Source organism: Schistocerca piceifrons, chromosome 4, assembly GCF_021461385.2.
Source record: "Schistocerca piceifrons isolate TAMUIC-IGC-003096 chromosome 4, iqSchPice1.1, whole genome shotgun sequence".
Taxonomy (NCBI): Eukaryota; Metazoa; Arthropoda; class Insecta; order Orthoptera; family Acrididae; genus Schistocerca; species Schistocerca piceifrons.
The window spans coordinates 418,306,179-418,378,267 of NC_060141.1; positions in this window are offsets into that span (position 1 = coordinate 418,306,179).

Consider the following 72,089-nt stretch of genomic DNA (forward strand, 5'->3'; position numbering starts at 1 on the left):
CCTCCAGCGACAGGTGGACGCCACTATCACCTGGTGCCGGACAAACAAAATAGCTCTCAATGCCGCCAAAACTACGGCAGTTCACTTCACAAAACGGCGCCCAGTCCTCCGCCGCAATATCTCGATTGCAGGGGTGCAGATGCCCTGGTCCCCGACAACCACCTATCTCGGGGTCCAGATGGACCACAAGTTGCTCTTCCACTGTCATGCGGAGTATGTCACCAACAAGGGGCAAAAGCTAACCAAGGCTTTGTACCCGCTCTTCCGCAGTAGGGAACTTGACCTGCATACCAATCTCCGCATTTACCGAACAGTTATCCTGCTTGCCCTCACGTATGGATCTGCTGCATGGGCCACGATTAGTGTCACCAGGATGCGGACTTGCGGACTTGCAGCGCCTGCAGAACAAGGTGCTCAGGTGGAGCCTGCACGCCCCACCACTCACGAGAATTGTCACTCTCCACGAGGAAGCGGATATCGTCCCCCTAAAGACGACCATACGCAACAACGCGCGGCGGCTCTATGAGAAAGTGAAATCCTTGCGGGACACTGTCCATAGGTTACGCCACGTTGGGACCACACTTCCACGCCGCTGGCATCGACATCCGGTTCCCCTAACCATCCTAGAGGAATCGGATTCCGACCATGGCTAACGATAGGTCTGGCACGCCCACCACGGACGCATCCTTTTGGCGGGACTAGCCCCCATTCCACGTCCAATACTTTCCAATCATACCTGCCCACGTTAGGCAAAATTTTTCTGCCTGACTCATGTAGTACTGTCACCGCCACACCTCCAAAGTGAATTGCAGTGACGCAGTCACTGCCCTGTGGATAAATTTACTGCCTCACCAACACCGTTAGACCGCAATAGACCGGTGATGCTGTATTGTAACATATCACAAAAAAAAACCTAACGCGCAACATACTTAACATGTAACTCTATTTTTAAATTAAGTTGGTTTTTATAGTTTTTTTTTTACCTATGTGGAAATGTAGTGTAAAGGAGATTCTCGCAGTTTCCGTGAATTGGGGCTAAAATAAATTTAACGAAGGCACATTACTCAAACATGTTTCAATATAGGAAAAACTGATTACTTTCACTGATTCAAAGGAAGAACCGCTGATTAAGTTAATCCAACTACATTTACATTTATTTTTATATGTCAAAATTAGCAAATATTAAGATATTTATTTATTATTTATTTACACGTCAAGTTCCGTGGGACCAGATTTAGGAACATATCTCCAAGGTCATGGAACGTGTCAGTACATGGAATTGCAACATAAAAGTAGTAACAGAAAAAAATAAATATTTATGAACCCGAAAAAAGTCAGTCCATAAGTTTAAGTAAACACAATCAACAATACAATAAGAATCAGCTTAATTTTTCAAGGAAATCCTCGACAGATTAGGAGTGACCCATGAGAAAACACTTCAGTTTTGATTTCAAAGCACGCGTACTACTGCTTAAATTTTTGAATTCGAGTGGTAGCTTATTGAAAATGGATGCAGCAGTATACTGCACAACTTTCTGTACAAAAGTTATGGAAGTCCGATACAAATGCAAGTTTGATTTCTGCCGAGTATTAACCGAGTGAAAGCTGCCTATTCTTGGGAATAAGTTAATATTGTCAACAAGAAATGACAGAAAGGAATATATACTGTATATTGAGAGGCCAATGTCAAAATACCCAGACTCGTGAACAAGGGTCGACAAGAGGTTCGTGAACTTCATCACTTATTGCCCGAACCGCCCGTTTCTGAGCCAAAAATATCCTTTTAGAATGGGAAGAGTTACCCCAAAATATAATACCATACGACATAAGTGAATGAAAATAAGCAAAGTAGACTAATTTTCGTATGGAACGCTCACTCACTTCAGATACCGACTCTGGGCCGTTATCATTTCGAACGATTGCGTGACTCTGAACCAGTGTTCCCCTACAAAATTTGCACCAAGCATTTAAGCATAGGATCTGTTACAGTAAAATATTAGCGACACTTTAAGTAATATTTGATTATATTTAGGCTAAACATTACATGAAACTTACACGTTTTTGTGCCTCGTCACAAAACGGCTTCTTACACTACGAAGAAACAAAAGAGGAAGAGCGATCCTTTTTCAAAAGGGAAAGAGATTGCAATTACATTCGCAGATCACATTAATTGATTATAGAGTCTTTGTGATCTTTCTGCGATAATATTTATTTCGTTTAGGCGTCAGTTTTTTTATATTTGCGAAGTTCTCCAATATTATTTTTTCACGTTGTGTGGCGTACCGCCACAGTGCGACCGACCATACTTACTAATGCCCGACCAATCGCGAGACACCGGTTGGGCGAATGGGTTAAAGAGAGCTGCCATTAATTACACGCCGGCCGGGGTGGCCGAGCGGTTCTAGGCGCTTCAGTCTGGAACCAAGCAACCGCTTCGGTCACAGGTTCGAATCCTGCGTTGGGCATGGGTGTGTGTGTGATGTCCTTCGGTTAGTTAGGTTTAAGTAGTTCTAAGTTCTAGGGGACTGATGACCTCAGAAGTTACGTCCCATAGTGCTCAGAGCCATTTGAACCATTAATTACACCAAGTGGGAACTGTCTCAAAACCTTTCTGCAATACTTCCCTGAACACAACAGCGTCGCTAGCGAACAATCTTATACTACTGTTGATCACGCATTGAGAGTAGTGAAGACCAATACTTATTCACCAAATCTGACAACATTTATGTACGATAAAACTAAAAGCAATCGATTTATTTATGTTGCATCACGTCTTCGTCTTTTAAGAGCTGACGGTTCTAGTTGTTCAGCACAACTGACTGTACGGGAGATGTGACAACAGACAGTTCGAAACCGCACCGTTGTAGCTCAAGGCACTCACTCCTCTCAGTCGAGCTATAATTTTTATTGCCGTGTGGAAGGAGAAACAAGTGGGAAACGTCACACGGTGTCACCACAAAGAGAAACATCGCTGCTGATACTCAAACACAACAAAGGGAGACAGGGCGACGCTAACTCGTGGCGCGCCCGAGGGAAACGCACCAGCTAGAAATGTCTGAATCGGCGTTATAGTCTCGCAACGTAAATAGGCGCTGCGTGGGCGGCAGTGGCAGTGGCGACGCACTGCGCGGCAGAAACGCGACCAGGTGCCGCCGCGGCGCAACTTTCTAAACTGATTTCGGCCGCGGATTCCGGCGGCTAACTTAGAAACGCGCTAATTGTGTACGCGCCAGGGTAAACAGTGCAGGTAGTGCGCAAACAAGGGCCGTGTTTGGCCGCGTGCGATTTGCGTCTGGCCGCGCGCAAAGGAGCGCGCCGGAAATGTGTGAAATAATCTAATTAGCGGTGGTGTTTGCGCTGGGGCTAATTACGCGGCCAAATGGAGCGGCGCGTGTTGTGACAGCGGCGCTGCAATAACAGCGGCCGGCCCTGCCGCAATGGCCGCCGATTAGCGAGCGCCGCAGCCACGCAACCTAATTGGAAGCGCCCGCGGGCACGTGCGCCGACCCGGCCGCGGCCCTGCTCGGTCGCCTCCTCCAGCAAATCGTCAACCTCTGTGCTCTTCCCATCCGCCGATCCAGCAAAGAGGGGGATATGGAAAAATGGACAAAGATCCCGGTTTCGAGTCCCGGTCGGACGCTCGGTTTCAGTCCGCCAGGAAGTTTCAGATCGACTCACAGTTCCCTGCAGAGTAAAAATTCATTCTTGCAGACTTTATCAATAGTAACGTCAGACTTTTCGCAGATGATACAGTTGTTGTTGTTGTGGTCTTCGGTCCTGAGACTGGTTTGATGCAGCTCTCCATGCTACTCTATCCTGTGCAAGCTTCTTCATTTCCCAGTACCTACTGCAACCTACATCCTTCTGAATCTGCTTAGTGTATTCATCTCTTGGTCTCCCTCTACGATTTTTACCCTCCACGCTGCTCTCCAATACTAAATTGGTGATCCCTTGATGCCTCAGAACATGTCCTGCCAACCGATCCCTTCTTCTAGTCAAGTTGTGCCATAAACTTCCCTTCTCCCCAATCCTATTCAATGCCTCCTCATTAGTTATATGATCTACCCATCTAATCTTCAGCATTCTTCTGTAGCACCACATTTCGAAAGCTTCAATTCTCTTCTTATCCAAACTAGTTATCGTCCATGATTCACTTCCATACATGGCTATACTCCATACAAATACTTTCAGAAACGACTTCCTGACACTTAAATCTATACTCGATGTTAATGAATTTCTCTTCTTCAGAAACGCTTTCCTTGCCATTGCCAGTCTACATTTTATATCCTCTTTACTTCGACCATAATCAGTTATTTTGCTCCCCAAATAGCAGAACTCCTTTACTACTTTAAGTGTCTCATTTCCTAACCTAATTCCCTCAGCATCACCCGACTTAATTCGACTAAATTCCATTAGCCTCGTTTTGCTTTTGTTGATGTTCATCTTATATCCTCCTTTCAAGACACTATCCACTCCGTTCAACTGCTCTTCTAAGTCCTGTGCTGTCTCTGACAGAATTACAGTTATCTATCAATAAATGGCTCTGAGCACTATGGGACTTAACATCTGAGGTCATCAGTCGCCTATCAATAAATATTGTCTGAGAAACGTTTCACAAATATTCAGTCTGGTCTTGATAAGATTTCGAAGTGGGGAGACGATTGGAAAGTTGCTTTAAATGTTCAGCAATGTAAAACTCTGCACATCATAAAACAAAATAAAACGTAGTATTCTACACACATCAAAAAAAGTCTTACATCACCCCGGTTCCCAGAACTCCTGAAGATAGACGTTGACTGTGGGTATTGTATCACAGACACAGTCCCTTTGACTGCTCAGAGATGTCACTAAAACCGCCAATAGATGTAAACAACCATGAATGAGCAGCTCCTATTAGACGGAGGGGTCCGACGGCTGATCAGTTCCAGTCATTCCACCAGGAAGGAGGTACACGGCTCGTGTTGTCTGTAGCTTAACCATGCCTAGACAGTCAATACCGCGGTTTAATCACGTTCCCCTTGTTACTCTGGGCCAGGAAGGGCTCTCAACAAGGAAAGTGTCCAGGTGTCTCGGAGTGAACCAAATCGATGTTGTTCGGACATGGAGGAAATACAGAGAAATAGGAACTGTCGATGACATGTCTCGCTCAGGCCGTCCAAGGACTACTACTGCAGTGGATGACCGCTACCTACGGATTATGGCTCGCAGAAACCCTGACAGCAACGCCACCATGCTTTTTGTGCAGCCACAGGACGTCGTGTTACGACTCAAACTGTGCGCAATAGGCTGCATGATGCGCATCTTCATTCCCGACGTCCATGGCGGGGTCCATCTTTGCAACCACGACACCATGAAGCGCGGTACAGATGGGCCCAACAACATGCCGAATGGACCGCTCAGGATTGGCATAATGTTCTCTTCACCGCTGTGTGTTGAATATGCCTTCAACCAGACTATCGTCAGAGACGTGCTTGGAGGCAACCCGGTCAGGATGAAAGCCTTAGACACACTGTCCAGCGAGTGCACCGTGGTGGAGGTTCCCTTCTGTTTTGGGGTGACATTATGTGGGGCCGACGTACGCCGCTGGTGGTCATGGAAGGCGCCGTAACGGCTGTACGATACGTGAAAGCCATCCTCCGACTGATAGTGCAACCATATCGGCAGCATGTTGGCGAGACATTCGTCTCCCTAGACGACAATTCGCGCCCCCCATCGTGTAAATCTTGTGACTGACTTCCTTCAGGATAACGACATCGCTCTACTAGCGTGGCCAGCCCACGAACCCCTCTGAGGGATCTACCCCGAATTACCGTTGAGGAGTGGGACAATCTGGACCAACAGTGTCTTTATGAACTTGTGGATAGTATGCCACGACGAATACAGGCATGCATCAATGCAAGAGGACATGCTACTGGGTATTAGAGGTACCGGTGTGTACAGCAATCTGGACCACCACCTCTGAAGGTCTCAATGTATGATGGTACAACATGCAATGTGTGGTTTCCATGAGCAATAAAAAAGGCGGAAATGATATTATTTTGATCTCTTTTGCAATTTTCTGGACAGTTCCGGAACTCTCGGAACCGAGGTGATGCAATATCAATGAATCACAGCTGAAATCGTCAACTCATACAGATATCTGAATGTAACAATTTGTATGGATACGAAGTGAAACAATCACGTAGGGTCATTCGCAGATTTAGCAGTGGAAAACTTCGATTCTTTGATAGAATATTAGGCAAATGTAATCGAATTACAAAGCAGATTGCTTACAAAATACTCGTGAGACCAGTCCTAGAATATTGCTCAACTAATCGTATCAGTTAACAGGGAACATGTACAGAAAATGAAGCGCAAATGGTCACAGGTTTGTCTGACCCACTGGAGAGTAACAGGTGTGATATGAATTCACTGAAGAGGTATGCGCCCAGTTTTAAGTAATTTGAGGATTGTATCTATTGTATAATGGGCGCTATAAATCTTGAAATCTAGATAAGAATTCAAAATGGTGGAAAGACTGGCAAGTAGCTTTAAATGCTCTTGAATGTAAAACTGTGCACTTTACAGAACGAAAAAACGCAGCATCCTATTGTTACGGTATCAACGAGTCACGGTTAGAACAGCGCTGATACAACCCTCGGAGAGTGTCACGGAGATGCTGAAACAGAGTGACAGACGCAAACTATCGCCAGAGAGCTTACTTACAGTGTTTCAAGAACCGGCTTTGAATGGTGAATCTAGGAATGTACTTCAAATCCCCCATGTATCACTCCCGTAGGGATCGTGAGGATAAGATTACACTAATTACATAGCTTACCGAGGCATTTTAACAAATTTTCCCGGGCTCCAATCGTGAAAGGGACGGGAAGGAGACATAACAACTGGTACAATGGTAAGTGGCCTTTGACCAAGCTTGTCGAAATGGTTTGCAGAGATAGATTTAGATGAAATGCTAATTTAGAGTAAATTTATGTCTACCACTCATAAATGCTTACGTTACGTTTCCTTTGCAACATGTTTTATATTTTTATTAATTCCAGCCAGTTAAATTCGAGATTCCTCGACATTCCGAGAAATTCTGTCATAATAGGTTATATATTAGACTCCACCGATATGGCTATGAAATTGTTAGAGTAACGCACATAACAGTAGGTGGAGGAGATGAAGAAAGTAATTAAGTTAAAATTTACTGGAATCGTCAAACGGTAAGGTGACAGCTACCGCCTAGATATTTTTGAGATTTCTGCAACCTTTCCTGTTTTGGAAGTCTTTGATGAAGAGCCCACTGCTTCCAACAGTCGAGAAACAGCTACACTATGTGATCAAAAGTATACGGACACCCCCAAAACATATGTTTTTCACATTAGGTGAATTGTGCTTCCACCTACTGGCAGGTACTCCTCATCAGCAACCTGAGTAGTCATTGGACAATGTGAGAGAGCAGAACTGGGCGCTCCGCAGAACTCACGGGCTTCGAACGTGCTCAGATGATTGGGTGTCACTTGTGTCACACGTCTGTACGCGAGATTTCCACACTCCTAAACATCCCTAGGTCCATTGTTTCCGATGTGATAGTGAAGTGGAACGTGAAGAGACTCGTACAGCACAAAAGCGTACAGGCCGACCTCGTCTGTTGACTGACAGAAACCTCAGACAGATGAAGAGGATCGTAATGTGTAATAGTCAGACATCCATCCAGGCCATCACACAGGAATTCCAAACAGCATCAGGATCCACTGCAAGTACTATGACAGTTAGGCGGGAGATGAGAAAACTTGGATTTCATGGTCGAACGGCTGCTCATAAGCCACACATCACGCCGATGATTGCCAAACGACGCCTCTCTTGGTGTAAGGAGCGTAAACATTGGACGATTGAACAGTGGAAAAACGTTGTGTGGAGTGACGAATCACGGTACACAATGTGGCGATCAGATGGTAGCGTGTGAGTATGGCGAATGCCTGGTGAACGTCATCAGCCAGCGTGTATAGTGTCAACAGTAAAATTCGGAGGCGGTGGTGTTATGATGTGGTCATGTTTTTCATGGAGGGGGCTTGTTGTTTTGCGTGGCTTTACCACAACACAGAACTACATTGATGTTTTAAGCACCTTCTTGCTACCCACTGTTGAAAAGTAATTCGGGGATGGTGATTGCATCTTTCAACACGTTCAAGCACTTGTTCATAATGGACGGTATGTGGCAGAGTGGTTACACGACAATAACATCACTGTAATGGGCTGGTCTGCACAGATTCCTCACCTGAATCCTATAGTACGCCTTTGGGATATTTTGGAACGCCGGCTTCTGGCAGACCTCACCGACCTACATCGATACCTCTCGTCAATGGAGCACTCCGTGAATAATAGGCTGCCATTCCCCAAGAAACCTTCCAGCACCCAATTGAACGTATGCCTGCAAGAGTGGAAGCTGTCATCAAGCTAAGGGTGGGCCAACACAATACTGAACTCCAGCATTACCGATGGAGGGTAAGTTGTAAGTCATTTTCAGCCTGGTGCCCGAATACTTTTTGATCACATAGTGTAGTATGTTTCTCCTGTTCCTCTACAATTAGTCCTCCAATAGAAATGATCTAAATCAAGTACTTTCAACCTTTAGATACTCGAAGACTGGTGTGGGTGGAAAACAGGAAGCACAATTACAGCAGTAGCTTGACATTCGTATAAGATCAGCAAATTTTGTAAACAAAATTATTTATTCAAGGAATTACTTGTACATTACATGGCCAGTTTCTACCACCAACACAACTGAAAACAACGGTGAAAAGTTGGTTCTGAAACAGGTCGCAGTTTATAAGTGCAAAGAACCGTTGATGGACCGCGGCTCAGGTTGATTTGTTACTGTTGGCATGATTACAGACTTAATCTATATACTTCCGTTGAAGAATATTACTTTTTTCTTTAGGTTAAATGAACAACACTTAGAGTGGCTGGTATATAGTGGAGTGGAGTGCAAAACTCGCTCGACTCAGCAGGATAAAATTTCGAAATAGTTAGTATGAATAATACGATTGAACTCGTCAGCGTGTGCAGGTTTTCCATATCACCGGACTATTAACGGCCAATATGGATCATGGCGTAAAATTTTAATCATGAAATTTAAAAGCAGTTAATCTTCCAATCTGAGAATAACTACACGGACACTGTACTACAGGGATCAGTCTCACCATAAACCAGTGTAGACATTAATTGTTATCTTCAGCTATAATCCAAAAATCTCGACATAATGTCTGAATAATAAATACGAAAATCTCTTTGACCGAGTTTACACACATCCAACTTCCATGATGAATCGATACAGAGTTCTAATGTTTCATTTAGGGTTGGGAAAACGATGTTCGCGTTCGAGAGGGCTCGAGATTTCGCGATACGTGACAGCGCTCATTAAAATATCGAGCCTGTTCGAACAACCACGTGACATTTGACTCACGCGGTGCGAGTGCAAGAGAAATGTAAGAGATTATGACCTAGCCAAAACACAAGCTAAGGCTCTACTTAAAATTTGACAATGTCGTAAAACTCAGAAGGAAATAGCGTGAAATCTTATCACGGTATAAACTACTGTTGCATTTGAACAAATATGCAGTAAGAGTTCTCATACAGTACCGTTTTTTATGGAAGTACAGCATAAACATTTATTCTGATTTTTAATTACAATTAACGGACCAAGGCGAAAATTTAGTCCTCCAAAGACACTGCTTTACTGAACCAAGTACAAAGTTTTATTTGGTTATGACAGAATAATGATTTACCAAGCGGGTGGCAAAACAGCGTTTCAGTCCCTGTTTACGAATTATAATAACAGATAAGAAATTACCAGACATTAACCAGTTTGAAAACAAGATAAGAACATTCAGATGAAACAAGGAAGAATATTAAACAAGAAATAAACGTCAAACAATTGAAATATATCCTGGTAAACTGACTGTAATTGCTATTGCGAGAATGAATTACAACAAGACCAGTCTTGGAGATCGCAGTACCATCAGTCTTCACTAAATCGCAGAACGAACGAAATCTCGAGAAATGGACAGAATCTGGATTTCAATCTCATATTTATTTATTATGTGTCGTTGTTACATATGCCCTGCACACAGACGACATTTTATCCCATGTTCCATAGCTATTTTTATTACTATGAGTAAGATCGTGGACTTAGTACCAACAACGGTCATTAGGTCTAGGGCCAAACGAATAGAACCCGAGATTTCCCGAACTGTGACATAAACTGTCCGAACAGTTCGAGTCATGCTGAAACACAGCCCTAATTTCGTTCCCTCATAATACTAGTACGTTAGATAACGAACAAAAGACTGACAGACGACAACATAGGGAGCGCGAAATATCACTGCCTCGTAGACAATAAGAACTCTGGTGAACAGAAAACTCGTAACACAACATGATATACTATACTAGACAATAAATGACTTCAACATAGCGAGTTCACTGGCTCTTCGTTTTAAATACGATGAAGCACAACTCTCCTCTTCAGATTACTGGTCAACTTACCTTATTTTAAAAGTAAATAAATTTTGAAATATCTTTGGGACAAAAGATTAAGGGCGAATGAGTTCTTTGACCGTTCTTGAATTAAGATAACACTGCATCACCACGACTGGTTTAAGCAAAGTGGCAGATATTATTAAATTCCTAACTTCTCTGTATTAATTCCTTTCTCTTTACTAGTGGCTGTTTTACCTGATATTTTTTCTGTTGTCTTGCTGGGTCACTGATGAGCCACGATTGGTAGAGAGGGCCAGGACAATGACTTGGTGTCCGGTCAGACAGCCTTGGGAGTTTCGGCTTTGGTTGGAAAGAAGGAAGAGAGTGGGATGGGATGAAGTGTTGTTTGGGCCGGACGTCTGGGCGTCGTATTCTGGCAGTTTTTCGCATACTGTGACCAACACAATAAGCGGTCTAGGCATACATTCACAGAAGTCGTATAACGTAGCACGACAAAAACGTGCATTCCCGCAGAATCAGTTTTTACAGGCGATGCCATCCAGCCAAAACATGTTTCAAAGGAAATTTGTTTTGGGCCGACGGGTCGCCTTCTGAGAACGCTTCGTGTTTCAAGTTCTTTCTTCGAAGGCGCTCTTGTCAAGTCTTCAAAGGAAGCACTTGAAATAAGAATTCATGACATCCAGAAACTGATACTTCCAATAAGCTAGTATCGATGCTTTGAGCGTCTATACACGAGGTGCATATGGGGCCTGAAGATGGCGTACTGAATTGCCGAAACTGCTTGTGAAAATAAAATAAAATAACTTCTCAAATTGAATGACTGTTTGACGATTTTCCTTATTAAATATTTTTCTAATAGGTGGATCCTTATATATACTGTGCACCTCATGATTGTACTTCCTCTTCCATCTTCCCCTTTCACAGTTTGGACCAAAAATTCTTCGTACATTCCTCTCAATGGCACTCAGCATTCCAACATCTTTCGACGTTAATGGCCATATTTACAAAGCATATATAAGGACTGGTTTCACCAGTGTTTTATACGTTATTGATTTGGTGAAACGAGTTAAGAGCCTTCAAGAAATAGTATTTAAAACGAAATAGGCTATATTGGCTGCTATTAATCTCGTTTTGAATTCATAAGAAGTATCATTCGAGTGGGTTAATTAACTTTCTCAACTCTCTCGAAAGTATTAACGCCCAACATTATTGAGGATGACACGTTCTACTTGCTTGCTTTCGCAGCAGCCAATCATTTTGTTTTCTGTTGGTTGATATTCAGTCCCACATTCTAAATCGCTCCAGGCAAATGCCGTGATGGTTCCTTTCAAAGGGCACGGCCGACTTCCTTCCCCGTCCTTCCCTAATCCGATGAGACCGATGACCTCGCTGTCTGGTCTCCTTCCCCGAACCAACCAACCAACCAACCAGTCCCACATTCCTACTGCCCTACTGAACTGTGAGGAATGTGTCCTCCATTGCCTTCCTATTCCTCGTGATTATGTGTATGTCATTAGCGTAACCTCGTATCTGCACTGATTTGTAGGAATCATTCACTCCCAGGCTGGAAACTGCTACTGGATGGATGACCCGTGGACCTGCAGTTATTATTCAATTTATTGTTCAGTACACATCTTGTAGTTGTGGCCTCAATGATGGCATAGGCTGTAGTGGAATCTGCTGTCATCAGTGGCAGACTCAAGGCCGACCGGAGATCGCTGTATCAGCCAGTAGCAGAGGCAAGCAACTCGCGGTCTGGAGGGTTGCCCACAAGCCGATCTGTAGGCGCTTCCCATGTGGTTGATCCGCTACGAAGGAGGTGTGGCTACAGCACGTGTGTGTGTGCGCGAATCACACGCCGCCCTGAGAGTTCTCTGTCCCTCATTCTCCCATCAGATGGACCGCGGTGTTGGGTGCCAAGATGTCTGATGTCATGATATATGCTGATCCTGCCCCACTGATATGGTAGGCCGTCTGGTCGATCTGATGTCGAAGTATCTGAGCAGTTTCGGCCTTGATCTGGAACATTGTTAGGAGACGCATGGACTACCCATCAGTGGCTGCTTCAGTTCTAGAGTCTGGCGTCATTTATCCATAGTTACGGTACCACTGCTGTTACAACGCAGCGAGAGTATGACCAGCACAATGTGACATTTCTGGAACAATCTTACACAAGATGTTGCAATACAATAATCAGAGGAATCTAGTGTGAACGACATGGGTGCATCAATACCATTGGTCGACCCCTACAAGCTAGCTGACTAGAACACGTATTTATACTGAACTTAGGAGAGGCTTTGCTTTGAGACATCATTAATAACGACTGAATCCAGTTTATCAGAAGTTGTTGGTGGTCTCAGCTTCCACTATATTTGCTTAAAAGGTTTGTTTCAGTACTGTAACTTCTCCATCAGGTCCCCAATAGGCGTTGTTGTGCCCTATCTAGTGCATCTTACTTAATGTTAAGAACAATGTAGGCAGTTTGGAATGTGCTTGTCTTACACTTTTGCACTGAGCTCACTCGCACACTTATACAGAAGTGTCGATGTCGCACTCTTGGTGACTGGCTGTGTCGAAATGTTTACGCCTTGCAGCTGCTTGTGTTGACACATCCCTGCGTTGAAACACTGCTGGACCGTGGGAACTCCCATTCACATACTGTCGCAGTGTGTAATTTTCTCCTCTTGAAAAAAAATTAGTTCCTAATTTTAATTTTTCCCCTGTCTATTAGTTGATATCTTACACGTTTAGAGTTTCTTTTACTCTGAATTTTTGATTCGTTAAATCAACAACAAAGGTCTTAAACTAGTGTAACATTATCTTCCTAGTCTGTATCTTAATATATTTTTCCTAGACTTTCTTACTTACAGCCGCGAATACATGAACGGTTGCTTCGTTGCCATGAGTGATTTTCGTAAACTCCACAAATCAGTGCTAGTATCAGGATAACATTAGTAGTTGATACACAGATCGTAATGATATTCTGTGTACGTTTTTCTTGACACTGCCGTACATGCTGTAGCATTTGATCTACTGAAATTTGCCCTTTTTCCGAAATAATTAATTTATCTATTGTTTGAAGAAAAGTGAGTTCCAAGGTGCTGTTCAGAAAGGTTAGGTTTTGCGTGAGTAATACACTTAGAGATGTCTCCTGCCAATACAACGCTGGTCGAGTGCTTGTAATTTTAACGATTCCTAAGGTGAAGTTACGTTCCGGCTGTGTCGCACTTGGTTCCATTAATCAAATGGCTCTGAGCACTATGGGACTTAACATCTACGGTCATCAGTCCCCTAGAACTTAGAACTACTTATATCTAACTAACCTAAGGACATCACACACAACCATGCCCGAGGCAGGATTCGAACCTGCGACCGTAGCAGTCGCGCGGCTCCGGACTGAGCGCCTAGAACCGCTAGACCACCGCGGCCGGCTTCCATTAATCAATAATCCACTCTGTCGTAATTCTAATTTCGTCATACCTGTAAAAGTTTTATTATCACTGCAATTAACTACTTCCGTTTCTGGCGAGAACAGGGATTTCATTTCAATCCGTTGAAAATGTGGATGTGGCATTGATATTACCCTCCTGCATTCTCGTGCTTCCATTTTCTCTAAGAATAGCTGGACTTCACACTATCGCTTGTCAGTTCGCATCACTTGAGCTGGACAAATGGTGACGAACTCCTTGTTACAGTTGCTGAGACCTCCTATTGACTTAACAACGCGAGTATCCCTTTGTTCCGAAACTAGTAACATCTCGAGAGTTTGTACCTGTATCCATTCATTAATAAGTTTCCATTTCACTCGATATGGATGGATCGTAAAACACTGGTGTCGCGCGTTTAAATCTGCTACTGGAAATTGTATCTTAATATCTAGCCTCATGCGTATAGACTCTAATCGTGGAAATGTGATAGAAAAATGCTATTTTACTGTTTGTTAGATGTGGACGTGTTGTAACCCCGTTGAAAATTTTTTTTCTGCTTTCTATAATATATAAATTGTTGTGGAGTTAACAGTATTGTACTTATCTATCCCTGTGGCAAGGTGAACTGCTTCCTATATCCTCTCGATTTCTATTCAGGCATCTCCCAAGCTATTAGCTAGTGCTCATAGCAATCTAGTTATTACTAGTCTCTCGTTTAGTGTACTCAAGTGACTTTGTATCCCCTTCAGATCTTTGATTGGTGTACCGTAGTTTCTTTATGTACTGCTGTTGTTTGGTTATTATTTTATGTATTGTTTTAGTCATGTTCAATATTTCCTGTCCCATATTATCGTTCTGTGTCGTATGCCACCTTACGACGGGCGTTGAAAAAGTAATGCAACACTTTTTTTTCTCGGTTAATTTCAAATGCGGAATTTGTAGTTGGACATCGTAGAATATTTCCGCTTCAGCCCCTACAGTTTCACGATATTTTGATAGGTGATGGCGCTGTTCGTAGCCTTCAAAATGGCTTCTGTAACGGAGGCACGTTCCAAGCTGAGTGCTGTCACTGAGTTTCTTTTGGCGGAAAACCAGAGCATCGCAGACATTTACAGACGTTTGCAGAATTTCTACGGAAACCAGGCAGTGAACAAAAGCAGGCGTCTGTAATCATCGCAACAAGGTCGCGCAAACCTGTCCGATCTTCCGCGTGCCGGACGGCCGCGTACTGCTGTGACTCCTGTTGTTTTGGAACGTGCGGACACTCTCATTGGAGGTAACAGACGCATCACAATCAAACGTCTCACTGATCAGCTGGATTCTCCGTTGGTGGTGCTGACACTCGTCCACGAATTGGGGTACTCAAAGGTCTGTGCTCGATGGAATCCTCTCAGCCCAACAGAAGACCAACTAGAACCGCCATCTGTTTGGCCCAATGAAGGACACGCTCCGTCGGAAACAATACGTGGATGACAGGAAGGTTACTGATGCAGCAAGACGTTGGCTCCGACGTCGACACCATGGCGGCGTACATACCGTCCCAATCATGTGGCAACCGCAAGACCGCTACGGTCGCAGGTTCGAATCCTGCCTCGGGCATGGATGTTTGTGATGTCCTTAGGTTAGTTAGGTTTACCTAGTTCTAAGTTCTAGGGGACTAATGACCTCAGCAGTTGAGTCCCATAGTGCTCAGAGCCATTTGAACCAATCATGTGGCGTAAGACCGTAGCATTGGATGGAGGTGAAGTGGAAAAATAGGGTTTTGTAGCCGAAAGAGTGGGGAGTACAATGGTGTATTGGAATCCTGAATACCAAGCTGCTTCAAGAAAACAAGTGTGTTGCATTATGATACGTGGCGACGATGGCGTCAGTCGCTTCTCCCTATTCATTTAAGTTCCCTGTCATCGAGTCTGTATCGCGTGGCAGCGGTTTTCCTCTTTCGTCGATTTCGGCTATTTAAGCGCACGACGCTGTGGGGAGAGGGCTGGTTTTGGTCGATTGTTTGGTCCTGCGGAGTGCAGCTGGTTGTTGGCGGTCGCTCTTTGCGCATGCTCTGCCTCCTTCTGCCGCGTGGGCAGTGGGGCTGCGAACGGAGACGTGCGTGCGGTCGACGAGTGTGTACGGCATCTCTTGAGAGGGCGGTGGTCTCGTCTGTGGTGCTAAAAGACGTGAGAGAATGTGAGAAGTTTATTATTAATGTGTTACTGTTACCAGATGAAGATAATCGTGGATTTGTATTGTTTCAATTAGCAACTCTTTTTCCTGATTAAGTTCTGGTTCGTCAGTGATTTAGTTGTAAGTAGAGGAAGGACAGAACCAGTTGCATAGTTCAAATGGTTCAAATGGCTCTGAGCACTATGGGACTCAACTGCTGAGGTCATTAGTCCCCTAGAACTTAGAACTAGTTAAACCTAACTAACCTAAGGACATCACAAACATCCATGCCCGAGGCAGGATTCGAACCTGCGACCGTAGCGGTCTTGCGGTTCCAGACTGCAGCGCCTTTAACCGCACGGCCACTTCGGCCGGCAGTGGCATAGTTATAAGCTTTGCTATTTGCAACGTGATTATATTTTGAAGATTGTAATTATTAATTTACCAAGCGAATAGCGACAGCCTTGTAGCAATGTAGCCAATGTTGTCTGAAGTGCTGTTATGTATAGTATGCTGCAGATCCGGGCATCGAGTAGAAGTTCACATAACTTATGTGTGAGTGATCGAAAAATTTTGTGCGAGTTATTTATGCATATCACTATTTCATGTCTTCATGTCAGTAGGAGGTGCTGAACGTGAATGGCTTGTGGGTCCCTTGTGGCCGTATTCCTGTTTTGAAATTTTTCTAATGTTTTAATGATTGTATTACTCTGGATACTGCCCAGTTTCTGTGTGGTTTTATGTTGTTGTTCCAGTGGTATAATCAGAGGTGCGCGTCGTCCGTTGTAGCTGGTGATTTAACTGGGGGACGACGCCCTGGTGGCTGCCTGTTTGAATTGTAATCGATAGCAGTGTCGCTGTGTTTATCAGTAGACTCCAGTTCTTGGGCGAATTTAAGTTGTGTAGTTTATTATTTGCTCCTGGTGATGCCGAGAAGTCCGTCTTTTCTTCTTCACCGTTCCTTTCAGCTTTCATTCAGGCTCGATCCGAGTTGTAGTTTCCACGCACCTCTGATGTGCCATTACTTGTCACTGAAATTTTGTAATACCAGAAAGATGTCTTTCATTGTACTGGGCTTTTAATATCTGATTCTGAAAAATAAATTGTGAATTGTTTTTGCTATTATGTCTTAAAAGGTGTCCTGCTATGTGGGAGTTCTCTCGGTAAACCATTTATTGTTTGTATGGTTCTTAAGATTTATGTAAAAAGGATTTTAAAACTATTTATTGTTTGGGGTGGGCTTTGACGCCCTTAGACAGTAATGTTTCAAATTCTAGGGCAGTTATGTATATTATCCTGGAGCATTGTTAAATAAAATCTGTTGGAAATTACAAGTCAGAATTTGTGTTTGATTGGTAATTATTGAATTGTGTTTATTGAGTTGAAGTATCCTTGAGCGTCTGTCACACGTCCCACATTACTTATTGAACGCCCTTCGCAGTTGTTTCTCTGTTCGTGTCTATTTAATGCACAAAGTCCATCGTATTATGTAAGTTCGTGATGTCCTCACTACCCACCAGCCCAAATACTGTTTTCAGAGGCTTCACGCCAGTGTCTAACTAACCTCTCTTCTTTTGCACTATTGACTCCAGAATTAGCTCTGCCAGTTACTGTGCACGTAGGCTGTTTAGGTGTTTATATTGGTAACGCAACGTAGCGCTCTGTATGAAAATCACTGACTGTGCTGTGGCTGGTTTGCATTGTTGGAATATTCGTTGTTGTGGTGTTGGGCAGTTAGATGTGAACAGCGCGTAGCGTTGCGCCGTTGGAGGTGAGCCGCCAGCAGTGGTGGATGTGGGGAGTCAGATGGCGGCGTTTTGAGAGCGGATGATCTGGACGTGTGTCCATCAGAGAAAGTAAATTTGTAAGACTGGATGTCAAGAACTGATATATATATATTATGACTTTTGAACACTATTAAGGTAAATACATTGTTTGTTCTCTATCAAAATCTTTCATTTGCTAACTATGCCTATTGCTAACTATGCCTATCACTAGATAGTGCCTTCAGTAGTTAGAATCTTTTATTTAGCTGGCAGTATTGGCGCTCGCTGTATTGCAGTAACTCGAGTAACGAAGATTTTTGTGAGGTAAGTGATTCATGAAAGTTATAGGTTATTGTTAGTCAGGGCCATTCTTTTGTAGGGATTGTTGAAAGTCAGATTTCGTTGAGCTAAAAATATTGTTTGTCAGTTTAATGTTGATCAGAATAAATAAGGAGTGAAATGTCTGAGTACGTTCAGTTTTGCTCAGCTGTTTGAAAATCAAATAATGTTAGGGGGTTTATCAGCTCAATCATTAATAAATTTTTCCAAGGCGGCGTTTCAACTGTGACAGAGCTGTTAGTTTCTTGTAGGAAAATTTCAATTTTTGATATCCGTTTCGTATGGCCACTAGCATTTCACTTTCGGTTGCCCACCAGGTAAGTCTATAAACATATCTTCTAGTCATCGTACTTCATTTCTAACCTCCGACAGGCTAAATGGGAGCTTTAGTGACTACTTTGGTTTATGAAAAGTACATCTGGTTGTCGTGAGAATAAGATTCCAGTTTCCAAGACCTGACCATCATTGTCGACACTACCTAGAGGAAAGAAACTATCATGGATTCCCTCCCTTCTTCGGAGCATGGTGTATCTCGAAAGAAAATGATATACACCATAGCAAATTAATCAAAATAATGTTATCCTATACACTCTAACAGAAAGTTATACACATATAACCTAATACTCTGCTACTTACCCCTAGACCTAAGTTCATAAGGTACGTTGTGTATTCATTTCGTCCAATGCAGTACGTCCTCTTTCTGCAGTAATTACTTGTGGTAATGCATCAACGATACCGGGTTTTATCCGACTAACATGATGCATCATGTTTTCGTTCTGACACATAAAGTACATTCTCTTTCTGTTGTAATGGTGAAGATACTTGAAGGTAATGCGTCAATGATAATCTTATAAGGTTTTATCCGACTAACATGGACTACAAAAGTTTTGGTTGGTAAGTGTAGCTTGACGTTTAACAGTGAAGTCATCTTCACTATCCAATATGGTGATTGAAACTTTGTCAAGAATTTCTTAGCTTTTACCCTTTGTAGCAGAAGGAGTCTCTAGTTAGACCCATTGTCGTATTCCGTTTTGAGGCAACTTGTTTGTACCTTATCCATTGCATTCTTGATGCTCCAAAGCTTTCGTATGAGCACGTTTTACTTGTTGCCATTCCTCCTTCAATGTTTTTGCAGATTGTTTCACGTGTTTACCCTGAATTCCTAGCTTTGGTTGGATCATGTCAAAAGGTGACGGTATTTTGCACACATACACTTCCTTGTATGGTTAAAGGCTCATTCCTGTGCGGACTTTAGAGCAGTACGTGCTCACCACATAACTTAAATACATATGCTTCTCTGAGTGTTGGTTGTTTGCGTAGTGACTTAACATTTTTGCTATGGTACTGTAGAGTCGCTCTGTATGACCATTTGCTTGTTGGTGAAAAGAGCTGGTACACAATTTTTTAACTTTTAACAGGCGGCACAATTTTCTCATCAGATCAGACATAAAATTAGTTCCTTGGTCTGTGAGTATGGTCACGATACACCAAATTTAAGCATCTACTTGCTAACCACGGTTTGAACTACAGTACTCGCTTTTTGATCTGATATTGCTACCATTATTAGTTATTTGGAAAAATGGACACTCTTAGTTACTAAATATTTATTCCCCGCCAAACTTCTATTAAATAATTCTAATGCATCAGTTCCTACCATTTGAAATGGCTTTTCTGTTACCGATAACCTTTGGAGTTGTATTCTCGGGTGACTCAAATCTGTTCATTGAGGACATTGGGATGTAGTTTCTGACATATGTTCCGCATCACCACATCGTGTTTTCCACCAAAATCATTTTGCAATTCGTCTGTCAGTCGCTGTATTACCTCCATGTCCCGACAGTACATGGTCTTCTGATTGTTGTAACACTTTTGGTTTGGGGTATTGCAGGAACTGTGACGTGTAGTCCACATTTTGTTCACCTGCACAGAAAATCTACACTCCTGGAAATGGAAAAAAGAACACATTGACACCGGTGTGTCAGACCCACCATACTTGCTCCGGACACTGCGAGAGGGCTGTACAAGCAATGATCACACGCACGGCACAGCGGACACACCAGGAACCGCGGTGTTGGCCGTCGAATGGCGCTAGCTGCGCAGCATTTGTGCACCGCCGCCGTCAGTGTCAGCCAGTTTGCCGTGGCATACGGAGCTCCATCGCAGTCTTTAACACTGGTAGCATGCCGCGACAGCGTGGACGTGAACCGTATGTGCAGTTGACGGACTTTGAGCGAGAGCGTATAGTGGGCATGCGGGAGGCCGGGTGGACGTACCGCCGAATTGCTCAATACGTGGGGCGTGAGGTCTCCACAGTACATCGATGTTGTCGCCAGTGGTCGGCGGAAGGTGCACGTGCCCGTCGACCTGGGACCGGACCGCAGCGACGCACGGATGCACGCCAAGACCGTAGGATCCTACGCAGTGCCGTAGGGGACCGCACCGCCACTTCCCAGCAAATTAGGGACACTATTGCTCCTGGGGTATCGGCGAGGACCATTCGCAACCGTCTCCATGAAGCTGGGCTACGGTCCCGCACACCGTTAGGCCGTCTTCCGCTCACGCTCCAACATCGTGCAGCCCGCCTCCAGTGGTGTCGCGACAGGCGTGAATGGAGGGACGAATGGAGACGTGTCGTCTTCAGCTATGAGAGTCGCTTCTGCCTTGGTGCCAATGATGGTCGTATGCGTGTTTGGCGCCGTGCAGGTGAGCGCCACAATCAGGACTGCATACGACCGAGGCACACAGGGCCAACACCCGGCATCATGATGTGGGGAGCGATCTCCTACACTAGCTGTACACCACTGGTGATCGTCGAGGGGACACTGAATAGTGCACGGTACATCCAAACCGTCATCGAACCCATCGTTCTACCATTCCTAGACCGGCAAGGGAACTTGCTGTTCCAACAGGACAATGCACGTCCGCATGTATCCCGTGCCACCCAACGTGCTCTAGAAGGTGTAAGTCAACTACCCTGGCCAGCAAGATCTCCGGATCTGTCCCCCATTGAGCATGTTTGGGACTGGATGAAGCGTCGTCTCACGCGGTCTGCACGTCCAGCACGAACGCTGGTCCAACTGAGGCGCCAGGTGGAAATGGCATGGCAAGCCGTTCCACAGGACTACATCCAGCATCTCTACGATCGTCTCCATGGGAGAATAGCAGCCTGCATTGCTGCGAAAGGTGGATATACACTGTACTAGTGCCGACATTGCCTGTGTCTATGTGCCTGTGGTTCTGTCAGTGTGATCATGTGATGTATCTGACCCCAGGAATGTGTCAATAAAGTTTCCCCTTCCCGGGACAATGAATTCACGGTGTTCTTATTTCAATTTCCAGGAGTGTATGTGCATTAAGTACTGTGCTGCTTGCTGTACAGCTGGCGTTCTTTGTCAGCTGCTTGCACCTCCTTCTGGTCTGTCAGACTCCACCCAGTTATTTGTAACACAGCGATACCTGTAACACACTAAGTGTGTCTACATTTGTATGCTTAATTCCAGGCTTCTGAACTACTTCGCTCTGAAACTCAATTAACTTCGGTACCCATCCTGTGAGTTGATTTGAAAGGTCTTACACACCCAGAAACCTCTTTAAGGATGTGCGATCTTAACAACTTCAGATTTACGACCATATAGGTAATAGCAGAAATACGAAATACTGTTCATTAAAGTTAGTGTATCTTTTTCCACTGTACAATATATGCATTGAGTCCTATTCAGCTGACAAGATACATATATTACTGGATGCTCCTTTCCATCTACGTTTTGGCTCAAAACCCGAGGCAGTATTGATTGTGTTGCACAACAGTATAAATTCTTTCGTAAAATCTGGAAAAATCAATACAGAACCTAACACCAGTATTTCCTTTAAATTTGGAAATGCTATTTGACATTCTGATGTCCATTGAAATGAAACATCTTTAGTAATCTAGTCAATGGTTGTGCAGTTTCTGTAAACCCTTTGTCGAATTTTCGGTAATAATTCGCTAACCTAAGAAGTGACTGCAATTGATTTGTTATTTGCAGACTTACCACATCACACACAGCTGGAACGAGATGTGTATCTGTCCTCACTCCCTCTGGCTGATAACATACCCAAGGTAATTGACAAGTGAGTGTTCAAATACCATTCGTCAATGCTAAACATAAAACGAGCCATCCTTGAGCTATCGAGTATTTCTTTTAGGTGTTTTACGTGTTCATCTAAATGTTTAGCAAAAACTTAGAAGTCCTCCAGATAGATTATGCATTTTTTTGGTTTCGTAGTCTCAAGAACTCCGTCTAACAAGTGCTGGAATGTTGCAAGTGAATTCTTTATATTAAAAGGCATACTGTGGTACTGTTAGTGACCGGACGGTGCTGTAAACGATTTTTTTGACTTATCTTCTGGGAACACTTCAATATGGTGATAATTACTCCTTATATTCATTGTGGGAAACAATTTACATTGTCCCAGTTTCGAACTGGATGTGCCGCGCGGGATTAGCCGAGCGGTCTGGGCGCTGCAGTCATGCACTGTACGGCTGGTCCCGGCGGAGGTTCGAGTCCTCCCTCGGGCACGGGTGTGTGTGTGTTTGTCCTTAGGATAATTTAGGTTAAGTAGTGTGTAAGCTTGGGGACTGATGACCTTAGCAGTTAAGTCCCATAAGATTTCACACACATTTGAACTTTTTTTTAGCTGGATGTACGTCGGTTCTGTATGTTCTTTTACTATCTGTAATTACAACAGAAACGATATTTTATCGTCCTGTCAGGTGACTTTTTAGGTACGTACACTGTATTCTGTTATGCCTTCTGCCAGTTGCTGATCTGCGAACTGTTCTATCAGCAGCAGGAGGTGCTTTGATAATCCATATGGCTATCAGAGTACCAGCGCATGATTGCACATTAGAAACCGATGCTGTGTTATGGGCGTGGGTGGCAATGGTCGTCTTGGACTATATAGATCTCCATACTGTCCTATAAATTACTCCATTACTGACCGATTGTTACTGTTTAAATGACTGCTTTTATTATACAATGCAGATATGCTGACAGTTTGCTTGACATTGTGTTTTCCCACGGTCCTATCGATGTCTTCTTCATTGAGTATTTCTAGTACAGCTATTGCTAATTCCTTTGGGAGACTCACTTTGTACATCCCAAAATTGCCCAGACTTGTTGGCTCCATAGCCTGTCCACTTATCTTCTTTATTTGTGTTATACTCCTTCATATAAAAAAATGCTTCTCGTCCAGAATGTCATTATGTGGTAGCAGTTCAAAAACAAAGAAACACCGTCTGAGCAAGCCTGGAAGGCCCAACGGTGGCAGTTCTACCAGAGATAAAACTTACTGTGATACCTCGACGTCCACGGGAAGATAAGCATCTCGGGAGTTCGGTGGCCAGTGAATGTGTTTAAACTCAAAGGAGTGTTCCTGGAGCAACTCTGTAGCATTTCTGGACGTTTGGGGTGTCGCATTGTCCTTCTGGAATTGCCCAAGTCCGTCGGAATACACAATGGACATAAATGGATGCAGGGGATTAGATAGGATGCTTACATACGTGTCACCTGTCGGAGTCATATCTAGACATATCAGAGGTCGCATATCACTCTAATAGCACACACCCCACACCATTACAGAGCCTCCACCAGTTTGAACAGTCCCCTGTTGACATGCAGGGCCCATGGATTCATGAAGTTGTCTCCATACCCGTACATGTCCATCCGCTTGATACAATTAGAAATGAGACTCGTCTGACCAGGCAACATGGTTCCATTCATCAACAGTCCAATGTCGGTGTTGACGGCCCCAGGCGAGGCGTAAAGCTTTGTGTCGTGTAGTCATCAAGGGTACATGAGTGGGCCTTCAGCTCCGAAAGCCCATATCGATGATGTTTCGTTGAATTGTTCGCGCGCTGACACTTATTGATGGCCCAGCATTGAAACCTGCAGCAGTTTGCGGAAGGGTTGCACTTTTGTCACGTTGAACGATTCTCTTCAGTTGTCGTTGGTCCCTTTCTTGCAGGATCTTTTTCCGACCGCAGCGATGACGGAGAGCTGATGTTTTACCGGATTCCTGATATTCACGGTACAGTCGTGAAATGGTCGTACAGGAAAGTCCCCACTTCATCGCTACCTCGGAGATGCTGTGTCCCATCGCTCGTGCACCGACTGTAACACTACGTTCAAAGTCGCTGAAATCTTGATAACCCGCCATTATTGCAGCAGTAATCGATCTAACAACTGCGCCAGACACTTGTTGTCTTATATAGGTGTTGCAAAGCGCAGCCCGCCTTCTTCCTGCTTACATATCTCTGTATTTGAATACGCGTACCTATCTATACCAGTTTCTTTGGCGCTTCAGTGTATTTGGTGCTTCTAATTGGTTGCGAGCAAAAGGTAGCAGGCATGGCAGCGAAGCCTGAACACTTAGTAGAGATGAGGAAAGGAGACTTATGGATGGCGAGTTGCTGTTTACGATAACAGCGAGCTTTACAGGAAAAGATCTGATGACGTCCTATACAGGGTGAGTCACCTAACGTTACCGCTGGATATATTTCGTAAACCACATCAAATACTGACGAACCGATTCCACAGACCGAACGTGAGGAGAGGGGCTAGTGTAATTGTTTAATACAAACCACACAAAAATGCACGGAAGTATGTTTTTTAACACAAACCTACGTTTTTTAAATGGAACCACGTTAGTTTTTTTAGCACATCTGAACATATAAACAAATACGTAATCAGTGCCGTTTGTTGCATTTTAAAATGTTAATTACATCCGGAGATATTGTAACCTAAAGTTGACGCTTGAAACCTCCGACGTTCAGTTGCGTGTTGTAACAAACACGGGCCACGGTCGGCGAGCAGCATCTGCAGGGACATGCTTACGATGACGACCGTGTTTACGAGTGTGGCTGTAGTGCACTGTTGTGGTTTGGTCTAGCTGTCGCAGTGTCTGCATGTAGCGCTTGCTGCTATTGTTATTCTGCATTCGTCTCCGCACGCAGACCAACTGTAGTACACCGTGTTACCAGACGTCTGTGATAGTGTAGTGTTGTAGGAACTGTGACCATGGTGTATTCGAACTCTGAAAAGGCGGAGATGATACTCATCTATGGCGAGTGTCGACGAAATGCAGCTGAAGCCTGCAGGGTGTATGCATAACGGTACCCGGACAGAGAGCATGCAACGTGCCGCACATTGCAAAACATCTATCGCCAACTGTATGCAACAGGTATGGTCGTAGCACGCAAACGGGTCCGTAACAGGCCCGTCACAGGAGAAGCGGGTGCAGTTGGTGTGTTAGCTGCTGTTGCCATGAACCCACACATGAGTACACGGGACACTGCGAGAGCCGGTGGACTGAGTCAAAGTAGTGTCACGCGCATACTGCATCGTCACCACTTTCACCTGTTTCATGTGTCGCTACATCAGCAATTACATGGCGATGACTTTAATCATCGAGTGCAATTCTGTCAATGGGCATTAACAGAGAATGCGTTGCAGTTCTACCTGTTTACCGATGAAGCGGGTTTCACAAACCACGGGGCAGTGAACGTACGGAACATGCATTACTGGGCCGTGGACAATCCTAGCTGGCTCAGACAGGTAGAGCGACAGCGACCGTGGACTGTAAATGTATGGTGCGGAATCATTGGCGACCACCTCATTGGTCCTCACTTCATTGCAGGGGCCCAAACAGCTGCAACATACATCGCGTTTCTACAGAATGATCTGCCAACGTTGCTCGAAAATGTCCCACTGGAAACGCGTCGACGTATGTGGTATCAGCATGATGGTGCACCTGCACATTCCGCAATTAACACTAGGCTGACCCTTGACAGGATGTTCGACGGGCGTTTCATAGGACATGGAGGACGCATAAATTGGCCAGCCCGTTCTCCTGATCTTACACCTCTGGACTTCTTTCTGTGGGGTACGTTAAAGGAGAATGTGTACCGTGATGTGCCTACAACCCCAGAGGATATGAAACAACGTATTGTGGCAGCCTGCGGCGACATTACACAAGATGTACTGCGGCGTGTACGTCATTCATTACGCCAGAGATTGCAATTGTGTGCAGCAAATGATGGCCACCACATTGAACATCTATTGGCCTGACATGTCGGGACACACTCTATTCCACTCCGTAATTGAAAACGGAAACCACGTGTGTACGTGTACCTCACCCCTCATGGTAATGTACATGAGCGTCAGTGAAAAAGACCAATAAAAAGGTGTTAGCATGTGGACGTAATGTGCTGTTCCAGTCTCTTCTGTACCTAAGGTCCATCACCGTTCTCTTTGGATCCCTACGTAATTCGGTGCTCTCCGATACACACGATCGAACAGCGGAGGAGTGGTACTCAAGCGTCAACTTTAGGTTACAATATCTCAGGATGTAATTAACATTTTACAATGCAACAAACGGCACTGATTACGTATTTGTTTATATGTTCAGATGTGCTAACAAAACTAACGGGGTTCCATTTAAAAAACGTAGGTTTGTGTTAAAAAACATACTTCCGTGCATTTTTTTATGGTTTGTATTAACCAATTACACTAGCCTCGCTCCTAACGTTCGGTCTGTGGAATCGATTCGTCAGTATTTGATGTGGTTTACGAAATATATCCAGCGGTAATGTTAGGTGATTCACCCTGTATTATCTCAAAGTAAAATCAATTTTAACACAGTATAGAACTACAGAACATCTTGGAAAGACCATCTACTACAGATGAAGAGCGGGCAGACTCTCTTTGCTGCTAAAAGAATCCTCAAATACTAGCCCAAAGGTAGAATAAATGTAGGAAGATCAGAATGACAATGCTGGATATCAAGAAAAAGAAAAGATATTGAGACATTGCAGATCATTAATCTGTTCACTGGACCGTATCGGGTACCCATTATCACCATAGAGTAGATGTGAGCATATAGTCGTATCACTGCCGGCTGCCCATATGAGTACCATGCTACCTCTGGTAGCGCGAAGTGATTGTTGAAAGCAGCAGTCGTCGTTAGTAAGGAGAAGATGCTGATCCGTGTTCGCGATAGGACATATTAAAAGTCAATGCGTCATGTACAATAAAATAGCTTTCAAACCATCGTAATCATGCCAGAGGACATAATATTGAGATACGAAAACTACATGTTCAGTACCCAATAATTGAATGAACAGTTAGATGAATAATATTGACTAACACGGGGCGTATCCACCCTTCGCCTTTATGACGGCTTCAACTCAGCTGGGACACTTTCAATTAGGTGTCGAAACAACTGTGGAGGAATGGTAGCCCCGTCTTCCACAAAAGCCGAAATGACACAAGGTAGTGACATTGAACTGTGGAGTCTGGAGCGAAGTCGATCTCATAGCCCATCTCAAAAGTGTTCCAGGTCGGGCCAGTCCATTTCAGGAATGCTATAGTCCACAAACCATTGCATCAGAAGACAATCATTCCGTTCTATATGTTCCTGTACTGTTGAAAGGTGGCTACACTGAGCCACAGCGCCAGAGATTGCGCCAAAGAGTATTATTCAGCCGCCTCCACTGGCAGTGCTTGGGGAGAACTCGTAGTAGTCAGTGCTTGTTGAGAACTCGTAGCAGAGTGTGCTTGCTGAGATGTCGTAGTGAAGAGTGCTTGTCGAGATGTGGCAGTACTCAGTTCTTGTTGAGATGTGGTAGTAGCGACTCGGTATGGTGATATATTGTAATGATTAGAGTGCTTTTCATCAATATAAATGAAGGTAAAAAAAAATTTCTTTTCTCTCTCATTATTTCAGTGTCCTGAATAATGCGTCATTACAGGTTCAGTCAACAAAGCATCTGGCGTGTGTTCTTGTATTAGAGTGTAATTCTGGTTTTCTTGCGCAATTATAGTATTTCTAATTTTTTTTATCACGTCAGTATAAATGGTATTTAAAATTTCTTGACTTGTTGAAGTAGAACCGTGCCAGATGTGTACGTTGAGTCACACTTCCACACACAGAACAGCTACACTTGTGCTTTGTTGGCTTCGTAGGTTTTATAGTTGCTGGGGACTTAATTAATTAATTGTATTAACTGAAATTTTCATTTCATTCTTTGTTGTTGTTCTATGCAGTCAGATTGCGTACAAAAACTAGTCAGGGCCAACCGTTTACGAGACACAGCGTAATCGGACATACAGCTACCAAAATTAAAAATGATTTTCATTTTATAATAATTAAGCCCCCATGCACGTGGCGACCGCTGCTTCGGATCGTCCCTTGGAATCTTCTGACTGTAAAAATAGTAGACAGTAGTATTGTTGTAGTAATTTGTAGTTTAGTAATTGTAGTCTATATTGCATGTGTAGATTTGGTAATTGGCATTCTTCTAATGGTATTTTTCAAAATTTATTTTTTTGTTGTCTTGTCTACAGGTTTGATAATTTAGTGCAATTATTTCAATTGTTCGTTAATCGTGTTTGAGGGAAGCATATCGTGTGAATGGTATTGTTGGTGATAACGTGTTATATTCTCTGTAATTTTTGTATTGTGACGAGTTTTGTATGTTTTGTAAATGATTACGCGATCGCTGAAAAAGGCGAAAATGATGAATAATGAGAATGACGAAATTGTTGACATGACGAACTCGCCAACACAGGACAACAGTATGATGAATAATGAAGTGGAAAACAATTTAATAAGTCGGGAAGATAGTCCGGAACCATTTCAAAATTTTACTCAATCAGAAAATTCACAGAATACGAGATTAACGATAGAAGATTCTGGAATAGTATCGAACACAGATAGCTTTACAGCTATGACGAAGGAAACTGGTTTTGCGGGAAATGTTAGGGGCGAAAAGAATTTCGAACAAGTTAGTACAGAGCAGTTGATGAGTGCAATATTAAATTTGGGATCACAGTTACGATCTGAATTAAAAACAGAGATGGGAACTTTGGCAACACGGTTAGACTCACAAATGGGAACAATGGAAACACGGATGGGAACAATGGAAACTCGGTTAGGATCTGAATTTAAAACAGAGATGGGAACTTTGGAAACACGGTTAGATTCACGAATAGGGACATGTTTCAAAAATATGAAAGATGAATTAAAGAAAGAAATCAGAGAAGAAGTACAACCGATTTTGAATGCTCACGATAATAGATTAGTTGCAGTAGAGATTAGACAAAGGGAACAGGATAGAGAACAGGAAGAAAAAGATCGCGTGATAGTACAGAAATTTTCAGAGTTAAATTTACAACGTGCAAAAGATAAGGAAGAAATATTTGAGAGAATCGAGGAATCCGTACCAAATGACAGATTAAATAACCTAACACAACAGTATGAACAGTTAACTACTAAATGTGTTAATACTGAAACCCGAGTCGCGACACTTACGGAAGACGTAAATAAACAGAAAGAACAAATAGGTGATTTATCGGAAAGAGTTGAGGAGATTTCAGTTAAATTGACAAATCTTAGTTTACATGGGGACAGAGATTCGGATGATACAGCTCCATTGCCATTTGCAGAAACCGAAGAGTATCAGAACATAAATAAGCATGTTGAAAATCAGGGAAAATTTAATGAACGCGTGAAAAGGGAATTTGAGGCACTAAAAAAGCAAGTCAAACAAATTGAAGGCGAAGTCATAGGAAAAGACGGCAAAAGAAATTTAGAATCACAGATACCAGAGGGGTATGAAGAAAATAATTTGTTTCATTTACGGGATGCAACAAGAGAGCGCCAGGCGCGCGTACTTGACAATAATCGACATTGGGACTGGAACAGACGCGGTAGGTCTTTGTCGCCACGAGGCGAAAACTTTGATTATAAACATTTTTTGACTGTTCGGAAATTTAAGATCTTTCGCAATTCTAAGAATGACATACATCCATGTTCATGGTTAGATCAATTTATGTACGCACTTCCGCCAAATTTGCCACTAAGTCACAAACTTGAAATTATGTGCGGCTATTAAAGTCCTCAGGGGATTCACTACTCCAAGTGAATATGTGCCGTAGCGTGCATAGGGCCCCGAGCTGTAGTGGTGCTATTTCCCTTTTAGTTTTCTGCACCGCTACCTACTCTTTTACTATGCTTTGCATGTGTCAAAACAGCTCTTCGACTATCAATCTATCTAGAGAGTAAGTAAACAATAACCGGATATGATTATTTACCCAAAAGTGATTTCAGAAATTACCGTTTGGACTTACTGTACTTTCAGCAGCATTCATTCGTAGTTTAGACGAAATTCTACCTGTTTATCTTCGTGACAATATTACTTCATATGTTGACGATACTCTTATTGCTAAACGTTCTTGGAGTGAGCACAACAAAATTTTGGATTCATTATTACGTATTTTTGCAGGAGTTGGCATTACAGTGAACTTGGAAAAATCTGAATTTGGACGTTCACAGGTGCAATTTCTTGGTCACATTATTTCGACTGAAGGTATTCTTCCTGATCCAGAGAAATTAGACGCTATTCGTAACTATGCTGTTCCTACCACAAAACGTGATGTTCGTAGTTTCCTTGGTGTCTGTAATTTTCTTAGACGCTTTGTTAGATTGGACAATTTGGCCACACCTCGTTTTTGCGAACTATCTGGAAAATTCTTTTTAAACGAAAATCGGTCGACAACTTTGTTTGGTTAGTTTGTATTCCTGATGAGTGGGTTAATAAGCTGATTTGGTATACACATTTCAGTTATGCACACTTTGGTCCCAGAAAATGCTTTCATAAATTACGAGAAAATTGCTACTTCAGTAATATGGAAAAAGTATTTGATCCGTTCTGGCCAAATGCAAATTATGTCAAAAGGCTAAGCCGCCAACAATTTCTCACAGAGCACCGTTGTTTCCTATCATTCCAGCGAAATTAAAGGACATGGCTGCAGTCGATTTGTTCGGTCCAGTGGTTCGATCTACTAATGGTTTTGCGTACATTTTCGTAGCAGTGGAATTGACATCAAAATATGTGTGTTTTACACCTTTACGCAAAGCAACAGCTCGTTCAGTATCTAACGCTTTCATCAAACATTTTCTTAAGGAAGTGGGTCATGTTGATAAGGTTATATCAGATAATGGATCACAGTTTCGTTCTAAAATTTGGCTTCGTACTCTACGGCGTCGTAAAATTAAATCAATTTTCATCTCACTTTTTCACCCTCAATCTAACGCTTCAGAGAGATGGATGAAGGAAATCAATAAATTGTGTCGTCTTTATTGTCATCAGAATCACAGAACTTGGGATCAGTATCTTCATATTTTTCAAAACACTCTGAATGAACTTCCTAATGACTCAACTTCTTTACCGCCTATACTAATATTAAAAAACAAAGCACCGACAAATCGCATTTCTGAAATCGCTCCTTTTCCGCCTTCACGGAAACTGCGGCATTCTGAAGTTGTGAACATGGCTCTGCAAAATATTGCATCTGCGGCTGCTAGAAGAGAGAAATCAGCTAAGCGTCCTGGTCGTTTAAAAATCTTGTCAGTTGGTCAAAAGGTGTTAATTAAGTCTCATCGTTTGTCTCACAAAGGAGAAGGCTTGTGTCGCAAATTTTTTCTGCTTTATAACGGTCCATATAGAATTCGCAAAATTATTCATGATAACACTGTTGAAGTAGAAACTCTTAAATCACGACGCTCTAAGGGAATACATCATATATCAAACGTTAAAATTTTTGTGGAATGACATACTTTCGAGAAACCAACAGTTTATGTAAACATGCAGAGAATACAAGGATACTGCGCTATGTTTTGGCGGCGGCATATACTCAAAGCAACAGTCAAGTCTGCGCGCCGCACAAGGCAGTCGTTGACCGCAAACAATTACTTCCTACGTCACGCGCCTACAGCTGATCGAGCGCTCAGTGCGAATGCACTGACAGCCGTAAACAAATACACAGTCTAATTTCTCCGATTAAATTCAGTATAAAGCTAGAGTGACTTGATGAATTATGTTATTAACGTTCAGTATTTTTCAGGATACGGTTGTATAAAGTATTTAAGAACTTCAGGTAAATTCTGTGCGTGTCCGACGTTAAGACGACTTGCTATCGAGAAAATTTCAGGAAGAATGTAATTTCGAAGAAGAAACTAATAAACTAAAAAAGGTAAATATTAATTGAGTTCATTTTTCAGGTAACATATTTCCACTTAGGTACGTACTTGAGACGTAATTTGCTGCTCGCAATTACGTGATTCATACTTTGTGCTAATTTCATGTTCTATGAATTTACTTGCGAAGCGACGTGCTTGCGTACATTAACTGATTTTGACAATGATTATTAATGAACTGGGTTGTAACTTGTGTATATTATGCATCGCTTGGCTGCACTGCTTTTTCACTGATGTCATATTTTTCTATTATGTGCCTGCTGTGCTTATTTATTTAAATTATAATTGTCACGTGATTAATTGTGCTGACTGTGGTTATGTATGTAAGTTATACTTTGTGATTTATCTGCTTGCGCCTTCATGTTTACTTATTAAGATGACATATGAACATTTATTTACTTATGCTGATATGATGCTAATGACCTGTTTATTGCGTAAGATATATGTTTGCTGCTATGCGTATGGATTGCATATTTATACATTTCTGTTTGTTGTCATAACTACTCTTTAATTTGGTATATAGAAATGCTGATATATTGTGTATGAACGTAGAGTTTAGGTCACATTATGGTATTAATTATAGATTGTTCGCTTGGCAGAGCCTCGTTATAAGAATTGTGCTGCATCCACTTGTTGACATTCTGTTCCCTACTGGTATATTTACTCGCTATTTCTTGTTTTGCTTACGTTCAGTGCCTTATATTTTTAAGATAAGAAAATGAACTGCTATAATTCGACGAACGACATTAGTACAAGAAACTTCATAGAAGTCACATGAGCTGAGGTTTTATGGAAGCTGTATAAATTTATGCTAATAGGAAGGAAGCTAACGACATGACATACCAAAACTAGGTTTAGACCATTGACAGTTATTACACTGCATTTTTCGTGAGCAATTGAAACAGGAAGTGACACTTGACACAAGAAATACTCCACATGTTTGCTTCTGCCATAATTCTTGAAGTGGTGTACACACTGTGAAATATTATGATCATTCACACTCCGTAATCGTACTTAATTACTGAGAGTTATTCGAACTAAGTCTGTTAGAGGTCATATATGCATTTCTTTTGTTTATAATTCATAATGAGTGGAAGATTTGGGTCAGATGGATTACACAGAGGTTGTGTGTTGACAATGTGTCTTCGGATTGTATGGGATGATGAGGTTTGCATTAGGATTTTATCTGTACTTGTTTGAGGAGACTGACTAGAGGAAAGAGTTGTTATGGAAGTGAAATGATATTGGTAATAAGGTTTATATGTATCGACGTATGAAGAGGTATTATTGAGGTATTGAGATTATATGAAGTTGATGATTATTGGAGTTTTGGTGGACAAGAGGTAAGGTAAATGCTATTAATGATAAGGTTTATATGTATCGACGTAAGAGGTATTATTGAAGTATTGAGATTATGTGATGCTGATGATTATTGGAGTTTTGGTGGATAAGAGGTAAAGTAAGTGATGTGCATATTTTTTTTTGTTGGTCTATATGGAACAAGGAGGATGAAGATAACAGACTAGAACACTCAAGTAGAAGGAAGATAGTCTATACACACACTTTGTTAAATCAATAAGCAGTACATAATTTTTTTTTTTTTTTGGAGAGAGGAAGTAATTGCATATCTTGGCTCACTGACAGTTGTTCAGCAACAGTACATTTGATTTGGCTTGGCAAACATTGGTCTTGACATGATGACTATGATGTTGACTTAACTATTATTGACTGTTATACATTGCTGCCACTCCTACTTGATACACATGTCGAACATCAAATCTTGGACAGAGTTACATTTACACAGTTAACACTATTCAATTACACAGTAGTACTTAATGTGGATGAAAGATGAGTGAGTGTGTTTTGTGTGTTTTCCTTTCCTAATCCTACCCACCTATCTCCTAAATATTATTTTATTGTTGTGGTGGCTTGCACTGACACCCATAAATATTATAGGTTTACTGATATTTGAGTATTTGTAATAGTTAATATGACAATTATCTGATATCATTTGTGTGTTTATTAGAATTTGTATGTGCATTCAAACTATTGTTCATGCCTGAACTGTCTGATTAGTGATGGTGAATATTATGAACTGTTACCAGCACCTGTTCAACATTACTGGGTGCCACTGATGGACTGCTTCTACTGAAATGATGTCAGTTGTTGGTGTCTGCACCTGTTCAACATTGCTGGGTGCCACAAATGGAACTGCTTCTGCTGAATAATGTGACTTGTTGCTGTGTGTACCTGTTCAACATTGCTGGGTGCCACAGATGGAACTGCTTCTACTGAAATAATGTGACCTGTTGCTGTGTGCACCTGTTCAACATTGCTGGGTGCCACTGATGGACTGCTTCTACTGAAATAATGTCACTTGTTGGTGTCTGCACTTGTTCAACATTGCTGGGTGCCACTAATGGACTGATTCTACTGAAATAATGTCACTTGTTGGTGTCTGCACCTGTTCAACAATACTGGGTGCCACAGATGGAACTGCTTCTACTGAAATAATGTCACTTGTTGCTGTCTGCACCTGCTCAACATTGCTGGGTGCCACTGATGGACTGCTTCTACTGACATAATGTCACTTGTTGGTGTCTGCACCTGTTCAACATTACTGGGTGCCACTAATGGAACTGCTTCTATTCAAATGATGTCACTTGTTGGTGTCTGCACCTGTTCAACATTGCTGGGTGCCACTGATGAACTGCTTCTATTGAAATGATGTCACTTGTTGGTGTCTGCACCTGTTCAACATTGCTGGGTGCCACTGTTGGAACTGTTTCTACTGAAATGATGTTACTTCTTGCTGTCTGCACTTACTCAACATTGCTGGGTGCCACTGATGAACTGCTTCTACTAAAATGATGTCACTTGTTGGTATTTGCACCTGTTGACCATTGCTGGGTGCTATTGCTGGAACTATCAACTACTTGTTTTTTTTTAAAATCATTCAAAGCATTTTATGTGAACATTTGTATAAACTGATTTTTTGTGTATTGTGTGAACTATTATGTAAAGTCACATGTATGAAAGAAGTTGTATTGCTTACTGTATTTCATATATTAGATTATTGTAAGGTCAGTGCAAAGCCAAAATTTTATCTAATTATGTGATATTTAGGTATTAATATTATCTTTTATTTTTGTCTGTATTTTTGTGGACGAATTTGGTGGTATTTTCGCCACCAATTGTGACAAAAATACCATCAAATTCTGGCCCGTGGAGGAGGGGCATATGAAAGGTGGCTACACAGAGCCACAGCGCCAGAGATTACGCCAAAGAGTATTATTCAGCCGCCTCCACTGGCAGTGCTTGGGGAGAACTCGTAGTAGTCAGTGCTTGGGGAGAACTCGTAGTAGTCAGTGCTTGTTGAGAACTCGTAGCAGAGTGTGCTTGCTGAGATGTCGTAGTGAAGAGTGCTTGTCGAGATGTGGCAGTACTCAGTTCTTGTTGAGATGTGGTAGTAGCGACTCGGTATGGTGATATATTGTAATGATTAGAGTGCTTTTCATCAATATAAATGAAGGTAAAAAAAAATTTTCTCTCTCATTATTTCAGTCCTGAATAATGCGTCATTACAGGTTCAGTCAACAAAGCATCTGGCGTGTGTTCTTGTATTAGAGTGTAATTCTGGTTTTCTTGCGCAATTATGGTATTTCTAATTTTTTTATCACGTCAGTATAAATGGTATTTAAAATTACTTGTCTTGTTGAAGAAGAACCGTGCCAGATGTGTACGTTGAGTCACACTTCCACACACAGAACAGCTACACTTGTGCTTTGTTGGCTTCGTAGGTTTTATAGTTGCTGGGGACTTAATTAATTAATTGTATTAACTGAAATTTTCATTTCATTCTTTGTTGTTGTTCTATGCAGTCAGATTGCGTACAAAAACTAGTCAGGGCCAACCGTTTACGAGACACAGCGTAATCGGACATACAGCTACCAAAATTAAAAATGATTTTCATTTTATAATAATTAAGCCCCCATGCACTGTATGCCGGACATCATGATGTAAAATCTATTCATATCTTCCCACATTTAGCGTTTTTAATGCAATAAGGGTGTAATCTGGTTTCGCAGGACAGAGCGGATCAGGTTGTGGTTGTGGAAAGGGGCCAAAATCAGTTACTATCAGTTACACAAAACACTTTATTTTTCTAAAAAACACTTAATCACACATGCCCTTAAAAGGATTCAAAACAATACAGCTGAAAGCCCGAACACAAGTTATTACAATTGCTTTAAGAAATACACAGGGCTGAAGGCCTTAGTTACAAAGTTCTACACAAAAACTCGGCTGAAGGCTACACACTAAACATAGAACAACTCACGCCTTATGGCCTGGATAACAAAGATTTGCGATAGAGCAAAATTCCCCCTTTTTTTCTTTTAAAAAAAAGTAGTTCAAGAGCCTTCAAACTGTTAACTTAAGACGGCAGAAGGCCTTATTTTAAAATTAAAACAAACTAAACTGACAGGCGGCTGAAGGCCTCGAATCGTATTTGAGACATAAATCACTATCTAAAAACAACAGAACAATGGTGTTCAGAAGTTTTCCAAGGATCGATCTGAAGAGGTAACTCTAACAGAAGTTTAGGTGGGACAGGCAGCCAAGAGTAATACTAAATAATCGGATGGCAACACGACCTAGGGATGGCTGAAGGACTAACTAACAACTTAATCAATTCCTTTCCAGCCGAGCAACGGCACGACAACGTAAAATGTCAGGAGAACGAAGATAGCAGCAGTGCTACGTCTTCAAATATTGGAGTCTAAATACAGACAAGGCACAATAACCACTCAAAAATATGAACAAACACCAAAGGCTGTCGAACTACACGCCGTGCCGGACAGCATCATACGGCGAGGAAAAACACACTGCCGAACACTACGCTAATGACCTCACCGCGGAGACTTCCTCGCTGCTGTGACCCAACCGACCGACTGCCTACTCCAGTACGCAGACAGCATTAAAATTAACTGCTCAGTCGAAATCACACAAGCTAGACACAGTTTCACGAAAACACTTCCAGAAGAACTCGAACAATGCTAAAAGCAATCACTGTGGAACAACAAGGATGAATCAGAAATCGACACACACAGGCAACCCGTAGCAGTCGGCGACCAAATATACGTCGTCCGATGAGACGACCGACCGAACAATCAACGAAGGTCGTCCCCACTCAAGTCATGTGCGTCAGCAACGGCCGGGCGAGTCTTGGCTATCCGGACCTCACTGCAGCTCCATCCCGACTCAACTCCATGTCCGTTCGGAACTCGGAGACACGGCGACCCGGACACACTGGCTCGGAGCCAGACATGCAGAGGTAACACTTGCCTATTGGCCACCCGACGTCTCTGCACAAGGAAGGAACCGACCCACGTCCGGCAAGATGACCAACTGACGAGGCCCAGAAACGGTCAAAAGACCAAATATACGTCGCCCAATGAGACGGCAGACCGAACGACCAACCAACGGTCGTTCCGTCGGACAGTGCATGTGTGTCGCCAGCGGTCGGCGAGTACTGGCTGTTCGCACCCCACTGGCGCTCCGTCCCGACTGAATCCACCAGACTCGACGAGCCGGAAATACTAGCGGTCGCTTCAAAGATAATACGACAGTGCTCTTATCGATACGCGCTGCTGCTGGCACTCACGGGCAGGCAAGCCAGTAACTTAGTGACGCCAGTAAATCGATTAAGAAACGAGGCGACAGTTCCGTAAAGAGAAACTGTCAAGCTAGAAACGGCATGAACACGAGCCGCGCACGACTCAAAGGGGATCACATCCTAAACACGTTATACCATTACACCAACTCCTCTGTACGTCATAGTTGTCACTGCACATGATGACAGGTAACGTTCTCCAGTGAATAATGAGCTGTGTTTGCAATCCCCAAAAAGTTGTTTGTAATGTTCTCCACGCATTCGCCAAAACCAAACCGTCCAACGGATTGCCATAGGATATAGCGTGATTCATCACTCAAAACACTCGTTTCCAGTCGTCCTCTGTCAAGTAGCGTCGCTAAGTATTAAACATAGGAAAGTGTTGCTTGTCTGAAGCTCAAAAATGTGTGTGAAATCTTATGGGACTTAACTGCTAACGTCAGAAGTCCCTAAGCTTCACCACTACTTAACCTAAAATTATCTTAAGGACAAACACACACACCCATGCCCAAGGGAGAACTCGAACCTCCGCCGGGATCAGCCACACAGTCCATGACTGCATTGTCAAAAGCCTCTCGAGCACTTCACCCCATTCTTCTCATCTTCCTGCATACAATCACTGTGCTAGCTGAACTCCTGGCAACACTCTATTATCACACGTGATTTCTTACAACCAGCCTCCACGATGCCCAACGATCCCTGTCCGTCAGCACTTGAGGTCTTGGTTTAGCTGTGGCTGTTCCTTCTCGTTTACACTTCACAGTCACATCACCAACAGTTTTCTTAGGCACCTTTATACGGGTTGAAATGTCCGTGATGGATCCGTTACCCAGGTGACATCCCGTAGCAAGACCACGTTCGAAATCACTCAGCTCTCCCTACCGACCCACTCTGCTGTTGCTGCTGTTCCACTGACAACACAATACTTTCCGCCTTCTTTTGTACTGGCGGGTTCGTCTCTCGTGGCTTCAGGTGGTCAGTTCCGCATTGCAAAGGGATGTCCGGACACTTCTGATCAGGTACTGCATGTCGCCACCTCATAGTGTCGTAGAGTCTACTACATTCTACATTCATCCGCGTCGCGACGATACTGCGCGCCATTGACACCCCCCGCCACCCGTGAACCGGAGCTTTGTGCCACAAGATCATTGTGGATTGTACATCTCGGAATGAAAAGTACTTATTCACTGGAAAACTGTATCTATCGACAGTCACAAAATAAAAGTAGAAATAGCGCAATCGTTTGCCTATATTTTCTGGTCGCAGTAGACGCACGAAACTCTGGTACAATCGTGCGAGTGATTTCTAAGTGTGTCCTTTCCTCTGCACAACAAGCAGTCATTAACTGCGGGAGCGTCTCGTGGCACATCAAGAACGTGGACATTAAAGACACCAGTCAACAGCGCATTCACTGCAGTCTACGTACACGATACTGTATTTCGACAGGGCTGCTTATGTGGTCTTCGCGTTCTGACCGCCCTGCTGTTTTAATTGTATGAATGCGAGGTGTCTATTTCTTTAAAACAACGGACACCATGCAGATCCCGCAGCATTAATCACTATGTGTAAATGGAAGGGGAACCAGTGCTGTCAGCTGCAACGGAACATTAAGCGGAATCAGCGGCGACGAGCGAAAATGTTTACCGGACCGGGATTCGAACCCGGTATCTCCCGCTTACTAGGCAGGTGCGGTAACCACTGCACCATTCGTGACACAGTGTTATTTTAACGGCACAGACTATCTCGGTACGCCTCATGGGCGATCCACATTCCCACTGAGCGCCACCTATCAGCTGTCTGGTCCGGTACACATTTTCGCTCGTCGCCACTGACTCCGCTTAATGTCCCGCTGCAGCTGACAGCAGCGATCCCCCTTCCATTTATATACAGTGTTTCGATTGTGTCAGGAGAAGTGTACTTCTTTCCAGTACTGACTAGAAGCCGTACAAATGAGTGCAATGAATTCAGAATACTTCTTTAAGGATTTCACTTGATGTCACAGAGTTCACATTCACATTGTAATATTTCTGGCTTATTCAGCCATCATATTAGGCTCCATGAAGCTATTCCCAGGACAGTGTAGATGCAAGAAGCATAGAGATGACGCAATGTGGGATTAGGTACCAGTGACAGATGTTAGATTCGGTACCATTCCAGTGAGGAAGACCGCCTGCATGATGCTGCTGTCTGTGATTGGCTGCTGTGTTCGGCGGTAGGGCGCCAAAACGTTAAACTTTAGTTGCTATTATTAATTAAACATGTCATCCACATTACTTCAATTTTTAAATAAACATCTCTCAACAGCCAGCCATCAATCAGTCATTTCAAAATTATTAAAATCAAAGTACTACTAAAACATAAGACTGACGATATTACTGCCGATGCACTTCGGTGGCGTTCGGGTCACGCCTTGCTGGCTTGGCGCGTGAAGTGCCTCGGGCAGTCCGGCTCTCCAGTTCTGACCGTTCCAGTAGACAGACATGTTGTCTGTTATAGCAGTATTTGTCTCATGCAATTTTATTTACTACAGTTCCGACCGTCGCTAGGTACAGACATGTTGTCTGTAATAGTAGTATTTGATTCGTGTAATTTTACTCTCCAGTTCTGACGGTTCCAGTAGACAGATATGTTGTCTGTGGCAGGATGTATTTCATGTTATTTTAGCCAGATATAATGACTGTGGAAAGATATGTTCAATACGTTGTGATCAAGAATAGTTTCTCGTGTCTATATCAATAAAAACGCGAGTGGCATCCCAAATGAGTTATAGTTTATTCGTAGCAGCAGTTCCTTGCGAAGTTAATTTCAGCCTCAAGAAAAAGAATCCACGACCTGCGTGCTGCTTTCTGCGCTGGGGACATCATCATCATGAAGACAGCAGGTTAATGAAGTGTACAAGAACTTATGTATTCCACAGAGGGCAGCGGAAACAACTAGGCACCTCACGTGTACTGCATGCACAGTACAAATGTGCTCAGTGACACGTCATCTGCAGTAATGCCCCGGCGTCCTGGGACCTCTGCTGTTCCTGATCTATATAAATGACCTGGGTGACAATCTGAGCAGTTCTCTTAGGTTGTTCGCAGATGATGCTGTAATTTACCGTCTAGTAAGGTCATCCGAAGACCAGTATCAGTTGCAAAGCGATTTAGAAAAGATTGCTGTATGGTGTGGCAGGTGGCAGTTGACGCTAAATAACGAAAAGTGTGAGGTGATCCACATGAGTTCCAAAAGAAATCTGTTGGAATTCGATTACTCGATAAATAGTACAATTCTCAAGGCTGTCAATTCAACTAAGTACCTGGGTGTTAAAATTACGACAAACTTCAGTTGGAAAGACCACATAGATAATATTGTGGGGAAGGCGAGCCAAAGGTTGCGTTTCATTGGCAGGACACTTAGAAGATGCAACAAGTCCACTAAAGAGACAGCTTACACTACACTCGTTCGTCCTCTGTTAGAATATTGCTGCGCGGTGTGGGATCCTTGCCAGGTGGGATTGACGGAGGACATCGAAAGGGTGCAAAAAAAGGGCAGCTCGTTTTGTATTGTCACGTAATAGGGGAGAGAGTGTGGCAAATATGATACGCGAGTTGGGATCGAAGTCATTAAAGCAAAGACGTTTTTCGTCGGGGAGAGATCTATTTACGAAATTTCAGTCACCAACTTTCTCTTCCGAATGCGAAAATATTTTGTTGAGCCCAGCCTACATAGGTAGGAATGATCATCAAAATAAAATAAGAGAAATCAGAGCTCGAACAGAAAGGTTTAGATGTTCGTTTTTCCCGCGCGCTGTTCGGGAGTGGAATGGTAGAGAGACAGTATGATTGTGGTTCGATGAACCCTCTGCCAAGCACTTAAATGTGAATTGCAGAGTAATCATGTAGATGTAGATGTAGAGGTAAAGAAGGATGAAAGTATTAACACTATCTCACTTTTATTCCTTTTTTCTTGCCGTAACATCATCAACTGTCTACTTATGCAGGTTTATTAGGGTTGAAATGCCCTTGATGGGTTTTTTTGCTCCTGTGACATCCAATAACTGCGGAGGTGCGGCGCCAGACCTAAGTCTCGGCCATTAGGCCCGGGCGGGAAGCGGGTTCTCTCGGGTGCGTCTGCAGCGGCGCGTGCTGTCAGCTGCTGAGGGCTGAGGTCTGAGGGCTGGGCTCATATTGATCCTAGGCGGGCGCCCACAACGTCCAACGACCTCTTCGGGAACCAGTGCGTGGCGCCCTTCATTGCCCCCACACTTTTCAGTTTCTCCGGTCTGCTGTACCAGCTCCTGACGCGCTAACAACGGAAGCACACAAACAACCGGTTACCAGACCGGCCATCTTTCGTTCGATTGCAGTATACATATAGATGTAAGAAATGTTGGGCTGCTACGATGCCCTTTTCAAACATTTTCTAAGACTTGAGGTTCGAAGATTTACGAGTCCGGTATACATCACACGAGAGCCTCAGACGTCCAGCAGTGACTTTAGCGCGCCGGCCGGGGTGGCCGAGCGTTTCTAGGGGTTAGTCTGGAACCGCACGACCGCTACGGTCGCAGGTTCGAATCCTGCCTCGGACATGGATGTGTGTGATGTCCTTAGGTTAGTTAGGTTTAAGTAGTTCTAAGTTCTAGGGGACTGATGACCTCAGTAGCTAAGTCCCATAGTGCTCAGAGCCATTTTTGACTTTAGCGCAACCGGCTAAAGTGGCATACTGCGGCAGAGTGCCCATACTGCTTTCGAGCCATTTCATTTTTTTAAACTTCTACAACACTCTTATCACTAAAACTAATCGTGTTTTACCGAAAATGAACAAGAATAGTAATGATTATCATTATGGTACCAATGCGACGGCATCTTGCCTGCTCCAGTGCATCTCATTACGACTTGAACGTGTAGCTATCGTGACGATAGTCAGTGAATCTACTGTAATTGAAAGTAAACTACGAGTACTGAACTGATAGCAAGTAAACATTTTAGAGTGTGTAAACTGCAGTGTACGTTGTCATAATATACCAAAAATCTTACAAAAATAAATAAATTACTACCATTTCGAGTGCATTCCGACCTGCGTAGTGCAGACAATTACAGATGTAGTACCACTTAAATTTCAATGCTCCGATCCGTAGAACGACAGTTTTCTTTCTCCTGATAACGACGTCCTCTTGAGTAGTCCCCGCTCGGACATCCGAATGGGGTACTACTTTACCTCCAGAATATTTTACCCAAGAGGAGAGCACGAGGAGAGCACGAGGTACGTTGAAAATAACATGACGTTATTTCAGAACCATGTACCTGTTAGGTACACTTTTTTAAAGGAAAAACACCTCCCATTTCGCATGCCTGTTGAGCCACCTGACAAGGGAACTGTCCAATCCGTCATGTCGGAACCCACCCTAATTTTTTTTTTTTTTTAGAGAAAGAACTCACCGAAACAAACACAATTTCAAAATTTTAGCTGCCGAGACACACAAAGCTAGTAATTTTTAAAAAATATTGAAATTTGACAGTTTCGGCCAGGTGGCTGGAGAAATGTATACCACTGCCGTAGCTATAGCAGATAGCGCATGCGCAACGGGGCAGCAACAAAAGGGACATAATTTTAAAAAATAGTTTTGCGTTTTATTCCACTGATAAGTCTGACTTAGTTGCATCTTGGTACGGGAAAAGTGTCATTACTGTAGTTATTTGCAAATCCGCTAGATTGCGCTATGTGTCAATTTGCCACCATAGAAAACGTCAGTTGTTGGAACAAGAGCAACAGCACGTCTCAGTTGTGTTGGGACCTTCACAGGCGTAATGTGTTGCGTGAATCAAGAATAGAGTCACATTTTTAGTTGTAGCAGTATTCCTATTTTCATTGTAGCAGTTTTCGAGGTCCGTGTGTCAGTTCGTGAATTAAGACACTTTTCCCGTTTATGAGGTAAGCATTTCATTGCGCCATTTTAAATAGAGAAAGTCACATTTCGAGTACCTTTGAAGAATGTAACTTTGAAATCTGCAGCTATTATTATTGCATAGAGGTGAGTACTATAATTTTAATATTATTATTAGGTATTTACCTTTATTTTTTGGCTTACTCATACGCCCATCTTGTATTTCTAAAATCTGAATTTGCGTACATGCACATTAATGTCATCTCGCTACTGTATTACACTGTCATGCAAAATAGGTAGCCATCGTCATTTGCTAAGTGGCGCTACCCCACCACTTTGTACACATTGTGCTCAAGTTTTAACTGTCCGCCACCTCCTGATGGAATGTAAATTTTTTAACCGTTTACGTTTCTGCTTGGGTTTGCCCTCTGATTTATCGGCCGTTTTAGCAAATGACGGGCGGGCTGTCGACCGCGTTTTGCTTTTGTATCCGCCAAAGCAATATGACGAAGGCCATTCAATTTTTAGTTTTGGTCCTCCGATTCTGTATGGTGTCTTTTTTTATCCGTTGTTCCACGTGCCTGTTGTTAGCTGTCTTCTATTATATCAATTGGGACTGACGTATAGTCGTTTTTTAACTCCTCTCTGTCTTCGTGTTCTATAGTTTTGACTTGGGCACGTATGACCCCAGTTGTTATCGCGCCCTGAAGCAAAATAAAACCAAACCAAAAGCAGGTAATCGGATGCTTTTTACCGGCATGTACATGATCGGGAGTAGGATGCGTGCATATCGTAATTCTGTTCATTTCACGTAGGTGACGAGCGGGAACTTATGGGCTGTGAGAAGGCCAACCGCTCACAATAGCAGAAGGTGGGGAGACATCCGGTCACTGTGAATTGCGGACAGACTCCCGATCCCTAGCTGGCAGTTTTCCCTTTTGATATTGGATTTCTGGGTCCAGAGACTATGATACACTCCTCAACTGTTACGCCAGCTCACGTGTGCAGTCCCGTCGGGAATTGGCGGGAAGCAACGGTATTGGTGCCTAGGTCGGTGGAATACGGAAGTGGGAGGCTAGACGAATTTCTTGTAAGGTAAGGTAGTCTAGACAAATTCTGTTGTAAGGCCATAATTGGCGAAAGCTCTGTTTGTCGTCGACGATTGGCCGAGTTCTGGCACAGCGTAGCGGTCGCTCTCTGGGCGCGGGGCGGAAAAGAATGAGGGAATTAGGGCCTGGCACCATAGGAGTCCGTCTCTTACTTTACCGCCCTTGGTGCAGAGTAATTTCATTAGCAGTTTGACTTGTCCGACCACGCGGACAAACACTTGGTCTCTTCGACATTCGCGTTTCGATAGGTCTCCAAGGTACAGCCCATCTCCAGCCAGTGGATGACCACGAGTAGCAGCCGTCTTCAGCACGCCGATTGCGCCGTAGTGTCGATAATATACGCAGCCTCGGCCTCTAGGATTTCAGTTGTTTTTCCAGCTGCCAAAATCCGAATTGAGGTTTATGAGCGACGGCATCGATCTCGTACATTTCACCTGTTCTATTTGCTTCCCCATCTCGTAATAGATAAGCACGCTAGATTATATGCAGTGTCTTTTGTACTACGTTCTTGCCAACACATTTATCAAATGAGGATCATTTACATGTTTGGTTTAATTAACTTACATGATTGTTCCTCGTACAAATTCTTGATCAATTCTGTGTTTCATTTAAAGAAAATAAATGTAACTGTAAATTTGTAGGACGGCATTTGCCTGTTAAACAGTCACACTCACCAGAATCCTTTCCCATCATCATTTTTGGAGGGAAACTTCTATCAATTAATTTAATGAAACATTATGTGAGAGGCTAGCCACCCCACGCAGGATTTAAAAGATTGGGTTACACACCTTGTGCAGATTCAATATAAACCCACTTGGATGTGATTTGCAACCAAAAAAGCATGCCAAATTTAAAAGAACGCAAAATCCCCAAGATTGGCAAAGTTTTTCAGAAGTTCGAAATATAACGCGTACATCAGTGCGAGATGCTTTTAATAATTTCCACAACGAAACACTGTCTCGCAGTCTGGCAGAAAACCCAAACAGATTCCGGTCATACATAAAGCACACCAGTGGCAAGACGCAATCAATACCTTCATTGCGCGATAACAACTGTGAAGTCTCTGATGACAGTGCCACTAAAGCAGAGTTATTAAATACGGTTTTCCGGAACTCCTTCACCAAAGAAGACTAAGTAAACATTCCTGAATTCTAATCAAGAATAACTGCCAAGACGAGAAACATAGAAGTAAATACCCTTGGTGTAGCAAAGCAGCTTAAATCACTTAATAAAGGCAAGGCCTCCGGCCTAAATTGTATGCCAGTCAGGTTTCTTTCAGAGTATGCTGATACAATAGCTCCATATTTAATAATTATATACAACCGATCGCTCACAGGAAGTTCCGTATCTAACGACTGGAAAATTGCTCAAGTCACACTAATACCCAAAAAGGGAAATAGGAGTATCCGTTGATTTTTCAGGCCCGTATCACTAACGTCCCCCCTCATGAACCATGTACCTTGCCGTTGGTGGGGAGGCTTGCGTGCCTCAGCGATACAGATAGAGGTACCGTAGATGCAACCACAACGGAGGGGTATCTGTTGAGAGACCAGACAAACGTGTGGTTCCTGAAGAGGAGCAGCAGCCATTTCAGTAGTTGCAGGGGCAACAGTCTGGATGATTGACTGATCTGGCCTTGTAACACTAACCAAAACAGCCTTGCTGTGCTGGTACTGTGAACAGCTGAAAGCAAGGAGAAACTACAGCCATAATTTTTCCTGAGGGCATGCAGCTTTACTGTATGGTTAAATGATGATGGCGTCCTCTTGGGTAAAATATTCTTGAGGTAAAGTAGTACCCCATTCGGATCTCCGAGCGGGGACTACTCAAGAGGACGTCGTTATCGGGAGAAAGAAAACTGTCGTTCTACGGATCGGAGCATTGAATGTCAGATCCCTTAATCGGGCAGGAAGGTTAGAAAATTTAAAAAGGTAAATGGATAGGTTTAAGTTAGATATAGTGGCAATTAGTGAAGTTCGGTGGCAGGAGGAACAAGACTTTTGGTCAGGTGAATACAGGATTGTGTTGTTGTTGTTGTTGTGGTCTTCAGTCCTGAGACTGGTTTGATGCAGCTCTCCATGCTACTCTATCCTGTGCAAGCTTTTTCATCTCCCAGTACCTACTGCAACCTACATCCTTCTGAATCTGCTTAGTGTATTCATCTCTTGGTCTCCCTCTACGATTTTTACCCTCCACGCTGCCCTCCAATACTAAATTGGTGATCCCTTGATGCCTCAGAACATGTCCTACCAACCGATCCCTTCTTCTGGTCAAGTTGTGCCACAAACTTCTCTCCTCCCCAATCCTATTCAATACCTCCTCATTAGTTATGTGATCTACCCATCTAATCTTCAGCATTCTTCTGTAGCACCACATTTCGAAAGCTTCTATTCTCTTCTTGTCCAAACTATTTATCGTCCATGTTTCACTTCCATACATGGCTACACTCCATACGAATACTTTCAGAAATGACTTCCTGACACTTAAATCAATACTGGATGTTAACAAATTTTTTCTTCTTCAGAAACGCTTTCCTTGCCATTGCCAGCCTACATTTTATATCCTCTCTACTTCGACCATCATCAGTTATTTTGTTCCCCAAATAGCAAAACTCCTTTACAACTTTAAGTGCCTCATTTCCTAATCTAATTCCCTCAGCATCACCCGACTTAATTAGACTACATTCCATTATCCTTGTTTTGCTTTTGTTGATGTTCATCTTATATCCTCCTTTCAAGACACTGTCCATTCCATTCAACTGCTCTTCCAAGTCCTTTGCTGTCTCTGACAGAATTACAATGTCATCGGCGAACCTCAAAGTTTTTATTTCTTCTCCATGAATTTTAATACCTACCCCGAATTTTTCTTTTGTTTCCTTTACTGCTTGCTCAATATACAGATTGAACAACATCGGGGAGAGGCTACAACCCTGTCTTACTCCCTTCCCAACCACTGCTTCCCTTTCATGTCCCTCGACTCTTATAACTGCCATCTGGTTTCTGTACAAGTTGTAAATAGCCTTTCGCTCCCTGTATTTTACCCCTGCCACCTTTAGAATTTGAAAGAGAGTATTCCAGTCAACATTGTCAAAAGCTTTCTCTAAGTCTACAAATGCTAGAAACGTAGGTTTGCCTTTCCTTAATCTTTCTTCTAAGATAAGTCGTAAGGTCAGTATTGCCTCACGTGTTCCAGTGTTTCTACGGAATCCAAACTGATCTTCCTCGAGGTTGGCTTCTACTAGTTTTTCCATTCGTCTGTAAAGAATTCATGTTAGTATTTTGCAGCTGTGACTTATTAAGCTGATAGTTCGGTAATTTTCACATCTGTCAACACCTGCTTTCTTTGGGATTGGAATTATTATATTCTTCTTGAAGTCTGAGGGTATTTCACCTGTTTCATACATCTTGCTCACCAGATGGTAGAGTTTTGTCATGACTGGCTCTCCCACGGCCGTCAGTAGTTCCAATGGAATATTGTCTACTCCGGGGGCCTTGTTTCGACTCAGGTCTTTCAGTGCTCTGTCAAACTCTTCACGCAGTATCGTATCTCCCATTTCATCTTCATCTACATCCTCTTCCATTTCCATAATATTGTCCTCAAGTACATCGCCCTTGTATAGACCCTCTATATACTCCTTCCACCTTTCTGCTTTCCCTTCTTTGCTTAGAACTGGGTTTCCATCTGAGCTCTTGATATTCATACAAGTCGTTCTCTTATCTCCAAAGGTCTCTTTAATTTTCCGGTAGGCAGTATCTATCTTACCTCTAGTGAGAAAGGCCTCTACATCCTTACATTTGTCCTCTAGCCATCCCTGCTTAGTCACTTTGCACTTCCTGTCGATCTCATTTTTGAGACCTTTGTATTCCTTTTTGCCTGCTTCATTTACTGCATTTTTATATTTTCTCCTTTGATCAATTAAATTCAATATTTCTTCTGTTACCCAAGGATTTCTACTAGCCCTCGTCTTTTTACCTACCTGATCCTCTGCTGCCTTCACTACTTCATCCCTCAAAGCTACCCATTCTTCTTCTACTGTATTTATTTCCCCCATTCCTGTCAATTGCTCCCTTATGCTCTCCCTGAATCTCTGTACAACCTCTGGTTCTTTTAGTTTATCCAGGTCCCATCTCCTTAAATTCCCACCTTTTTGCAGTTTCTTCAGTTTTAATCTACAGGTCATAACCAATAGATTGTGGTCAGAGTCCACATCTGCCCCTGGAAATGTCTTACAATTTAAAACCTGGTTCCTAAATCTCTGTCTTACCATTATATAATCTATCTGATACCTTTTAGTATCTCCAGGGTTCTTCCATGTATACAACCTTCTTTCATGATTCTTAAACCAAGTGTTAGTTATGATTATGTTGTGCTCTGTGCAAAATTCTACCAGGCGGCTTCCTCTTTCATTTCTGTCCCCCAATCCATATTCACCTACTATGTTTCCCTCTCTCCCTTTTCCTACACTCGAATTCCAGTCACCCATGACTATTAAATTTTCGTCTCCCTTCACAATCTGAATAATTTCTTTTATTTCATAATACATTTCTTCAATTTCTTCGTCATCTGCAGAGCTAGTTGGCATATAAACTTGTACTACTGTAGTAGGTGTGGGCTTCGTGTCTATCTTGGCCACAATAATGCGTTCACTATGCTGTTTGTAGTAGCTTACCCGCATTCCTATTTTCCTATTCATTATTAAACCTACTCCTGCATTACCCCTATTTGATTTTGTGTTTATAACCCTGTAGTCACCTGACCAGAAGTCTTGTTCCTCCTGCCACCGAACTTCACTAATTCCCACTATATCTAACTTCAACCTATCCATTTCCCTTTTTAAATTTTCTAACCTACCTGCCCGATTAAGGCATCTGACATTCCACGCTCCGATCCGTAGAACGCCAGTTTTCTTTCTCCTGATAACGACATCCTCTTGAGTAGTCCCCGCCCGGAGATCCGAATGGGGGACTATTTTACCTCCGGAATATTTTACCCAAGAGGACGCCATCATCATGTAATCATACAGTAAAGCTGCATGCCCTCGGGAAAAATTACGGCTGTAGTTTCCCCATGCTTTCACCCGTTCGCAGTACCAGCACAGCAAGGCCGTTTTGGTTATTGTTACAAGGCCAGATCAGTCAATCATCCAGACTGTCGCCCTTGCAACTACTGAAAAGGCTGCTGCCCCTCTTCAGGAACCACACGTTTGTCTGGCCTCTCAACAGATACCCCTCCGTTGTGGTTGCACCTACGGTACGGCTATCTGTATCGCTGAGGCACGCAAGCCTCCCCACCAACGGCAAGGTCCATGGTTCATGGGGGGGAAAATTTTTCCCTTATGCTCTCCCTGGAACTCTGTACAACCTCTGGTTTAGTCAGTTTGTCCAGGTCCCATCTCCTTAAATTCCCACCTTTTTGCAGTTTCTTCAGTTTTAATCTACAGTTCATAACCAATAGATTGTGGCCAGAGTCCACATCTGCCCCTGGAAATGTCTTACAATTTAAAACCTGGTTCCTAAATCTCTGTCTTACCATTATATAATCTATCTGAAACCTGTCAGTATCTCCAGGCTTCTTCCACGTATACAATCTTCTTTTATAATCTTGAACCAAGTGTTAGCTATGATTAGGTTATGCTCTGTGCAAAATTCTACGAGGCGGCTTCCTCTTTCATTTCTTACCCCCAATCCATATTCGCCTACTACGTTTCCTTCTCTCCCTTTTCCTACTGACGAATTCCAGTCACCCATGACTATTAAATTTTCATTTCCTTTCACTATCAGAATAATTTCTTTTATTTCATCATACATTTCTTCAATTTCTTCGTCATCTGCAGAGCTAGTTGGCATAGAAACTTGTACTACTCTGGTAGGCGTGGGCTTCGTATCTATCTTGGCCACAATAATGCGTTCACTATGCTGTTAGGGTTATAAATACAAAATCAAATAGGGGTAATGTAGGAGTAGGTTTAATAATGAATAAAACAATAGGAGTGCGGGTAAGCTACTACAAACAGCATAGTGAACGCATTATTGTGGCCAAGATAGATACGAAGCCCACGCCTACCAGAGTAGTACAAGTTTATATGCCAACTAGCTCTGCAGATGACGAAGAAATTGAAGAAATGTATTATGAAATAAAAGAAATTATTCAGATAGTGAAAGGAGATGAAAATTTAATAGTCATGGGTGACTGGAATTCGTCAGTAGGAAAAGGGAGAGAAGGAAACGTAGTAGGTGAATATGGATTGGGGGTAAGAAATGAAAGAGGAAGCCGCCTCGTAGAATTTTGCACAGAGCATAACCTAATCATAGCTAACACTTGGTCCAAGATCATAAAACAAGATTGTATACGTGGAAGAAGCCTGGAGATACTGACAGGTTTCAGATAGATTATATAATGGTAAGACAGAGATTTAGGAACCAGGTTTTAAATTGTAAGACATTTCCAGAGGCAGATGTGGACTCTGGCCACAATCTATTGGTTATGAACTGTAGATTAAAACTGAAGAAACTGCAAAAAGGTGGGAATTTAAGGAGATGGGACCTGGACAAACTGACTAAACCAGAGGTTGTACAGAGTTCCAGGGAGAGCATAAGGGAACAATTGACAAGAATGGGGGAAAGAAATACAGTAGAAGAAGAATGGGTAGCTTTGAGGGATGAAGTAGTGAAGATAGCAGAGGATCAAGTAGGTAAAAAGACGAGGGCTACTAGAAATCCTTGGGTAACAGAAGAAATATTGAATTTAATTGATGAAAGGAGAAAATATAAAAATGCAGTAAATGAAGCAGGCAAAAAGGAATACAAACGTCTCAAAAATGAGATCGACAGGAAGTGCAAAGTGACTAAGCAGGGATGGCTAGAGGACAAATGTAAGGATGTAGAGGCTTATCTCACTAGAGGTAAGATAGATACTGCCTACCGGAAAATTAAAGAGACCTTTGGAGAAAAGAGAGCCACTTGTACGAATATCAAGAGCTCAGATGGAAACCCAGTTCTAAGCAAAGAAGGGAAAGCAGAAAGGTGGAAGGAGTATATAGAGGGTCTATACAAGGGCGATGTTCTTGAGGACAATATTATGGAAATGGAAGAGGATGTAGATGAAGATGAAATGGGAGATATGATACTGCGTGAAGAGTTTGACAGAGCACTGAAAGACCTGAGTCGAAACAAGGCCCCGGAGTAGACAACATTCCATTAGAACTACTGACAGCCTTGGGAGAGCCAGTCCTGACAAAACTCTATCATCTGGTGAGCAAGATGCATGAGACAGGCGAAATACCCTCACACTTCAAGAAGAATATAATAATTCCAATCCCAAAGAAAGCAGGTATTGACAGATGTGAAAATTACCGAACTATCAGTTTAATAACTCACGGCTGCAAAATACTAACGCGAATTCTTTACAGGCGAATGGAAAAAGTAGTAGAAACCGACCTCGGGGAAGATCAGTTTGGATTCCGTAGAAATATTGGAACACGTGAGGCAATACTGACCCTACGACTTATCTTAGAAGCTAGATTAAGGAAAGGCAAACCTACGTTCCTAGCATTTGTAGACTTCGAGAAAGCTTTTGACAATGTTGACTGGAATACTCTCTTTCAAATTCTGAAGGTGGCAGAGGTAAAATACAGGGAGCAAAAAACTATTTACAATTTGTACAGAAACCAGATGGCAGTTATAAGAGTCGAGAGGCATGAAAGGGAAGCAGTGGTTGGGAAGGGAGTGAGACAGGGTTGTATCCTCTCCCCGATGTTGTTCAATCTGTATATTGAGCAAGCAGTAAAGGAAACAAAAGAAAAATTTGGAGTAGGTATTAAAATCCATGGAGAAGATATAAAAACTTTAAGGTTCGCCGATGACATTGTAATTCTGTCAGAGACAGCAAAGGACTTAGAAGAGCAGTTGAACGGAATGGATAGTGTCTTGAAAGGAGGATATAAGATGAACATCAACAAAAGCAAAACAAGGATAATGGAATGTAGTCGAACTAAGTCGGGTGATGCTGAGGAAATTAGATTAGGAAATGAGACACTTAAAATAGTAAAGGAGTTCTGCTATTTGGGGAGCAAAATAACTGATGGTGGTCGAAGTAGAGAGGATATAAAATGTAGACTGGCAATGGCAAGGAAAGCATTTCTGAAGAAGGGAAATTTGCTAACATAGAGTGTAGGTTTAAGTGTCAGGAAGTCGTTTCTGAAAGTATTTGTATGGAGTGTAGCCATGTATGGAAGTGAAACATGGACGATAAATAGTCTGGACAGGAAGAAAATAGAAGCTTTCGAAATGTGGTGTTACAGAAGAATGCTGAAGATTAGATGGGTAGCTCACATAACCAAGGAGGAAGTATTGAATAGGATTGGGGAGAAGAGAAGTTTGTGGCACAACTTGACTAGAAGAAGGGATCGGTTGGTAGGACATGTTCTGAGGCATCAAGGGATCACCAGTTTAGTACTGGAGGGCAGCGTGGAGGGTAAAAATCGTAGAGGGAGACCAAGAGATGAATACACTAAGCAGATTCAGAAGGATGTAGGTTGCAGTAGGTACTGGGAGATGAAGAAGCTTGCACAGGATAGGGTAGCGTGGAGAGCTGCATCAAATCAGTCTCAGGACTGAAGACCACAACAACAACAACATCACTAACGTCGATTTGCATTAGGGTTTTGGAACTTATACTGTGTTCGATCATTATGAATTACCTCGATGAAAACGATTTATTGACACATAGTCATCACGGATTCAGAAAATATCGTTCTTACGAAACACAACTAGCTCTTTATACTCATGAAGTAATGGGAGCTATCGACAGGGGATGTCAAATTGATTCCATATTTTTAGATTTCCCGAAGGATTTCGACACCGTTCCTCACAATCATCTTCTAACCGAACTGCGTACCTATGGAATATCGCCTCAGTTGTGCCACTGGATTCGTGATTTCCTGTTAGAAAGGTCACAGTTCGTAGTAATGGACGGAAAGTCATCGAGTAAAACACAAGTAATATCCGGCGTTCCCCACGAAGTGTTATAGGCCCTCTATTGTTGCTTATCTATATTAATGACTTAGGAGACAATCTGAGTAGCCGCCTTAGATTGTTTGCAGATGATGCTGTCATTTACCGTCTTGTAAAGTCATCAGATGAGAAAAACGAATTGCAAAATGATTTAAATAAGATATCTGTATGGTGCGAAAAGTGGCAATTGACCCTGAATAAAGAAAAGTGTGAAGTTATTCACATGAGTACTAAAAGAAATTCCGGTTACGCGGTAAGTCACACAAATATTAAGGCTGTAAATTCAGATAAATACTTAGTGATCACAAATACAAATAACCTAAACTGGAACGATCACATACATAATGTTGTGGGTAGAGCAAACCAAAGACTGCGATTTATTGACAGAACACTTAGAAGGTGCAACAAGTCTACTACGGAGACTGCTTACTCCACGCTTGTCCGACCTATTCTGGAGTGTTGCTGTGCGGTGTGGGATCCCAATCAGACGGGACTGACGGATTACATCGAAAAAGTTCCAAGAAGGGCGGCTCGTTTAGTACTATCGCGAAATAGGGGAGATAGTGCCACAGACACGAGACGTGAATTGGAGTGGCAATCTTAAAAACAAAGGCGTTTTTCATTGCGATGGGATCTTCTTACGAAATTTCAATCACCAATTTTCTCCTGCAATTGCGAAAACGTTCTGTTGGCACCCACCTATATAGGGAGAAATGATCATCACGATAAAATGAGAGAAATCAGGGCTCGCACAGAAAAATTTAAGTGCTCGTTTTTCCCCTTTCGAGAGTGGAACGGTAGAAAAACAGCTTGAAGGTGGTTCATTGAACCCTCTGCAAGGCATTTCATTGTGAATAGCAGAGTAACTACGTACATGTAGATCGTGATTCTGCACCCTATCTTGCACATCAATTAAGGGTCCCGCGATAGCAAACACACGGCTGGTTTCCAAGTTCATCAGCACCTGTGCATGACTCAGACTGTGATCCAGAGTAGGAAGTTTCCTCAGAGAGTGGCTCTTCAGGTACAAAAGACTTTCTGTCTCAAGCTGAGGATAAAAATGCTTCCCAGTTTTACGATAGCCCCCTCAGCTATGGTTCTCACGTCACGAGTCTCTGATGCCAAACCCATGTCTCCAGATACTGAGGAGGGGAGGGGGGCGATCTAGTTTTTCTTCAGTGGCTCCATCTCCTCAATAGATTGATCAAGAAAACACATCGGGGAAAAATATTTCGTCCTCAAAAAGCGCAGCAAAAGAAAAGATCTCGAAAAAAATCTGTTTGGGTTAAACAAATTTCAGAACTCCAGCAAAACTCAGGCAAAGCTCTTCCTCAAAGACTGAAAAATGTTTTCTGAAGGAAAAGTACTTCCAACTTGTACGTCAAAGTGTAGGTTCCTCTGTGGTACTAAGTTCACCGAGAAAGAGCGAAAAATAATTTTCGATACTTACTCGGGTTATGTGATTCGAAGAAACAACTTTCTTTCACAGCTGGAAAAGTTGAGCTAGTGTTTCCCAAGTATAGATACAGTAATCCAAGTAAATATCGTCAAGTGAACCATGCATTTTATCTTTGTAATAAACATACCAAGCTACGTGTCTGCAAACAGTTTTTTTGAAACACTTTGGGTATTAATGATAGGCCTATTCGTAAGGTTCCCAGCAAAAAAGTAAACGGCTTCGCAGGCACTGACAAGAGGGGAAAACATGGGCATCACAGACAAGTCGACCCATTAATTAAATACTCCTTAAGACAACACACAGATGCAGTAGCGAGAGTGGAGAGACATTATACACGAGCTAAGACTAATCGTTACTATATTTCGGCGGATAAAAGTTTGGCAGATCTTCATCGAGACCACATAAAACTGCATGAAAATAAGGATCAACCAGCCACCAATTTTTAATAATGAGTTCAACATTTCATTCTTCGCACCGAAAGAAGAGTGCACAAAAATGCACCAGACAATGCAGTACTGACAGCGAAGTTCCATTAACATGAAAGAGAGAAGGTTTTAAGTCATCAAGCCAAAGATCATGATGAACATCAAATTAATAACAATTTCATGGTGTTTAGTATCGATCTTCAGGCCGTAATGCTGTGTCCTACAAGTGTAACATCTCTATTTCACTACAAATAAAAGATTAATTATTATAACTTTACTATTTGTCAGCTGGGTAGTGATATTTTAGAATGCTACGTTTGTAGTGAACATGAGGGTCAAATGCCAAAATGTGTGTGAAATCTTATGGGACTCAACTGCTAAGGTCATCAGTCCCTAAGCTTACACACTACTTAACCTAAATTATCCTAAGGACAAACACACACTCCCATGCTCGATGGAGGATTCGAACCTCCGCCGGGACCAGCCGCACAGTCCATGACTGCAGCGCCTCAGACCGCTCGGCTAATCCCATGCGGCAATATGAGGGTCAGTGCGGTTAAAATGAGATGGGCACTTGCCTGTGGATAACTGCAGTGGACAAAATGAAAATAAATACATTATTTTATTATTCATACATGCCATAAAGACACTAAAAATAAACAGAGTAACTCTAAACTTCTTGATCTGTGGACACACACAGAATAAAGGTGATGCCGATCATTCGGTACTAGAAAAACAATTTAAAATGCAAAGGAAACGACTCAGTGGAGAAAAGGGTTGTGCTAAGATTCTGAAAGATAACAAAGATTTCCAGAATCAAAATTTTAAGACTTAATAAATCAAAATCTTCTTGATTCAGCTGTAAGTACTCTTATGATCAGTCTGATTTAAGCCGGCCGAAGTGGCCGTGCGGTTAAAGGTGCTGCAGTCTGGAACCGCAAGACCGCTACGGTCGCAGGTCCGAATCCTGCCTCGGGCATGGATGTTTGTGATGTCCTTAGGTTAGTTAGGTTTAAGTAGTTCTAAGTTCTAGGGGACTAATGACCTCAGCAGTTGAGTCCCATAGTGCTCAGAGCCATTTGAACCATATTATTTAGTCTGATTTATCTGAAATTCAGATCACAACTAGAAATAAAAGAGAGCTTGTCCCTTTACTTGAAGCATATTCGAGACCATTTCCTTTGAGTGAACAGAAGAAACAAGATTGTTTGCCCGTAACTGCGTACTCTGCAAACTTATGCAGCTTTTATCTCTAACTTGTAACATTGACAACATGAAGAGAAGACTGTACTGTTGCCCACATACAAAACTATTTCAAACAATGTCCTGAGTGCACAGTGAGCACATAAAAATGCCTAGAATATAGTATGAGGGCCTGGTGACATTTTGCCTGACTTCATGCAGCCCACATAACACAACTGTCGTGCAGTTCCTTCTTCATGACAATTCTCGGCCGCACGCTGGAGAGGCAGCGAAGATGCTCCTCTGGGAAGGTACTGTGCGCAATGCTTGAGAGTATCTCCCACTCACTTTTTGCAGCCAGTGTACCCTATAATTTACACTGGTTCGTAGTCTTATTATCTGAACACACAGTAGCAAATTTTGGCCATTGCTCCGGTAAATGATACCTCAGACACTACTGTCGAACACACAGTTGTCTGCTGAAAGTGTGTACAGATGATGCAAACAGACTGCTGGTCCCATATTATTATGTGGTAATTTTGTGCAGCATTACTGTAAAAGCAACATAATCAATTTTAATGCCAATTATTTTATACAGGATGTTCCAAAATGATCTTTACAAATTTGATCATGTACATTTCAGAAATTGAAATAGGTAGAAACGTGCAGTTTGCGTCATAATTTTCACACGCACCTAAAGCTTTCTTTTTTTTTCAGATTAGTTACTGACGAAAATCGCCACGCCTCGGTGGATAGCACAGAGTATGGAACGGTTCATAAAGACCATATCTGCAACCAGGTCGAGTGTAACATCCAGACACTTTACAGAAGCACACCACCATCACGTCCGACCATCAGACAGTGCTACAAGAGGTTCCACGAATCCGGAAGTGTCATAAAGACGATGAGTTCTGGGCGGCCGAGAACGGATGATGCAGATGTGGAAAGGGTGCAACAGGCATTTATCCCAATCACAGCCAAATCAATACTTTAAGCATCTCGATAGTTACAGCTACCACCAACAACGGTGGCAACGAAATAAAATAAAATCATAAGGACGGTTGTAGGCGTTTTATTTTGTCACAATAGTAAACGGCCGTCGTCCCGGAGACCTTCTGCCAAAACGATGGACATACAAAAACTTGTTGTTCATATGTTGTTTCCACTTAAGGTTTCCTTCATTTTTTTTTTGTCTTTAGCTTTATGTTTATAAAGTCAAAGGCTTTTTGAATTCTGTAAGTACGACATAAAACTTTTCTCTCTCTTTAAGTACTTCCAATATGCTCTTTAGTAGGAGTTCTGTTTCGGTCAGAGTTGATATTGATATGAGTTTCCGGATCCCATTTAGCGTATGGGTAGGTGTTCCTCTATTGTTTACTTTATTCTTTCGGTTATTGTTTTGTGAATATTTTGAAACGTAAGTTTTCTAGTGCTGCGTCTCTGTATTTACTAGGATCGTTGGGGTCTCCTTTCCTTTTATATAGCACTTTTATTATTGATAGTCTCCACTTTTCTGGAATGGAGGCTGCTGCCACGCACTGTTTTGTCCTCGTTGGCGTTAGTATTTGGCTGTGTCTTTTAAATATTCGCTATACAGTCTGTCAGCGCCTGCAGCTTTTTTGTTCTCGGTGCTGTTAATAACACCTTTGAACACTTCTGTAGCCAACGGGACTCATTCCGTAACTGCTTGTGGCAGTGTTTGCCCTCTGGTCTGCCTCTTAGTCCCTTCTTGTTCAGTATGGTTCATGCTGTTGTAATGTATTTCCGCTCGTTTTCTGGGACGTAGCGTAGTATACGGGTTTCTTGTGTCTTGCTCCATTTGTTTCTTTCTTTATCTTTCCCAGAATATTCTCTTCTTTTCTTTTAGAGTTTTCTTATAGATATATCGTTTTTCGTTGTATGTTCTGAGGAGTGCAGGGTTCTCTGCGCACCGTTTTAGTTGGTGTAGGCCTTCTAGTACATCATTTCTTGGCCTACAGCAATCCGTGTCGAACCATTTTTTGCTCTTCTTTTGTTCCTGGGATTGGCGACTTGTCGTAGGTCTTGTCCTAATGCTTCTGTTGCTTTCTCTAGCCTCGTGTTGTCTATTAGCATTTCATTATGTTTGATATCGTCTGATTTTGCTTACAGTTTTGCGATATCTATTGTTCTTGGAGGTGCTTGTTCCTCACTTTCTTATGTTTTTCGCCACTTTCCTTGGGTATGTATTTCCAGAAAGATACGTTTCCGATGTGGTGTGTGGTTAGCAGTCCAGAGAGGGGTTATATTGCCCCTGGTTGGCCCTCTTACGAATGCGGTATCTAGTGTGCCTCTGCCGTTGTGGGAAATATATGCAGATCTGTTGGGATTGTTTGATAGGATAAAGACTTCTTCCGGAAACTTTTTCATTATTATTTATGCTTTGTAGTTGTGTATATCCATTCTGAAGTTTAAGTCTCTGGCAATAATTAGTCGTTTATCATGTTTACTCTGAGTTATCAGCTGACATATTTCATCTGTTATGTCAGTGGTTGTTTTCTTCGGTTGGAAGTACGCTGATATTATTTAATGTGTTTCGTTTCTTTAAGGAGTGTATGTTCCTGTTTGATAGTTGCAGTTATTGGTGTCAGTTCAGGTTTCATCAGGATAGTTATTCCTGCCACGGGTGTTTCTCTGTCGCCTTGATTTGCTTGTAGATGAGTGCCAGTTTTCGGATTAAAATGTTACTGTTACTATTGCTATGTCATATCCCTATAGCAAAGTCAATTGCAAATGCTATGCGCCTTGGCCTGTCATACGATTGAACTGTACGCAGCAGTTGCACCTTATAAACATGAAGCTTCAGTCTCTTGTGTAACTCCCTCCACACCGTTGTTGGTGGTAGCTGTAACTATCGAGACGCTTAACGTACTGATTTCGCTGGGATTGGGATAAATGCCTGTTGCACCCTTTCCACATCTGCATCATCCGTTCTCGGGCGCCCAGAACTCGTCCTCTTTATGACACTTCCGGGTTCGTAGAACCTCTTCTAGCACTGTCTGATGGTCAGACGTGATGGTGGTGTGCTTCTGTAACGTGCCCGGATGTTACACTCGACCTGGATGCAGATATGGTCTTTATGAACCGTTCCATACGCTGTGCTATCCGCCGAGGCGTGGCGATTTTCGTCAGTAACTAATCTGAAAAAAAAAGCTTTAGGTGTGTTGAAAATTATGCCGCAAACTTCACGTTTCTACCTATTCCATTTCTGAAATGTACGCGATCAAATTTGTAAAGATTATTTTGGAACATCCTGTATAAAATAACTGGCATTAAAACTGATTATGTTGCTTTTACAGTAATGCTGCACAAAATTACCACATGATAGTATTGCCTCAACAAAATAAAATAAAATCATTAGGACGGCTGCAGGTGTTTTATTTTGTCACATATGAACACGAATCATAACTGCAGTACTGCAACGGAACGAAATAAGGATCTCAGATAGCTTCTCCTTGCCACAGCTGATACTCAAAACGGAGACGGAGACCCACTACGTCCTCTGTTATTTATACTTGCAGCGGAAGAAATTGTAAGAATACCCCGAATAGACCACATCTCATAATGAAGAATCTAATGACACTAAAAAGAGTGAGAGCGACCTATGTAAAGAAAGCAATCGGAATGTCCAGAACAACACGATCCAGACTCGTATATCTGCTGTAGATGGAATCCTTCTTTATTGAAGATTTACGGACAACCCTGGTGTTACCCCGCACTATTACTTCGGAATGTCTACTAAAAACATTGAAGGAAAAAAGAGAAGACATACCTCCAGAATTTTACAGCACAGGTGCCACGATTGAACGAACATGGACAAAGGAAGACTTTGAGAAGAGACATGTGACCACCAGGACGGCAGTCCATGTTTCCACCACCTTATTTGCAACAGCACGTATCATGAACCAAACGCAATGTGTGGCTATGAACTGTGCCATTGAATAGTCAGTCGCTACCATATGGAACTCTGTACTAAAAGCACACGATCAATAAGTGACTACGCAAATCACAGTAGGTATTATTAACGTATTATTAATTGAGGTTTTGAGTCACATCGAGGATGACCCAGACTATCTAAAAAGTATGGTGTTCAAGAACGAAGCTTGCTTTGATGTGTCCTGGAAGGTAAACCGACAGGGTGTGGAGATCTGGGCCGGGTATGGGAGAAACTGGAAAATCGCTGAGATATCCTGCTTGCTACAGATGTCGCACACATTGAAGTCTTGTTAAACGGCTACTAGAACTTTAGGCGTGCGTGAACATATCCCGCACCTTCCTACTTGTCCCTGTTTATGAAATATGCGTGATCGTAGTTGTAGTATTTTGGAACAGCCTGTAGTTTCCCCAGTTGATGACATTTTTGTAATTTTTCTTCTAATTTGTGGAACATATTCGCCTCCATAGTTGCAGCGGATTGATGAATGACGCAGGGACTGCCAGCTGACACTGAACGTAAATAAATGTAACATACTGTGCGTGCATGGGAGAAGACATGCACTCCTGTACAATTACAGTATTGATGACAAATTGCTCGAAACATTTAAGTACCGTGAAATATCAAGGAGTACCCATCGGGAGCGACCGTAAGTGGAATGACCTCTTAAAACAAATAGTAGAAAAAACAGTTCCTAGACTAAGATTCATAAGAAGGATGTTCAAGAAATGTAACTCATCCACGAAGAAAGTGGCTTACAAAACGCTTGCTCGACCGAATGTTGAGTACTGTTCATCACTCTGGTATCCTTACCAGACGGGACTAGTAGCACAGATAGAGAAGATCCAACGAAGAGCAGTGCATTTCGTCGCAGCGTCGTTTAGTCAGCGCGAGGGCGTTACAGAGTTTCTAGACAATATCCAGTGGCAGACGGTGCAAGAGGGGCATCGTGCATTACGGAGTGGTGTATTACTGGAATTCCGAGAGAGGACGTCCCAGGAAGAATCGGACGACATATTGTGTCGTCCCACATACTTCTCGCGAAATGACGACAACGAGAAATTTCGAGATATTACAGTTAAGACAGACGTTTACTAACAATCATTCTTCGCACGCGCCATTCACAAATGGAACAGTAGTGATACCAGAAGTACTCTCCGTCACACACTGCCAGGCGGCTGCGGGGTACTGGTGTAGATGAACGGTCATCGCAAGCTGCGTTGACCCGAGTCGTAGCCTACCGGGAAGGGCTTGCCCGTCTTCAATCTCGAAACAGCTTGCGATGTTTCCTTATCATAGTGGCTCCCAACCTTTCTGCGATCGTTATCCCTGAACGTAATCAGATGTTAGCTAGTAACCCCCCCCCCCCCCCCCTTGGTCTCCCAACATCATCATTAGCACCTAACTAAACTTTACAATAAAAGATTTTTTTGTTTTTGTTTAACATGGCTGCGTGGTCAGCGACCGTTTGCAAAGTAAAATTAACAGCAATAGCAGCCATCGGTCGCAAAAAAGGACTCTTGCTATGAGTGCGTTCATCAGAAATAAAACTCTCAAATTGGCCTATAACATAATAACAAAATTATAGAAAAGAATTTTTTTTATCGTAAGTACTGGCCAGTACTACAAAAAAGAAACAGTTTTTACATGTCACGTATTCAACTAAAAATCAAGCGATAAAGCTTCAGTCACAACATTTGTAAAACAGAATACATAAAACGCAAGCCACTATGGGCTGCTCACATGAGTCGAGCTACGGTAGCATCAGACTGAGGCGGCCGCATTATTTAACATTACTCCAAGAGTGCCCAGTCTGATGCTACCGTAGCTCGACTCGTGTGAGCAGCCCATAGTGGCTTGCGTTTTATGTATTCTGTTTTACAAATGTTGTGACTGAAGCTTTATCGCTTGATTTTTAGTTTAATATGTGACAGGTACTACTAGCCAGTACATACACTTTAAAAAAAATTTCCTTCCTGTAGTTTTGTAAATATGTTATAGGCCAATTAGAGAGCTTTATTTCTGATGACAGCACACATAGTGTAAGTAGGCTGTTTAGGTTTTTTTGTTGGTAACGCCACGTAGCGCTCTGTATGAAAATCACTGACTGTACTGTGTGCAGTCTGTTGCTAGTTTGCATTGTAGGAATATTCGCTATTGTAGTGTTGGGCAGTTGGATGTGAACAGCGCGTAGCGTTGCGCAGTTGAGGTGAGCCGCCAACAGTGGTGGATGTGGGGAGAGAGATGCCAGAGTTTTGAGAGCGGACGATATGGACGTGTGTTCGTCAGAAAGAGGAAATTTGTAATACTGGATATCATGAACTGATATATATATAGTTTGTTCTCTATCAAAATCTTTCATTTGCCAACTATGCCTATCAGTAGTTAGTGCCTTCGTAGTTAGAATCTTTCATTTAGCTGGCAGTATTGGCGCTCGCTGTATTACATTAGTTCGAGTAACGAAGATTTTTGTGACGTAAGTGGTTCATGAAAGGTATAGGTTATTGTTAGTCAGGGCCATTCTTTTGTAGGGATTATTGAAAGTCAGATTGCGTTGCACTAGAAATGTCTGAGTACGTTCACTTTTGCTCAGCTGTTTGAAAATCAAATAACGTAAAGGTTTTCCAGCACTGTCATTTAATAAAGTTTTCTAAGGGGACGTTTCAATAGCAGTGCCGAAACCTGCATCAAAAGAATCTTTTTTCGACCGAGGGCTGCTATTGCTGTTAATTTTCTTTGAATACTTTCATTTTTAAAATGTAGGAAGATAAATGCCGTATAGTTTTTGAAGATTTTATTAAACCACGAACTAGAAAATCAACGAGAAAATTGCTATTGCTTATTTTTAACAACCTTTTACCGTAGTATGATGAAGCAATTCTCAGTGATTCACGATTGCTACCTACTATTTCTCACAAAACAAAGCTAACACGCTTCCTCTGCGCCATTCCTCTCCCTAACGACACTTGCTTCACCTACACCCTGCGCCTCCATTTAAAATCAACGAAATTAAAATGTTTGCACAATACTTAAGTCTACCGTTTGTAATTCACTTTACTGATGGACGCCTTACTTATGAACTTTCAGAAATTCGAAGACTTCAGGCTACAAGTGCTTTGTGTCTTACCACTGCCACTAATAACAACGGCATCAGCAGCAGCAACAACAAAAACAATAATGATACAGTGTACGCCCTACAGAAGTGTAGCAGCCGTTATATAGTTACTGTTGTGTTGTGCTGTCAGTTAGTTCGTTTATTATTGTGAAGCTCATAATGAAGCAACTTCTGGTCTATTAAGGAACTACATACAACTTGGAGGAGGCATTTTCAAGAGATATTTAAACATTTGTGATATGTATGTCTCAAACTCAATGTCATAAAATGCATGGTATATACACTACGTGATCAAAAGTATCCGGACACCACAAAAAACATACGTTTTTCATATTAGGTGAATTGTGGTTGCATCTATCAGGTACTCCATATCAGCGACCTCAGTAAGCATGAGAAATCGTGAGAGAGCAGAATGGGGCGCTCCGCGAAACTCACGAACTTAGAACGTGGTCAGGTTTTTGGGTGTCGCCGGCCGTTGTGGCCGAGCGGTTCTAGGCGCTTCAGTCTGGAACCGCGGGACCGCTACGATCGCAGGTTCGAATCCTGCCTCGGGCATGGATGTGTGTGATGTCCTTAGATTAGTTAGGTTTAAGTAGTTCTAAGTTCTAGGGCACTGAAGGCCTCAGATGTTAAGTCTCATTGTGCTCAGAGCCATTTGAACCATTATTTGGGTGTCACTTGTGTCATACGTCTGTACGTGAGATTTCACACTCCTAAACATCCCTAGGTCCACTGTTTCCGATGTGATAGTGAAGTGGAAACGTGAAGCGACACGTACAGCACAAAAGCGTACAGGCCGACCTCGTCTGTTGACTGACAGAGACCGCCGACAGTTAAAGAGGGTCGTAATGCGTAATAGGCACACATCTATTCAGACTATCACACAGAAATTGCAAATTGCATCAGGATCCACTGCAAGTACAATGACAGATAGGCAGGAGGTGAGAAAACTTGGATTTCATGGTCAAGCGGCTGCTCATACACTACTGGCCATTAAAATTGCTACACCAAGAAGAAATGCAGATGATAAACGGGTATTCATTGGACAAATAAATTATACTAGACCTGACATGTGATTACATTTTCACGCAATTTAGGTGCATAGATCCTGAGAAATCAGTACCCACAACAACCACCTCTGGCCGTAAAACGGCCTTGATACGCCTGGGCATTGAGTCAAACAGAGCTTGGATTGCGTGTACAGGGACAGCTGCCCATTCAGCTTCAACACTACCACAGTTCATCAAGAGTAGTGACTGTCGTATTGTGATGAGCCAGTTGCTCGGCCACCATTGACCAGACGTTTTCAATTGGTAAGAGATCTGGAGAATGTGCTAGCCAGGGCAGCAGTCGAGCATTTTCTGTATCCAGAAAGGCCTGGTACAGGACCTGCAACATGCGGTCGTGCATTATCCTGCTGAAATGTAGGGTTTCGCAGGGATCGAATGAAGGGTAGAGCCACGGGTCGTAACACATCTGAAATGTAACGTCCACTGTTCGAAGTGCCGTCAGTGCGAACAAGAGGTGACCGAGACGTGTAACCAATGGCACCCCATACCATCACGCTGGGTGATACGCCAATATGGCGATGACGAATACACGATTCCAATGTGCGTTCACCGCGATATCGCCAAACACGGATGCGACCATCATGACGCTATAAGCAGAACCTGGATTCATCCGAAAAAATTATATTTTGCCATTCGTGCACCCAGGTTCGTCGTTGAGTACACCATCGCAGGTGCTCCTGTCTGTGATGCAGCGTCAAGGATAACCGCAGCCATGTTCTCCGAGCTGATAGTCCATGCTGCTGCAAACGTCGTTGTTGTCTTGCAAACGTCTCCATCTGTTGACTCAGGGATCGAGACGTGGCTGCACGATCCGCCGCGATACGATAAAGTGCAATCGCGATAGGTTACAATCCGATCTTTATCAAAGTCGGAAACGTGATGATACGCATTTCTCCTCCTTACACGAGGTATCACAACAACACTTCACCAGGCAACGCCGGTCAACTGCTGTTTGTGTATGAGAAATCGGTTGGAAACTTTCCTCATGTCAGCACGTTGTAGGTGTCGCCAACGGCGCCAACCTTGTGTGAAGGCTCTGAAAAGCTAATCATTTGCAAATCACAGCATCTTCTTCCCGTCGGTTAAGTTTCGCGTCTGTAGCACGTCATCTTCGTGGTGTAGCAGTTTTAATGACCAGTAGTGTTAAGTTATGCATCACGCGGGTAAATGCCAAACGACACTTCTCTTGGTGTAAGGCGCGTAAACACTAGACGATTGAACAGTGGAAGAACATTTTGTGGAGTGATGAATCACAGTGCACAGTGTGGCGATCCGATGGCGGGGTGTGGGTATGGTGAATGCCCGGTGAACGTCATCTGCCAGCGTGTGTAGTGCCAACAGTAAAATTCGGAGGCGGTGGTGTTACGGTGTGATCGTGTTTTTCGTGGGAGGAGGGGGGGGGGGGGTGGCTTCCTCCCCTTGTTGTTTTGCGTGGCACTATCATAGCACAGGCCTACATTGATGTTTTAAGCACCTTCTTGCTTCCCACTGTTGAAGAGCAATTCGGGGATGGCGATTGCATCTTTCAACACAATCGAGCACCTGTTCATAATGCATGGCCTGCGGAGGAGTGGTTACACGACAATAACATCCTTGTAATGAATTGACTGGCCTGCACAGATTCCTGGTCTGAATCCTATAGAACACCTTTGGGATGTCTTGGATCGAAGACTTCGTGCCAGGTCTCGCCGACCGACACCGATATCTCTCCTCAGTGCAGCACTCCGTGAAGGATGGGCTGCCATTCCCCAAGAAACCTTCCAGCCCCTGATTGAACGTATGCCTGCGAGAGTGGAAGCTGTCATCAAGGCTAAGGGTGGGCGAACACCATATTTCATTCCAGCATTACCAGTAGAGGGCACCACGAACTTGTATGTCATTTTCAGCCAAGTGTCCGGATACTTTCGATCACATAGTGTAGTATAAAATGAGTGTGTACGGGGTGGGCTATGTGAGAAAGACGTTGTTCGCATATTTGTTTCACAAACTAAACCCACACCACATTGTGTCATGCGTTAATGCTACTATTTGAGAGAAAAGTAGTTATTAGTAACTCTCGTGATCAATATTACAGTCAACAATTTTTCTTCTTTAAGACCAGCAGCAAATATCTGATAATGACATGGTTATTAGAAGCACCAATCAGCTGCTTATAATAAGTAATCTTTATTCGGGACAGACTGTTTCGCTTTTATCGCCAATGACAAGTACGTCTCGATTGATGTGACATCCATATTACGTTGTTAGTGAACTGTCTTATACTTGACAATGACGATAAAGGCCGAAACAGTCTGTCATGAATAAAGGTTACTTATTATAAGCAGCTGTTTGGTCCATCAATTGTAATAATCAGTATTACAGTCTAACTAAATAGTAATGACAGCACGTTATTTAAAAATAATTTAGTTTCATGACTGAAATATAATTAAACGCTCAGAACATTTCACTCCTGATGAGGTAATTACCCCAAGTTGTGGACCACTGCTTTAGTGGGAGGACCGCAACGATATGGACTTAGCCTCGTTAGGCCTTACCGAGGAGCGACTTGAACGAGAAGCGGCGACCTCATAGTCTGGAAAGTTGACAACGGCTGAGAGAGCTGTGTGCTGACCCCATGGTCCTCCGTACCACATCCGCTTGAGGCCGTACAGCAGAGCATGATACAGTGCCAAATCATGATCGCGTCATCCTCTAGGCCTCATGGTGGCACATTGGCATATATATATATATATATATATATATATATATATATATATATATATATATATATATATGTGTGTGTGTGTGTGTGTGTGTGTGTGTGTGTGTGTGTGTGTGAACCAAAATACAGTTGCCATCCAAGGACTGGTGTATGTTACCGATCCAATTTTTCTTCCTCGATACAGATGGCTGTCGGCAATCTCTTGTTCTCAAGCCTCTAAGTACTGGTATGTCGACTGGCTGAAGTATGTAGTCACCCTCCACTGGCATGTTAAGAACTACTGGAGAGATCTTCCCTGCTGGGCGCGGACTTAATCCCTGCGGATGGATGGCAGTCTTCCACACCGCCAGGTACTCGCGGCGGCCAATTTGAAAGCCGAGGAGGCGTGTTGGCCCACCTGTGCTCCATTAATAGTGGCTACCGACAAAGGGAGTGGGGCGACGTCACGACACCCCTGAGCACAGCTCCGCCTCCATCACCCTCCACCCACGCTGCCTGCATAGCTCAGAAGAACACCCTCGCCACGTAAAGCTGCCCTTCCCGTGGCACCGCGAGCTCAAGAAGTGTCCTCGTTTCCCATGATGAGGACCACCGGATGAAATAACATTCCATTCTTGTAGAGTAGAATGAAGAAGATCGTCCACATGAAAGACTCGAAAGTTCTACGTACTAAATAAGGCACAACGCGGCGCGTATAAAAGATCGGACCTGCAAAATTACAGATCGATAACCATAACATCAGTCTGCTGCAGAATTCTTGAACATATAGTCAGTTCGAATATATAAAATTTCCCTGAGACGGAAAAGCTTAGATCCTCAAGTCAGCACGGATTTAGACAGTATTGCTCATAGGAAACTCAGCTTGCCCTTTTCTCAGCCAGCCGCAATGGCCGAGCGGTTCTAGGCGCTACAGTCTGGAACCGAGCGACCGCTGCAGTCGCAGGTTCGAATCCTGCCTCGGGCATGGATGTGTGTGATGTTCTTAGGTTAGTTAGGTTTAATTAGTTCTAAGCTCTAGGGGACTGATGACCTCAGAAGCTAAGTCCATAGTGCTCAGAGCCATTTGAACCATTTTTGAACCCTTTTCTCACATGATATCCTGCGAACCATGGACGAAGGGCAGTAGCGAGAGTTCATATTTAGGATTTCTGGAAACCAGTATGGAATAGGTTCCCAGATAGGTGAGTGGCTCGAAGACTTCTGCAGAACTCGTAATAGAACGCAGAACGTTGTCCTCGACGGCTAGTGTGCGCCAGAGACGAGGATATCGTCAGGAGTGCCTGAGGGAAGTGTAATAGAACCGCTCTATGTACCCTATATGCACAAATGATCTGACGGACAAGGTGTGCAACAACTTGCGGCTGTTTTGCTGATGACGCTGTGGTGTATGGGAAGGTGTCATCGCTGAGTGACAGTACAGCACAAGATGGCTTAGACAAAACTTCAAGTTGGTGTGGCGAATGGCAGTTTGCTCCGAATGTATTAGAATGTAGGTTAATGCAGATGGGAAGTATTCTTCGAATTCAGCAGTAGTGGTGGGCTGCTTGACACAGACTCGTCTATTAAATATCTAGGTGTAGCGCTGCAAAACGATGTGAAATAGAACGAGCCCGTAGGGGTGGTAATGAAGAAGGTGTGTGGTCGACTTCGATTTATTGAGAGAATTTTTAGGAAAGTGTGGTTCATCTGTAAAGTAGACCACGTGTAGAACGCAAGTGCGACCCATTGTTGAGTACCGTTCGAGTATTTGAGACCAGCACCAAGTCGGATTAAAGGAATGGATCGAAGCAATTCAGAGGTGCGCTGCTAGATGTGTTGCCTGCGGGTTCCATCAAACGTGAGTATTACGGATATGCTTCTTGAACTTAAATGACAATCCCTGGAGAGAGACGACGTTCTTTTCGCGGAATTCTGTTGAGAAAACTTGGCGAAACGGTACTTGAAGATGAATGGAGAACGATTTACTACCGCCAACGGACATTTCGCGCAAGGACAACAAAGATAAGAGAAATTAGGGCTCGTACGGAAGCATATAGAAATTTTTTTCCCTCGTTCTTCTTGCGAGAAGAACAGGAAATCAAACGACTAGTAATAGTACAAGGTACCCTCCACCACGTACCACACGGTGACTTGCGGAAAATGTATGTAGGACAAGTGGCTTAAATTTGTTACCATATGTGACATGGCATCGTCAACTAAATCGCCGTAACATTTATGAACACTCTAGCATTTGTTCTCTCGTGTTACCTGTTGTGGTCACATGCCACAGCACAGTGTCTACAGCGTTTAGCTCGAGAGGTAAGCTCACTCCCCCCTCCCTCACCCATCTCAGAAACCAAATTAGTAGCTCTGAACAGGTATAGATGGCGTAGAATTGGTACCAGGTGGACGTGTGACCCTCCGTCGCTGACGAAAGTCATGGCACTGAAGTGGTGTGCGCCACTCGGCTGTATGCAATCATCAGAGCAAGATGGGTCAAAGTGGAGATAGGACACAGTGGCAGAGTACAGATATCATGTTAGGACGGACCCTTGACTACGTCGTGAATGAAGACCACTGATTTGTTGATGAACGTGAACTGCCAAGCTTGTCTGCAAAGAATAGTGTACCACTCATCATGTAATATGATCTAAGACTAGTGATCGTATAGAGATCCTGACCGACAGCAACTAGAGGCAAGTGTTGCGCTTGCCAATGACTGTTGCTTTCAAACCCAACAAGAATCTCTCATGTCGGTGAGAGCACTTCCATCTCAACCAGTTTCAGAGCGGACATTGCTAACGGAACTGCATGCAGTGAACATTTGGAATTGTACACCTCACAGGAATCCATTAGTCACAGTGACAAACAGAGCTGTTCGTCTTCAATGGGCCAAACAACACAGAATCTGGACAGGAGCTGAATCGTGGTATTGTTCAGTCAGACGAGTCGAATTCTGTGTCTTTTTAAAGGGTGCAAGATATCGAGCAGCACAGAAAAAAAGTTTGAGGAGGGAGAGTAAACTAGGCATTACTGTTGTAAAAAGCAAGTACCATGAGTGAATGAAACAAGATTCTTTCTAAACAGGATGCACAGGAATTCATCTTCATTATTCACCAACTTCACACTATTAATCATTATTATCTTCAGTATAGATCATATATAATGGATAGTCAAATGAAAACGAGAGTATTGGGGCAATGGTGGCGTCGCTGCACTCTGCATTATTGCCATATTTATTCAACATGGCGGATCCAACATGATGGCCATAGATGTGGCAACGTCACACAGCCATCAAGGCAGAAAATTCAGATTTTGGCGGAAAATAGGTCAATTAGGCTACCCCCACTAACCTAACCTGACCCCCCCTCTCCTCCCCTTTCCCTCCCCCTCCCCACCCCCATCTAGAAATTGCCAGGAAAAGGACTGTCTGTGCTGGGCCGCTGGATAGGATAAATGTTAAGTATTTTGTATGCAATGTGGTATATCGTTTATTTAAACAATTTGAGTCATCATTCATCGAGCATTAGACGGTAGCTCCATCCAATATGTTCACCTTGAGGTCCGGAGTCCAGCTGACCTAGTTCACAACACCACTGCCAAAAGACGCTGTTCGCCCTCCCCCATTCCCTCCGACGACGTAATCCAAGATGGCGGACTGGGCAAAAATGGCGGGAAATTCGGTCTGTGTCTGGCTACTGGACTGGGAGACAGACATAATTGTTTACCGTGTACTATGTGTTCAATAGCTCAGATGTCTGTGTTGGAGAAGAACGAGTTTAACAGGTATATTAGCTGTAATCGTGCAGCTAAGGACTGTGTCCACATTCGTTTGCATGATGCTTGGAAAGCGATGATATTTGGTGAATGTATTGAGAAGACGAACACATTTCATCAAATAATGAAGATGCAGCAGGATGGGGTTAAGTTACACTTCGCAACTCATGCTGATAAATGCATGTGCTGTAAACTGTAGGTCATTTAGCAAAAGTCCAATCAGTCTTCTGAAGCGCAAGAAGCAAGACGTTCACCCACTCCGGCGCAAGCACGCATGTTCACAATTGAGGAAATACTGGTGATGAGCAGAGATGACTGTGCAGAATATTGTTGCATACATATCTTGAAGATGTGACAGAAGACAAAGAGAGAAAGAGGTTTGCAGATGACGTAAGAATATTTAAAAAAATTGCGACCTGATTACACATTTTATTCCGAGGAATGCCACCACCACACTTGAACGCGGACTCTAAAAAATGGCGGCATACTTGCGAAACCTCCCCGAGACACCTTGCCCG